The 62,138-nt window shown below is 45.3% G+C and overlaps 1 protein-coding gene across 1 annotated transcript; it reads left to right on the top strand.

The window, feature by feature from the left end:
* Positions 1-15,251: 15,251 nt before the first annotated feature.
* LOC119295490 lies at positions 15,252-28,745 on the top strand. The gene is made up of 9 exons (XM_037573923.1): positions 15,252-16,027; positions 17,848-18,033; positions 18,533-18,625; positions 19,327-19,509; positions 19,615-19,717; positions 19,799-19,984; positions 20,730-21,706; positions 27,027-27,475; positions 28,164-28,745. Exons 1-9 carry the CDS (start codon positions 15,800-15,802, stop codon positions 28,219-28,221), a joined length of 2,463 nt encoding a protein of 820 aa, XP_037429820.1. The 5' UTR covers positions 15,252-15,799; the 3' UTR covers positions 28,222-28,745.
* The last annotated feature ends 33,393 nt before the right edge of the window (positions 28,746-62,138 follow it).

Here is a 62,138-nt window from a genome sequence, read left to right as displayed (position 1 = left end):
GTGAAAGCATAATCATGACAAAGCAAGCAAGAACGTTACATGCATCTTGGCTATATGCATCTGAGCAAGTGATATGATTTAGAAATGCACCTCCTTGTTTGTGAATACCTCTTGCAAACAATATGTACATCAACAAGAGATCATCATGCACATGAGTGTGATGCATATACTTACCTTGTGGTATTGATCTGACTTTGGAAAGATTGGACCCAAGAAAATAGGGTTAGATATCACAAGAACACTCCTAGTAAAGCATGTCAAGGAATCACAAGATTACCAAGACTGGGATGACATGTAATGGGAGTACTGAGTACTTCATTTAGATATAGACATGTCCCCAAAGACTAAAAGATGTGCAATGAATTCCAAAGATTTTTCTCCCCTTAGACATGGACTCTTTCTCCCCCTGAATCTGATATTGGATAATGGGAGAAGGTAGGATGAGAGAAAATCAGAGCAAGATAGGGTAATATCAACCAAAATCAAAGTAACAAGAACGTTAGCAATAGCTAAGATTAAAACATATTGACATTTCTTTCCCCTCTTAAAGACATGTGACTTCTCTCCTCTTTGTTAACAAGCATCTGTAGAAGAGCTTAGATGTGCTCATTTGATAAGCTTTGATGTACTCTCTCTCCCCCTTTGACATCAATTTCCAAGGAGGACACTTCTGGATCATGAGCCAAATAGGTGTGGTCCTTGAGAGACACAACAAAGCAGTATGTATTTTATGATGCTTATAGAGAGAAGAATAATTGAGTGGAGCTGAAGAAAATAGGCAGTAAGAAATGGCAAAACATTTTCTCAGAGTTGAAATCGGTGACGCTGATTCATTTTGTGTCGGTGGCTCCGAAATGACAGAGTCACAGAAAGTGTCGACTGGTGATACCAATTCAGTCCATGTCGGTTGTACCAATGAACTATTCACAATGAGACCTTGTATTTCGGTCAAGCCAATAGGTTTGGATCAGAGGGACCAAGTTTAACACAGGGAAAATATTTTGTCATCGTAGCTCACTTAGCAAATGAAATCTCACAAGGATTTGCAAGGAATTAACAGAAAGATTTGCAATGAATTTTCAATAGTGTCACACATGATAAACAGAAAAGATAAAAGAGATCTAGATGATGTTTTTTAGAAAGAGACAAACTAGCAAACAAAATATGCAAATGGAAAAAGCAACTGAGTAAAAGAACAATAGAGAACTTCATCTAGAAAGGGTCGGTGACAGTGTCACCTATGTAAGAGTATATTGACTGAGGAGTAAAGTGAGAGCACTTGATCGTAGGTCATACTCATCGTTTAAGCTCAAAATGGGGTTATCATTTTTCGTTTAAGCCTTTTGATGTATTCACACCTTGTTGAGTTGCTTTAGCTCATGACTTGGATCAAACCTTCTCTAAGATGAATGACATACCTTGGGTTGTGGCGTTGATCTTGATCATGTAGTCGAACTTGTTTTGGATGCTCAAGGTTGATGTTGTCCATCAAGAGTTTGGAGCACCCTAGTAGTTTGAGTTCATCTTCCTACATGGGTTAGTCTTGCAAGGAAGATCACTTGTGTATCCAAAATACAATCATGAAACTTGATACCAATTGAAATTTGATATATTGAAATAGTCAAAGGATATGTTGAGTGAGTCCATGCTTCCTTGTGTTCAACAACCACGTCATAGGGACTTGGTGATGTACAGATTGCTAAAAATGTGAGTGGCTTGCAATCTCATAGATTTGGGCTCATCCAAGTACCTACAAGGGTTCGATAGCATGCAAGGGTACGAATATAGATCCAAGACATATGATCATCATCATAAGAGAAATATCAAGGATTTGTCATAAAAATGCTCATGCCTTGCATGTATCCAAATGGAGTTTCTACTCCAAGTTTGAGGCATCGATGATATTCAATTCACCTCTCAAATGGCAAAACACTTTCTCATCAAGCGGTTTGGTGAATATATCCACCAATTGCTTATCGGTACGAACATGCTTAAGATCAATGTCTCCTTTAGCAACATGATCTTGAATGAAATGATGATAAACTTCAATATGCTTAGTTCGAGAATGTTGCATGAGATTGTGAGCAATATTAATAGCACTTTCATTGTCACAAAGAAATGGAACATGTTTCACATGTATCCCATAATCCTTAAGAGTTTGGGTCATCCAAAGTAATTGAGCACAACATGATCCAACGACAATGTATTCCACTTCGGCAGTGGATAAGGATACCAAGTTTTGTTTCTTGGAGGACCAAGACACAAGAGATCTATCAAGAAACCGACAATTACCCGAAGTGTACTTTCTATCAACCTTGTCACCGGCATAGTCCGAATCGGAGTAGCCAAGAAGATGAAAAGATGACCTCTTAGGATACCAAATGCCAAAGTTTGGTGTATGAATTAAGTATCTTACTATCCTTTTCACGGCCTTAAGATGACATTCTTTAGGGGCTGCTTGATATCGTGCACACATGCACACACTTAGCATAATATCGGGATGGGAGGCACATAGATGTAACAATGAACTGATCATAGAGCGGTAAACCTTTTGGTCAACCGGTTTGCCATCCTTAGTCAAATCAAGATGTCCACTAGTAGACATTGGTGTTTTCATACCTTTGCTTTCTTGCATGTTGAACTTCTTGAAAAGATCCTTGGTATACTTTGTTTGAGAGACAAAGGTACCTTCCTTAGTTTGCTTGATTGCAAACCAAGGAAAAATTTGAGTTCACTCATCATAGGCATCTCAAACTTCTCCGACATTAGCCTTCCAAACTTTTCACTAAAAAGGGGTTTAGTAGATCGAAATATGATATCATCCACAGAAATTTGGCACACAAATAGTTCACCATTAACCCTTTTAGTAAAAGTGTAGAATCAATCTTCCTAATTTCAAAGCCTTTTTCAATAAGAAACTTGGTCAAGCATTTATACCATGCTCTAGGAGCTTGTTTAAGACCATAAAGAGCTTTGTGAAGTTTGTAGACATGATTAGGTTTCTTAGGATTGACAAAGCCGGGAGGTTGTACATACACCTCCTCCTCCTCAATTTCTCCATTAAGAAAAGCACTTTTAATGTCCATTTGGTATAAAGTAATATCATGGTGATTGGCATAAGCAAGTAAGATGTGTATGGACTCAAGTATAGCAACGGGGGCATACGTCTCACCATAGTCCATACCTTCGACTTGAGTGTAGCTTTGAGCAACGAGACGGGCCTTGTTGCGTACAACTTGTCCATATTCATCTTGCTTATTCTAAAACACCCATTTGGTTCCAATGACATTGTGATTGTCGCCGGGCTTCTCAACCAATGTCCACACTTGATTCCTCTCGAAGTTGTGTAGCTCTTTGTGCATAGCATTCACCCAATCTAGATCCTCAAGAGCATATTCAACCTTCATAGGTTCAACACTAGAAATGAATGAGTAGTGTTCACAAAAGTTAGCCAAATGAGTTTTAGAGCGAGTGATTCTCCCGGTTGGAATGTCATCGAAGATTTGTTCGGCAGGATGGTCTCTTGTGACTCTTGCTCTAACTCGTGAGAGCTTTTGTTTGGGTTTGGGTGGACCATCCTCCTCATTGTCTTCCTCTTCTTCATTGTTGTTGGCGTTGTTGTTCTCTTGTGGAGGTGGACAAGGAGGTCGAGGTGGTTCATCTTGTTGCACTTCTCATTTTCTTTGTCTTAATGTGTTCCACTTGTGGATGCCTCCAAGTCAACTTGTGCTTCACCTTGATGTGAAGTCGAGCTTCCACTTGAATGGACGAAGTACTCTCCTTCACCTCTATAGGGCGAATCTTGCCAATGGACAACTCTTGGATTGCTTCTGAAGGATCTTTATCTCCTACATAAATTGGAAATTTCTCTACTTGTGAGCCGTTAGATTCATCAAACTTCACATCTACCATTTCTTCAACCTTTCGGGTGAAATTGTTGTAGACACGGCAAGTGTGAGAGTTTGAGCCATAACCGAGTAGGAAACCTTCATGAGATTTAGGAGCAAATTTCGAGCGATGATGCTTATCAAGAATGTAACACTTTGAGCCAAATACTCGAAAGTATCCAACTTGGGGTTTGTTACCAGTGAGAAGCTCGTATGTCATCCTGCCGAGAAGCTTGTGAAGATATAGTCGATTCGTAGCATGACAAGTTGTCTCAACCGCTTCCGCCCAAAAGTGTTTACGCATCTTGTATTCATCAAGCATCGTTCTCACCATTATAATGAATGTCCGGTTATTCCTCTCAACAACTCCGTTTTTTAAGGCGTGTACGTAGCCGAGAACTCATGTGAAATCCCTTCTTCGTCAAGAAAGGCATCCACATTGGTGTTCTTGAACTCCGTTCCATTGTCATTTCGAACCTTCTTGATCTTCACTTCAAATTGGTTTTGGGCCTTCCTAGCAAAGTTCTTGAAGATCTTTTGGACCTGTGATTTATCATCAAGAAATAACACCCACGTAAATCTTGAAAAGTGTCAACAATGACTAATCCGAACGAGTTTCCACCGAGACTCTTATAGGCGTTGGGACCGAAAAGATCCATATGAAGTAGCTCAATCGGTCTTCTCGTGGTCATGATGTTCTTCACGAGATGACTTCCGCCAACTTGTTTTCCTGCTTGACAAGCACGACAAAGTCTATCCTTGTCAAATATAACATCTTTAACACCAAGGATATGATCACCTTTAATAAGCTTGTCAAGATTTCGCATGCCCACATGACCTAACCTTCTATGCCATAACCAGCCTTTAAAAGATTTAGCAATCAAGCAAGTACAAGGTTGAGCTTTCTTAGTGAAGTCAACAATGTATAGGTCACCTCTACGAATACCGGTAAAGACCATGTTATGGTGATCTCTACGGAACACTTGGCAATCTACTTCAATAAATAGAACATTGAAACCGAAGTCAGCTAGTCTAGATACAGAAAGTAGATTGTAACCAAGGGATTCAACGAGCATAACATTTTGGATAGATCTATCATTGGAAATGGCCACCTTACTAAGGCCAAGTACCTTACCCTTGGAGTTATCTCCAAACATGACATACTTGCAAGGGTCGTCGTTCTTTTCAAGCTCATGGAACATGTCCTTGTCTCCGGTCTTATGATCAGTACATCCACTATCCAGAACCCACTCTTTTGCTCCATCCATGTAACCACGAAGGTTAGCCATGAGACCAAAGTGTCTCATCGACTCTTCAAGGTCAAAGTCACTATCTTCATCCTCATCATAATATCAATGCTCAACATCATCATGTAAATGATCATACCCCAGAGAGAGTGATTCATTAGATTTATGACCATGACAATGTGCATGTTTATGAATTCTAATAATTTGCAAGATGATGCTACTAATGACTCCAACGTCTCCTTTGGCACGCATAAGGTGACGGAGCTCAACTAGACAATCATCAAATTTAGGATCACTAGGATCCATTTTATGAAAAGCAATGGACTTCTGAAGAATCTCATCTAGATTTTTCAAGGAATAGTTTGGAAAGCGCTCCTCGAGATATTTCCATATAGTATAAGCACATTCAAATGTAGGCAAACATACAAGAAAATTTCTAGACAATCCTCTAATGATAAGACCAATAGTTCTAAGATTGCGGGTCATGTCAAGATACTCATTGGGGGTTGGATGCAAAGGATCAATGGGGGCGCATAAGGGCTAGTATACTTGTTCAAATCATATTCATTGAAAATCTCAAGAATCTCATTCTTCCAAGAATTATAGAACTCTCCGTCAAGCATAGGCACTCTATGTCTAATACTCCCGATCGTAGACTCATCCATCTTCCTCCAATGGTGATTAAACCAAAGCAATGAAGACCAATGCTCTGATACCAATTGAAAGGATCGAGAAGAGGGGTCTAGAGGGGGGGTGATTAGCCCTCGACATGTAAATGTGGCAATTTTTAGGTTGTTCAAGTTGAGGTGGAGTTTTATCATAAGTTTAAGCATTCACAATATATTTCAAGCAAGCATGGCAAGAGTATATGCAGCGGAAAGAGTAAAGCATGATAATTGCAAGAAAGTAAAGGGATGGGATTGGAGTGTGCAAACACAATGAAGACACAGAGATTTTTGGCGTGGTTCCGATAGGTGGTGCTATTGTACGTCCACGTTGATGGAGACTTCAACCCACGAAGGGGTAACAACTACGTGAGTCCACGGAGGGCTCCACCCATGAAGGGTCCATGAAGAAGCAACCTTGTCTATCCCATCACGGCCATCACTCATGAAGGACTTGCCTCACTCGGGTAGATCTTCACGAAGTAGGCGATCTCCTTGCCCTTACAAACTTCTTGCTTCAACTCCACAATCTTGATGGAGGCTCCCAAGTGACACCTAACCAATCTAGGAGACACCACTCTCCAAAAGGTAATAGACGATGTGTTGATGATGAACTCCTTGCTCTTGTGCTTCAAATGATAGTCTCCCCAACACTCAACTCTCTCTCACATATTTGGATATGTTGGAAAGATGATTTGAGTGGAAAGCAACTTGGAGAAGGCTAGCAATTAAGATTCTTGTGGTAGGATTGGTATATCTTGATATCAACACTTGAGTAGGTGGTTCTCTCTCAGAAAATGTATGCTGGAAGTGTAGGCACGTTCTGATGGCTCTCTCACAAATGGAGAAGGAGGTGGAGGGGTATATATAGCATCCACACAAAATCCAACTGTTACACACATTTGACCCAACTCGGTCAGACCGAATAGAAGAACTCGGTGAGACCGATTTAGTTCAAAATGTGAACGTTGGGAATCTCAGTGGGACCGACTAGAACAACTCGGTGTGACCGATGTGCTAGGGCTTAGGGAAAACATCAACTCGATGGCGCTGATTGCAGCAACTCGGCGTGACCGGAGTGAAGCAATGAGGCAATAGAGAAGATGTCAAGCAAACTCGGTGGGACCAGTTGCACATTTTGGTGAGACCGAAATAACTACAACAGGCAACAGAGAGGTTGCAAGGCCATCTCGATGAGACCGAGATCTGTATCGGTGTGACCGAACTGTTAGGGTTTCTGGCAGTGGCTATGTCATATGAACTTGGTGGTGCCGGATAGGATGAATCGATGGGGTCGAGTTTGACTTTGGGTTTTGGACATATTTGGAATGAGAACGTGGTTGAGGGCTTTGTGGCAATATCGCTAAGCACTTTGAGCAAGCAAGCCATGAAGGAGCACCTCATCCCCTTTTAATAGTATTGGCTTTCCTATGGACTCAATGTGATCTTGGATCACTAAAAGTAAAATGAAGAGTCTTGAGCTTTAGCCAATGCATGTCCTTGACACCTTGAAGGGGTTCCACATCCTCTTGTCCTTTCCACGCCATTGTTGAACTTGTCTGAAATACACTAGATAAAAACATTAGTCCAGCAAGAGATATGTTGACATTAATTACCAAAATTACCTAGGGAACACTTGTACTTTCATCATATAACAATCACAACCTAGAGCGATACACAATAGCTCCAATTCATCAATGTAATGCAGGCATGTATTCCATATATAGTCATACGTGCTTATAATAAGAACTTGCATGACATCTTTTTTCCTACCCTCCCATGGCAGCGGGTCCATAAGGAAATCTAAGGGATATTAAGGCCTCCTTTTAATAGAGAATCGGAACAAAGCATTAATACATGGTGAATATATGAACTCCTCAAACTACGGTAATCACCGAAAAGAATCCTAATTATTGTCACCTTGGGGTATGCGGATCATAACACTTAATAGGTGCATGCAACTTGCAAGATAGGATCAAGAACTCAAATATATTCATGAAAACATAAAGGGTTTAGATCTGAAATCATGACACCCGGGCCCTAGTGACAAGCATTCAACATAGCAAAGTCATAGCAACATCAATCTCAAAACATAGTGGATACTAGGGATCAAACCCTAACAAATTGATTCGACTACATGACAAATCTCATCCGACTCCATCCCAATCCAGCAAACCTACAAAGGAATTACTCACTCCCAGCTGTGAGAATCATGAAATTGGTGATGGAGAAGGGGTTGGTGATGATGATGGCGACGAATCCCCCTCTCCGGAGCCCCGAGCGGACTCCAGATCCGCTCTCCCGATGAAGAACAAGATGTGGCGGCGGCTTCTTATCATAAAATGCGATGAAACTTCTTCTCTTATTTTTTCTCGGGAAAAGGAATTTAGGCTTGAGATTAGGGTCAGCGGAGCCATGTGGGCCCCATAAGGTAACATGGCACGCCTAGGGGGTGGTCGCGCCCTGTTGCCTTATGGGCAACTGGTGGGCCCCCTCCGATGGATCTTCGCTCTAGTATTTTTTTATATATTCCATAAAAAATCTCCAAAAAGTTTCATCCAATTATGATAACTTTTATTTCTACACAAAAACAACACCATGGTAGTTCTGCTGAAAACCGTGCCAGTCCGGGTTAGTTTCATTCAAATCATGCAAATTAGAGTCCAAAACAAGAGCAAAAGTGTTTGGAAAAGTATATACGATGGAGATGTATCATTAATACTCCGTGTTATTACAATTGAATACAGACGATATTAATCCATTTCACAACAAACAAGTTTGGGTCAGTTCAAATATGATCGTTCTTCCAACATCATAATCTCAGTATTGTTTTAGGACTATCATTACACTTAACGATATCCTAAGATTCGGAAAACGTGATCCCTAACAACACTTGAGCTAGTCCTAGAGGCAAGACTAGGAACCTTTTATTTAACCGTTTATCATTCTACACGTGCATATGAGTTTTCCACTGAATCACATATTCCAGGATCATAGCAGTTATATCATAGAATATAAACTCCATAATTATAAATATGAAAATATAATAATACAAAATATTATTGCCTCTAGGGCATATTTCCAACTAGTAGTTCCGTAAGGTATGGGTTGAGGCATAGGCCTTGCAACCCTCTATAGTTGTTGTGGGGATCAATGGAAGAGCTTTGAATTAACATCCAATATGTGTGAAATAATTTTGTTCCGTAGATGTCTCTTGTCTTGTCTGCAATCTTCATCCCTGCAGGTACCCCGGATCATGGAGATCAAGCAATGATGAGGCTAAGTGCAAGGAGAACGTGAAGTGTTATTCTGAACACTAGTGACAGAAGGTTTAGTAAGGTAACACTAATCCAATCCTTGGGTATTCATGAGGTGTAGTCATTAAACGCCCAAATCTCTTGTCTGATTTCATAATCTTAATTATCGAGGCAACCCACGCGACAGACAGGGCCTGCGGTAGGACAATTGATTCTTGATGCAGGACTCGTGTCGGTCAAGATGTTATTTGGACACATCCCCCACTTCGGTTTGTAACAAGCACATCTTGATGCGTGACTTCCAGCGCATAAATTAAGATCATGTCTATCCCAACACAAATACATGGTTGTAATTAAGCATTAGGACCTCGTACTTATTTTTATTAGTGTTTGAATCATCGTTTGCTTGATTGATCTGGTCAAAAGCTGGAATTGATCCTTTAACACAAGCTTGCTAGAGACCATTGTCTCAAGGGAATCTTTCTCTCGTGGGTTCGATAATACAGGGTCACCTCCGGGGAAAAAGGTGTGAGATACTTTTCTGTTCCATTACCGAATCACTAAAAGGAGGTATCACCCAACCTGATGGTCTCGCCTGGAGCGAATTTCTTAATCAGGCCGAGGTGGTCAGCCGCATCGGCATAAAGCGCAACACTGTTGAACACAAAGAGCTATCTGGGGAAGAAGGTCTTCCCACGACCAGTGCTGTCGTTGATTAAAAGATGAGCCATCGATTTGTCTTGACCACACAACGAAACCTGCATGGGACACTAATGTCGGAGTTAAGTTTGATAGATCTCGGGTAGGGGGTCCCGAGCTAGTGATCTTAGCTAGATGGTAACATGATGAATAAGGGAGACGATGTTTACCCAAGTTTGGGCCCTCTCGAAGAGGTAAGATCCGACGTGCGGCTTTTGTTGTATTGACTGTGTTGGAATACAAAGTACATGACGATCTACCTCGAGATCGTATGTAAATGTCTAATTCTCTACCTGTGCTCTAAACCCCTTGGCTTATATAGGGGCTGGGGGTATCTAGGGTTACATGTAGGTCGGTTACATCTAAGGATAAACATGCCGAATATTCAAATGTGTCTTGGAGTATGCGCCAAGTCTTCGAAGGACTCTGTCTTTAGCATGCCTCAAGGCATGGCAGTCTTGGCCCATTTGTTGATGATCCAAGGGTCCTCTACCCGACCCACCATAATTGGGCCGACGTGGTTAACACCCCTAGTCTTGGATACCGTCGATCGGCGTTGGAGATGCCTTAACCAACCCAAACACAATAGTTTTTCATAAAAAAGAACATAGAGAAGATCCCCACTAGTTTGCTAGAAGCCTAGAAACCAGTTAGAACTAGAATTTAGCAAGGTATATAATGCCGCATCCCTTGCTGGCAGGAGGTCCAACTAAGTTTTTAGGTGTCATTTTGTGTCCGTTTAGAGTTCGTGTCCTGCTCAGGAAGGCGAGGAGGCGACAACTCCTTGAAGATGGAATAATATCCTCCCCACCCAACCCTCGTCCCGACGGTGCGTCCAGCCTCGTTGGAAGGCACGCGGAGGTGTGTCTCCGACGGATCTCACGAGATTCCGCCGACGTTTGTCTTCGGTGAATCTGCTTGGATCCGGTCTTTGTTCATTCACGTCTATGTGTTGCAGGTTAGATACTTTCAATTTAAGCTTCTCCTAATGGGCGATGGTTGCTGTTGTGGTCAGCTGTTCCTATGGTGTCTTAGCACAATGACATCCCGACTGTGTACTACAGCAAGGTTTGTCCAGCTCCAGTGAGGGAGGGGCGATGACTACAGCGGGCCTTCGGCTTGCTTACTCGTGGTTAGGTTGTCTACGGACGTGGATGTAACATGTACTTCTAGTGTCTCGTGTAGTACCTTGACAATTGATGATTAAATCAGAAGTTTTCTTTAAAGAAATGCCGACCATATTTTTTTTTCAATGAGTGTATTATTAGAAAATGAGTACAAGTCAGCACTAAATCAAAGTAAAACCTGTTTGTGCATCAAAATTCAAAGCATACAGTCATAGACTACTTCACACAATTCAAATGGCTCACAAAACAACAAAAAACTCCAAAACCACCAAAAGGGTGATTATTCTCAACATTTTATCTGAAAGCATCCAGAATAACGACATTATGTAGAAACACTGTATGTAAGACAAAAATAGCATGTGTATTGTTGAAGCGCGAACGAACCGAGTCATCGGTTGCCAGTCATATGTACCATATGTACATATATAAAGAAACCATGAGACTGACAAAAAAGGCTTTATATAGAGCATGTTTTATCTCAAGGGTATGCCGGGACATAGCATGTATATAGAGCATGTCTGCATGACAATATTAATTGTCATGTCGGTTGGCGGCAACTTACCACCCACCATTTTTGATCTGGCTACTCAATGTATCATTTGCCTCGAGAACTAACACCCATGCCGCACTTCATGCGCTCTGCCCACTGCTACATACCTACAAAATGTGCATATGAATCTATAGCCATTGGCCATGAGTCCGCGGGATACTAGAAAACCATAAAACCATAGCTAATCGATGGCTATTACTATAAAAATGAAGTTGTTAGTGCATTCTATTTTGGTACATGGGTTTGAAGCAATGCAACTTCACCAACAGGGGGCTTGAAAGACTTCCTCCGTGGGTCAATCGATGCACATCTCGGTGGAGCAGCGCCACTGCTCGCACGACCACGAATTAATAGTGGGTGGACAACAGGGGTGTGCTGCGCCATATCTTCTTTGTGGCCGCCAAGGAGGAGAGGTAGTAGGTAGCAACCGCGACAGACTCACCAGCCGGACCACCCAACCCGACGCCCATTGCTGCGGCCGCCACCCGCCGCTTGACCACCATTGTGCCGCAAAAGTCGATGCCGTCGGCGATGGAGAGCTACATAGCCAGAGGGCATGTGCGATGACGGGGGTGATGGAGGATCATTAGCAGGGACCGTCGGGACGCCCCCATATGGAGGATGAGGCAGCGGGGGAGACAACCTAGAGCCGTGTAGACGCAGGCTTGGTCCGGCCGCTGTGATCTCCTCCTGTGGTCCGATAGCATCTGTAGTTCGTAGCCGCCCGCATACGGGTTAATTAATGGTGGTGGTGACCAGAGCTCGGCGAAGAAGGTAGTGGCGGCCGAAGCTTGAGCGGAGAGGGGCGACGACTAGGGTGAGAAATGGGAAGGGGAGGAAGACGACGACGTAGTCGCGAAGTGTATGTGTCTTGCCACCCCTCACCTAGTCAATGACGTGTTCATGTGGTTGGGGTTGCGAGAAACATCCACGACAAAACGAATGAGTGAACAGTTCGCTCCAGCTGAGTCATCTAGCCACCGCACAGGGAGATTCATGCGGAACACCCAACAGCTCGCAGAGTGTTTGCTGGGAGTCATCAAACATCTGACGTTAGTCAGTTATCATTTTCGTTGTATAAAGCATGTTTTTTCCTCAAGAGCAAGCACGTATGTAGAGCACGTCTGCATGGCAATATTAATAGCCATGTCGGTGGGCGGCAACTTACCGCCCACCATTTTTACCACATGAACTGGCTACTTGCCTAACGTATCATTTACCTCGAGAACTAATAACACCTAAATGCCGCACCCCGCACGCTCTATCCACCGCTGCTACATAGTAACAAACTGTCCGTAGAAAAATCTAGAGTCGTTGGCCGCGGGTCCGCAGAACACTAGAAAATCATAAAACCATGGCCAATCGGTGGCTATTACTATGATAACTAGGTGATGCCCCACGCGTTGCCGCGGGAGTGTATGCTACAAATAATGCTTCTAAACATTAGTATTAAACTTGGTCGCAAAGGTGTTGTGTAGAGAAGTTTGGCGGAAGTAATGTTATAAGTTGCCGATGTATGTATTTAAACAAAATAATTCTTACCAAGTAAGACAAAATTTGGAGTTTAGTTGTATTGATGTAAAGTGATTAACCATCCAAATACTGTCTAAATCGTTGGCGAAAATGGTATTATAGAACTGTTATGCATTGTTGTATTACTGTTGTCTGTTGGGCACATCTTCAAGCAACAATCTGGAAGCAGGAGACAAAACTCCTAAAGTAGGCTCTCCCTGAGGTTATCTGAATGTTATTCAATGTGGCACACAGGCACATATCTATCTTAAATTATCTGCCTATGACACCTACAGAAGGCATAAACAATGACACTTAATCAGTAGTACTACTGCTGCAGTCTTAAGCTCTCGGCGAATGCATGGTAACATCTATTGCAGTATGAAGTTTTGAATGAAATGCATTTAATATCTGTAAAAAACAGTGGCATTTAATCAATAGTACTCCCTCTGTTCCTAAATGTAAGTCTTTTTAGAGATTCCACTACAAACTACATACAGATGTATATATATATATTTTAGAGTGTAGATTCACTTATTTTGCTCCGTATGTAGTCTATAGTGTGAAATCTATACAAAGACTTATATTTAGGAATGAAGGAAGTACTTCAAAAGAGCTACATGGAAACACCTATTGCAGTCTGATGGTTCTGAACGAAATGCATTTTCCCCTTCTTAATCATCTTACTTCATCCTTGTGTATACAAATTCATGCATGCAGAGATAAACTGAATGTGAGCATACGAATAATGGATGCACCATATGACCCCACACGCCAACCACAAGATACAGTAGCAGAATTTTACTCTGGTCCTGTTTTCCCTATGCAACCATATTAAATGGAAGGCACACATACATGAAGCGTACATCTCTGAATGTTACTCCATCCGTTCCTAAATATAAGTCTTTTTAGAGGTTTCAAATGGACTACAACATACGAACGTGTATATACATATTTTATAGTGTAGATTCACTCATTTTGCTCCGTATGCAGTTTTTTGTTGAAATCTCTAAAAAGACTTATATTTGGAAACAGAAGGAGTATACAGTAAATAAATAACTATATGCGACTTTTTTTGAGACAAAAGTGCAAAACAACTACTCTTTTGGGTTGTTACAATCTTTAGTCAGCAGATCATGTAGTCTCGAAGGGACCGTAGGAATCAGTAGTTGATGGCGCCGCTAGTTCATGAGCAAGTATGTCATGTTTCCTTCTGATAGCACAAATATGGTATGAACTGAACATCATCAGGCTTGTCTTAGTATACAGATAATCGGGTAACAGGGTGACCAAGAAGGAGCTTGCTCAATCAATTATTTCACAACCGTAAAAAAATCCATCTCCGAGAGACCAAGACAATCTGGCCTCCATATGCGCACGCCAGGGAAGACATGCCAATCGAAGCACCCAATAATTCTACTTTTTCCCCATTCCGGCACACACCAACACTCCGGCTGACACCCAAGAAATCGTTCTTTCACCCAAGAACCATCTACAACATTCCATGGAAACACCTGGCAACAAAAAATAGTGTTGAAGATGTTAATAGTAAGTTGACCTGTAGATAAGGATTATCGGGTAAAGGAGAGCAATTTGAGAAGAGTTAGGATACTGCTTGCCTCGGAGTTTAGCAGGTTGTGAAAGAACGAAGCCTCTATCTAATGGTTCTTCAGGCGATCATTGTGGCAATGGTTGACGGCGTCGGCTACAACTGAGGATTAGGCAATTGGCTCGAGCAGGGACTGCAGTCTGCAACCAAAAGATGGTTGAGTACATCGTTGTGAGGAGGTACAGCAGCAAGAATGGAACTTTTATAGGAGGAAGTGGCGGTGCTCCCTTAATTAGAGTTTTGACACACGGGAACAGTGGAAGGCTGACGTGGCAGATGTACTAAGATAATTGGTTGCATGTTGTTGCTGATGTGGGTAGGCTGCATGTCAAGAGAAATTAAATAGTGAGGAGCTTCTATTTGGATATAGTAGATGGAGTTGTGAGTGCATTCTATTTCGGTGCATGGGTTTGAAGCGACGCAGCTTCCACCAACACGGGGGGGCCTGAAAGTCTTCCTCCGTGGGTCGACGGTCGCACATCCCCCAACTGTCTCCGGAGTTTACCGACGACGCAATCCAAAGGCAAAGAAGACCCAACGGCGCGGCCTCCATTAGCATTAGCAGCAAACTGAGCGACGCCGCCGATCAAGAACTGGGAGCAGGACAAGGAAAGGGAGAGATCTTTTCTCCGGCAACCGGAAAAAAGGAGGAAAAGAAAAGAAAAAGAAGGACGAAAAGGAAATCTTGGCTTCAAGTCGCCTCCTCCTCCTCTCTTCTTCGTCTTCCCCTTTCCCCCTCCTCCTTCGGTCCTTCCTCCGCTACTGCTGCGTGCGTGCGTGCGTGCGTGCCGATCGAGCCTCGCACGCGGAGAACACGTCATCGTCGTCATCGCTCGCCTCCCCGTCTCCCCTTCTCTCTCTCTTCACGCGCGGGAGCAGCAGGGAGGAGAGGCGACGAGCCGCGGGCGGGGGCGAGGGAGGGAGAAAAACCTGACCCTTTTTCCTCCCGTCACGTATTAAAAATCCATTTCTTCTCCGTCTTCCCTTTTTCCGCTAATCCCGCTGTCCCTATCCCCTCCCGTCCCCTCGCCGCCGGCCCGGCGCGCCCAGATCGGGACCCCTCCCCTCCGCCCTCGCCGATCGTCCCGCCCCCGCCGCGCGCTCCTCCGGGGGACTCGCCGTTATCCGGCGTCGCCTCTCTCGGCCCGGCTCGCCCCCGTCGGCCGGTTGCTCCGCGCCTCGTCTACGGGCGAGGAGTCGCGGTTGCGGGGGCTTCGGGGGAGCCAGCAAGCGAGCTCCGGCGCCCATGGTCGACATCCACGAGTGCGCCGTGGTGCTCGTGCAGGAGCCCGACCATGCGGCGGCGGCGGCCAACCCGGACCCGTCCTCGATCTCCGCCCACGCCTGGCGGCCCTTCGAGGATGCCGCGGCCGCCGTCGTGGGCCGGATCCAGCCGTCTGTCTCCTCCGAGGACCGCCGCGCCGCCGTCGTGCACTACGTCCAGCGCCTCATCAGGTGCAGCGTCGGCTGCGAGGTAACCAGCTACTCCCTTCTTTTTCCGCATGCTCCGATTCTCTAACCATTATGCTTGCCTTGCTCTATCGTTTGCTTAGAAGCTCCGTCTTCCTTTGCGCATCAAGGGCATGGGCACGGCGCTGTACCCTTGTTAGTTGTCTCTGACGTTCTCCAGATCATGTCTATGTAGCTGTCTTAGGATGGTTTTACGAGGATTCCGCTCAGTTGTTCGGATTCAACCTCTAGGTGATGGAAATATTGTCTGGATAATCTGCTAGGTGCAATTGGGCAGTGCTGCTGCTCATTTCATACTTACTATGCTTCCCGTTCTGTTTGGCTCTACCATAATGCCCTACTTTTTTTTATGCTATATCATGCTATCACTAGTGATGCCGCCAAACTCCCCGACTTTCCTTTCTGCATCAAGGACATGGGTGCCGCCAAACTCCCCGACTTTCCTTTGTGCGTCAAGGACATGTGTGCCATACGCTTGTAGTTATATGTGACGTAGTCTCCGGGTCATGTCTATGTAGATGTCTTGGGATGTTTTAGGAGGATTCCTCACGCTTGTTCTGATTCATCCTTTAGGGCATGGAAATGTTGTCTGGATAACCTGCTAGGTGCAATTGTGAAGTGCTGCTGCCCGTTTCATAGTTACTATGCTTGAGTTTTTGTTTAACTCTACTGTGATGCGCTAATGGCTAAAATATGTTTTTTAACGCCAGCGCTGGTGATGCCACCAAGCTGATGCACAAGTTGGCACTAGCGGAGCTTGAACCTAATACTAGGACGGGCCATCAGTAGTAATTAAAGTCACCTATAAGCTAATAAGCAGCATACAAGGTTATATCCAGTGTAAATTGCAAAAAGTTGGGCGGGCCATGGCCTGGGTTGGCCCCAACATAGCTCCGCCCCTGCAAGTTGGTATATTAGAGATCCTGCTCTTATGGTGCTGGAGAGCTAGATTTATCATGCTTTAGTTGGGCCCAAATGTTTTTATGACATTAGTGGGCATGCATTCTAGTTTCTCACGTTGCATGGTTTAATGGTGATCTATTTATGTGAGTGAATTGATGAATGACGCGTGTCTGGGCACTGCATCGAACAACATCGACTTTGTTGACCTTGGGGTGGCCAGTTGGTTGTATACGTATGTAAATTAGTGACCGTTCTCATGATGTGGCTCTCATGGTCTTTTGGTGCCCTTATTTTATATTTGCACGTGCAAGAAATTTCATGTCCTGACTTCATCGGTATACTTATGGATTTGAGTAACGTGATATTTGCATATATGTTGCCTATTAGGTATATGTCGTTTTTGGATTATTGTTAATGTGAAACACATGAGGTCTGGTGAGTGGTTGCCATAACTTGAGATGAATGGCACGTGTATGCTTATTTTGGTTTTAGTGAGAATCGGTAGATTGGAAGGGTTCCTTATTTGTGTCATGCATGCTCGAGTGCTTTTACTAGATGATATCTCATTCTCACATGACAAACATGCAAGTAATATTGGCACTTCTGGCACGTGTTTGAGTCATCTCTGTGACACCGATGTTTGTGCTGTCTACGCTTCACTATTAGCGTCGATGACGAGGAGGTTGTGCAGTACAACTTCCTCATTCTCACATGTACAACTTCCTCAGTTGTTCTATGAAGAGTTCTTCAAGAGGTTCATAGATAACCTGGAAATCTCAGATTTCGTCATGTACAAAAATGGGAAAATAATTATTGTTTGAGATTTTATTCCCCTGCCGAGACTGGTGCATCTTATTTTTAATAATTGGACAGAATGTGAAGTATACAATTAACCTCTTATTTTCTGTGTGGAAAACATAGGTGTTTCCATTTGGATCTGTTCCACTGAAAACATATCTTCCTGATGGAGATATCGACTTGACTGCATTTGGTTCCACAAGCTCTGATGAAAACCTAGCAAATGAGGTTCGCGCTGTTCTGGAATCAGAAGAACTGAGGAAAGGTGCTGAGTTTGAAGTGAAGGATGTCCAGTATATCCACGCTGAGGTTTGCCGCTTCGACTGTGTTTTTTCAATATTACCGATTAGACCTAATTCATACACTTCTAAGTTGCTGCTATGACTTCCGACATATGCTTATTTTTTATTTACTCTATACAATGTCAGGCAGTGTACATTTATATTTAATTTATCCAGCTACCTTTCAGTGTCATGGAAACATTTCTGTCTTACCATACATGGGACTAGTGACAATAGAATAAATAATCCATCTTTGTGTACGGTATCAATAACACATGTGAATATCCCAATGTTAGTGGCATACTGCCAATGATAAAATAAGTAGTTGACTGCATTCAAGTGTATTGTCCAGTAGTTGACTGCATTTTTTCTTTGTTCTCCCTGTGTACATGGATATCATAGATCATTGTGGAAGGTCACTTTTTGTATTGAACTGCTAGGGATTGTGCAGTGGTGGACATGCTGTCACATAAAAATTCTGTATTTATCGTCCAAATGTTTCAAATGACAAGTCTTCCCGATGGCAGGTGAAGCTGGTCAAATGCCTTGTCCAAAATATTGTTGTAGACATTTCGTTCAATCAGATTGGTGGACTCTGTACGCTTTGTTTTCTTGAGCAGGTAACATCTCAAAAGCTGAAACATGTCGTCGATTGTGTTTTTTTCCTTTGATGCACAGATCTATCTTCTATCTGATATTTGATGCAATAAAAAAAATCTTTCTCTTCCTTTTGTGGCACTCCCTCTGTAAAGAAATATAAGAGCGTTTAGATCACTAAAGAACACTCTTATATTTCTTTACAGAGGGAGTGGGGCTTAGGGTGAAAGGTTTTCCTCTTATTAAAAAATTTCCCTGAAAATTGATTTTTGTTTTTTTCATTCAATGGGGTTAGATGAAGGGGAGCCTTGGCGCAGTGGTAAAGCTGCTGCCTTGTGACCATGAGGTCATGGGTTCAAGTCCTGGAAACAGCCTCTTACAGAAATGTAGGGAAAGGCTGCGTACTATAGACCCAAAGTGGTCGGACCCTTCCCTGGACCCTGCGCAAGCGGGAGCTACATGCACCAGGTTGCCCTTTATTCAATGGGGTTAGATGATCTAGTTCTTAATATTACTATTACTTTACTCAATTGACATACTCCACAACAAATCTCTTGATTCGGAATTAGGGACTCATGTATTATCTGATGAATCCACTTTCTTTTACACTTCTGTATCTTACTCTATCTTGTTTTTTAGTATTATCTAAAATAACTGATGAATTATAAATTTTTAAGTCAGCCTGCTCATTGGCATGCATGTTTATAACCATCATGTTTTACAGGTTGATGAAAGATTTGGAAAAAAATACCTTTTCAAGAAAAGCATAATGCTGATAAAAGCCTGGTGTTATTATGAAAGCCGCATTCTCGGTGCCCACCATGGTTTAATTTCTACCTACGCCTTGGAGATATTGGTGCTATATATTTTCCATCTTTTCCACAAGTCTTTGGATGGTCCATTAGCTGTAAGTTCTGACTTAAATTTGTATTCCACGTTTGTAAAATTGCTGCTGACCTAGGATACACAAATTCCCACCCCATGGGTGACATAACTGTTTCCTCTGCTGCAGGTCCTCTATAGATTTCTGGACTATTATAGCAAATTTGACTGGGACAACAAGGGTATAAGCTTGTATGGTCCTGTACCATTGTCTTCCTTACCTGAGCTAGTTTGTAAGTGAATGCAGTCTGATCTGTTCGTTTGGTTGAAATTTTGTTGTCATCATTGGTCATCACATAGTTTTTCTTGCGCAGCCGAAGCACCAGACACTCATGATGTTGATTTCCTTAAGCGGGAGGAGTTTCTCAAAGAATGTGCACAAAGGTTTACTGTCCCCCCTAGGAACTTTGAGAGAAATACTCGACTGTTCTCAAGAAAATTTCTCAACATAGTGGATCCACTGAAGCAGAACAACAATCTTGGGCGTAGTGTCAGCAAAGGTTTCTTCTCTGCTTCATCATGAAATTTGTTTGTACAGAGGAAAAGTGCGCTTGAAATTGTGCCATGCAACTTTAGTCAACTTAGAATGACTTGATGCTTAAACTTGATAGTTCTCAACTTACATTGTTTATGAATTCATTTTGGTCTCGTGAGTAGCACTGCCTCTCAGGGGAAGAATGTCGGTTGACTTCTTTTTTGTCAAATTTGAATACTTGCATTACATGTAGCTCAGGTCAGCTTTTGGGCATAATCATCTCACCACCAGCTCACATAATGGGTGGTTGCATTTGGCTTCCCACATTTCATAGCTTTACTGTTGATGTTTGCTTGTCTAAATTTGGGTTTTTGTATCTACCTTCTCTAAACTTGATTGTTTTAAATTTTACCACTAACTGCAACTAGTGTTATTTGGTCTGTCTTGCTTTTGCTACATTCTTGCTGCTGCTTGTCCCTGCTTTGTTTCTCATCGGGCCAAGAGATTTATTTCAGTTCAGCACAGAAGCAAACTTTCAGCTACTTAACCAAGCAGTACCACTGTGCTCACTTGCACTGCATAATAAGCTAGAACTTGGATACTGATGGCATTGATTTATATTATGTTGCATGGATAATTGTGGTTTGAATCCAACCCACAAGCATTATGGTATGCTGCACAGTTACTTTTGTGCATTAAGCTGTTTATTGTCCAAGATGCTTATAGCAGATCTTTTTAATTTGCTGGCCTAATATCACTGTGATGCGCAGGTAACTTTTACCGGATACGCAGTGCATTTGATCTTGGTGCCCGGAAGCTTGGGAAGATCCTTCAAGTGCCTATCAATTCTGCTGTGCCTGAAGTGAATCAGTTTTTTAGGAACACATTGAAGCGAAATCACACTATGGTAAGGCCAGATGTGCAGGACATTGCACTGGACTTCAATGTTGAAAGAGACAACAAGGGTTGTTCACCTTTAGACCGTAATTCTTTTGGTGATGTATCTGATCAGTTCAACAGCATCAGTATTTCAGATGTCAATAACCATGGGTCTCTGAAGGAAAAAGAACAAAATCCTATGGCTGAGCATGGGGAAATGAAGTCTGTTTCAAATCCTGTAACAAGTTCTATTAGTACGAGGAATAACAGTGACTTCTGTGAGACTGCACCATCAACTAGTGAAACCTTGTCACCTGGGAAAGCTCTCTATGCACCACATCTCTTGTATGAGCCAGGAAATGGAAAGGTTGGTGTCAATCATGATATAAACTTGGCACACCATGGGATGACATCGAAAGGATACCCAGGAACTAAGTATCGCAATGAGAATTCACATCCAGTGGATAACTGCTTACCACCATCTAAAAACTCAGATAGCAATGGGGCACATGTTAAAGAGGTAGGTGGTGATGGAGGTGCAATCAATGACATTTTATCAGATCTCGCTGGAGATCACGGAACAAATTTGTATAATCTTTCCTATGCACAAGGGTGCCAACAAGATTACCCAGTGAACCATGATTACCCGGTTAATCAAGTTTACTATCAAATGCCTGCTCCACCACCTGCACAATATCAGAACAATCGCTCACCAAATGGCCATAGCAGAAAAAATGGTTATGGGTATGCTGGCACAAGTGGAATATCCCCTGGTTCTTATCCATCTGGCTATTTCGTTGTAAGGCCATTTTATCAACCGGATGATACTATGCGAGCTCGTGGAACAGGCACCTACTTTCCTGACCCAGTATGTTCCCTTTTTGTACATTATTATGCTTATATACAACTTGAAGTCACATTGAAATTCACAACTGTTAGAACAGGGTTGTGCTGTGTGTGTAGTTATCATATTGTATAGGGGCTTCTTTGCTTATTTCCCTTCATGTATATGTGCTGGCCTGTTGGCCCGATGGAATATAGGCTCACTTCATAACATGGTATAAGAGCTAGGGTTAGGTTCCCCAGCCGCCGCCGCCGCCTCTGGTCGCCGCCGCCGCCGCCGCGGCCGCCGCCGGCCGCCGCTCCTCTCTTCATCGAGCCTCTCCCCTCTTCTTCCTGGTAGCTGCTGCCGCCTGCTGGTCCAGGCCGCCGCCGTTCCAGGCCGCTGCTGCCGCCGTCCTTCCCGGCCGGCGCCGCCGCCTCAACGTGCTGCTGCTGCTCTTCAACGAGCTGCTGCTGCTGCTGCTCCTCTTCTCTGCTGCTGCTGCTGCTCTTCTTCAACGAGCTGCTGCTGCTGCTCTTCAAAGTGCGACTGCTGCTGCTCTTCTCCTCCTGGTCTGCTGCTGCCATCAAGCTGTGCCTCCTGCTGCTGCTGGTCTTCAACGAGCTGCTGTTGCTGCTCTGCTGCAATGGCGCCCTCCACCACCACCGGTGCTGTCCCAGTCCCACGATGTCCTGTTATCTTCAACGGACAGAACTACAGGGACTGGGTGCAGCACATGAAGCTGCACATGAGGGGCCAGCTGGTCTGGGAGCACCTCTCTGGTGCACCTCTCTGGTGCTCTGCCTTGTCCCCTGCTGCACACTCCTCCAGCTGAGTTGGCCTTCCCTGTTGATGCCGATGAAACCAAGCAACGTGAGATGCTAGATGCTTTTGAAGAGGCCACTGAAGAGTATCAGAATCAACTCCACTTATACAAGCAATGGACAAATGATGATGCTCGAGCCTCTTCTATCTTGGTGAACAGCATGGATGTTGATCTCACCATGGATGTGGTGGCCCTTACCACTGCATATCAGATGTGGGAGCACCTTCGCCATCGCTATGAGTCTACAGGGGATGCCATGTATCTCTCTGTTGTTCGTCAAGAGCAACAACTACAACAGGGAGATGCTACTGTGGATGATTTCTACAAGGAGATGTCGGCGGTGTGGCGCCAATTGGACTCTCTGGGAGCTGATGTTTGTCGCAGATGTCAGTGTTGTGTGCGGCAACAAGCTAAGCTGGAGGTTCGTCGCCTCTACGACTTCCTCACTCGCCTCCGGTCGGAGTTCGAGCAGAGTCGTGCTCAGCTATTGGCACGCCATCCTCGGCTCTCTACTCTGGAGGCCCTTGCTGAGGTGCGATCTGAGGAGGTGCGCCTACGGAGCACGGGCTTATTGCCATCCTCTTCAGCAGTCCTGGCTGCCCGCGTTCCACCACCGCTGCCTGGTGTGCCCTCTTCTACACAGGTGGCAGCAACCTCCACTAGTGCTTTCTGCAACTACTGCAAGCAGGATGGTCACATGATCATGGAGTGCATCAAGAGGAGGAAACAGGGTCGTCGTGGTGGCCGTCCTCAAAAGGACTCGGGAGGCTCCTCTAATTCTCGTGAGGGCTCCCTTGAGAAGGTTCACCAGGAGATGCTCACCTTGCTGCGCCGCCTTACTGCTTCTGCACCATCCTCAGGTTCTGCTGGTTCTGCTGGTCAAACGTCTGGTCCACCACCGCACTCTTCGTCAGGTACATCTTTGCCCTGGATTCTTGATTCTGGGGCCTCCTTCCACATGACACCACACAGAGATCATCTTTGTGCTGTCAATTCCGTGCCTTCTCCTCTTACAGTTCAGACTGCAGATGGCACTTCTCTTTCTGTTGCCGCAAGAGGGACTCTTTCCACGTCTTCGTCTTCTTTTCATGTCCCTGCCGTTTCTCATGTTCCTAAACTGACTATGCAACTTCTATCTGCTGGTCAACTTACTGACTTGGGTTGTCGTGTTATTCTGGATTCTGACTCTTGTTGTGTTCAGGATCGTCGTACGGGGACTCTGGTTGGGATCGGTCCTCGGCGCCATGACTCTCAGCGCCTTTGGGAGCTCGATTGGCTGCGCCTTCCTTCCGCTGCGTCCTCTAGCCAGTCGGACATCACCACCCCTTTTGCTTCAGCTGCCACCTCCACCACATCCTTCGCTTAGTGGCATCATCGATTGGGCACATTTGTGGCTCCCGCTTGTCTTCTTTGGTTAGGAGTGGTGTTCTAGGGTCTGTATCTGGTGATAGTTCACTAACTTGTATGGGTTGTAAGCTTGGCAAGCAGATACAACTTCCATATCCCTCTAGTAATTCTGTTTCTCAACGACCTTTTGAACTTGTTCACTCTGATGTATGGGGTCCTGCCCCCTTTGTTTCGAAAGGGGGTCACAAATATTATATAATTTTCATTGATGATTTTTCTCGCCACACTTGGATCTACTTTATGTCATCTCGTAGTCAAGTGCTTCAAATTTACAAGTCGTTTGCTACCATGGTTCGCACTCAGTATGATTCCTCTGTTCGAGTTTTTCGTGCTGATTCGGCTGGCGAGTACTTACCTCGTGCGCTTCGTGGTTTCCTTGCTGAACAGGGTACCCTTCCTCAGTATTCCTGTCCTGGTGCACACGCTCAAAATGGGGTGGCTGAACGCAAACATCGTCACGTCCTTGAGACTGCTCGGGCTCTTCTTTTATCTTCTGCTGTTCCCCCGCACTTTTGGGCTGAGGCTGTCTCTACCGCTGTTTATCTCATTAATATTCAGCCTTCTGTTGCTCTTCAGGGAGGGATACCAGTTGATCATCTAGGTGATGGTCCAGCTGATTATAGTGGTCTACGCCTGTTTGGTTGTGCCTGTTTTGTTCTTCTCCACCCTCATGAATGCACCAAATTGACTGCTCAGTCTGTTGAATGTGTTTTCCTTGGCTACAGTTTGGAGCACAAAGGTTACCGTTGCTGGGACCCTATTGCTCGAAGACTGAGAATCTCCAAAGATGTCACTTTTGATGAGTCTCGCTCCTTCTACCCTCGTCATTCTTCTACTGCCACAACGAGTCGTTAGTCGAGCCTCTCTCTTTTTTGACTCTACCTGATTCTTCACCTTTATCGTCACCTGGTAGGTCCACTCCTAGCCTTTCACTTGTGTCTGCTCATGAGCTTCAGCTTACACAGGATGAGGTTTCTATTCCTGACTCTCCTACTCGGGTTGAGCCATCCACTCTCTCTCCTTTTCCTTTTACCTACTCTCGTCGTGCTCAACACCCTTCTCCCTCTGATGCGCCACCTTCCACTTCCCCTCTCTCTCCGCTTCCTTTTGTCTACTCCCGTCGTGCTCGGCACCCTTCTCCCTCGGATGCGCCCACTTCCACTTCCACTCCTTCCCTGTTGGGTCCCATTCCTTCAGAACCACCTACCCCTCCTGCTCCTCGGTATAATCTGCGTGATCGCCACACTCTCCAGCCTCCTGCGTACTATGTTGCTGCTGCTACCACTCTTGTTGAGCCGTCTACGTATCGTGAGGCTGCTGCTCATTCTGAATGGCAGCATGCTATGGCAGAGGAAATTCATGCTCTTGAGCGCACAGGCACTTGGGACCTTGTACCCCTGCCTACAGGCGTTAGACCCATCACTTGCAAATGGGTCTACAAGGTTAAGACACATTCAGATGGTTCTCTCGTGCGCTACAAAGCTCGTCTTGTTGCGCGTGGCTTCCAGCAGGAGTATGGTCGTGACTATGATGAGACTTTTGCTCCTGTTGCTCACATGACCACTGTTCGCACTCTTTTGGCTGTTGCTACTGTTCGGCAGTGGTCCATCTCTCAATTAGATGTCAAGAATGCCTTCTTGAATGGTGAGCTGCGGGAAGTGGTCTATATGCAGCTGCCTCCTGGCTATACTGTCTCTGATGGCACTGTCTGTCGCCTTCGGCGCGCTCTTTACGGGCTGAAACAAGCTCCTCGTACCTGGTTTGAGCGTTTCTCCGCCGTCATCACAAGGATCGGGTTCTCTGCTAGTGTTCATGATCCTGCTCTGTTTATTCACACTTCTCCTCGCGGTCGCACCCTTTTACTACTCTATGTTGATGACATGATTATTACATGGGCTGACCACCAATTCATTGATTTTGTGAAGAAACGTCTACATGAGCAATTCTTGATGACTGATTTGGGTTCTCTTCGCTACTTTCTTGGACTTGAGATCATTTCTTCCCCTGAGGGTATTTATCTCTCTCAAGAGAAGTACATCCAAGATCTTCTCACTCGTGCCTGCCTCACAGATCAGCGCACGGTTGACACTCCTATGGAGTTTGGTCTCCATCTTCGTCCTGGTGAGGGTGAACCCCTTGCAGATCCCACACGCTACCGCCATCTTGTTGGGAGCCTTGTCTATCTAGGCATCACTCGTCCTGACATTTCTTATGCTGTGCACATTCTAAGTCAGTTTGTCTCTGCTCCCACTCAACTTCACTACAGTCACCTTCTTCGTGTTCTTCGTTACCTTCGTGGTACCGTGACTCGTCGCTTATTCTTCCCTCGCTCCAGCTCTCTTCAGCTTCAGGCCTACTGTGATGCTACCTGGGCCAGCGATCCCACTGATCGCCGCTCTCTCTCTGCCTATTGTGTTTTTCTTGGCTCCTCCCTGATTGCCTGGAAGACCAAGAAGCAGAATGCTGTATCTCGCTCCAGTGCTGAGGCTGAGCTGCGAGCTATGGCGTCCGTGACTGCAGAAATTACTTGGCTACGATGGCTTCTTCAGGATTTTGGTGTTTCCACTGCTACACCGACCCCTCTGCTCTCCGACAGCACTGGGGCACTCAGCATTGCCCGTGATCCTGTTAAGCATGAGCTCACCAAGCACATCGGTGTTGATGCCTCCTACACTCGTTCTCAGGTGCAAGACAGAATTGTGGCCCCTCAGTATGTGCCCTCGGAGCTTCAGCTTGCTGATTTTCTGACGAAAGCTCAGACACGGTCCCAACACAGCTTTTTCCTGTCCAAACTCGGTGTCCAAGATCCCCCTTGAGTTTGAGGGGGGGTGTTAGAACAGGGTTGTGCTGTGTGTGTAGTTATCATATTGGCATTTCCCTACATATTCATTTTATTTCACGTTTATCCATATGGAGATGCTGAGATGAACCATTACTACTTTTCCTGTGTACTTGAATAATTTCCTTATTGGAGTCACTGTACCTTCTGTACATGAGGCTGGAAAATAATCCTACTAATATGTTTCTGTTGCAGAATTAGGTTACTTTTGCAAGGTTAATGCGCATTTGTGTTGTTTCGGCTTGTCCGTCTTGTGTTTTCCCTGAGTTTGTCTGTCTTTTTGGATATTGCAGACTTTGTGCAAGGACAGGCCACCCGCTGGACGAGGGGAAAGAGGAAGACATAGTTTTCATCCAAATCACTATCACAGGGCTCACCGCTATCCCAGAATGGATATGCCTGCAGATATGGTGCTGTCGGAGGAATGGAGGCAAGTGCCAGTGCCGCCATTGCAGATTTACATTCCTGGTGCAAGTGATCATGGAATTCCCTCCCCGTTGAATATACCATTATCATCTCCATCCCCCCGGGCTCCAAGGGATGGTATTCATCGCAATGGTTTTATTCACCCACAAGACAATAAACTTGAATTTGGGACTTTGGGGGCATTGCCTTTGGAAGTTAAGGGTACTTCTCAAGACCATCCTAACAAATCTAGTTCTGCCGCCAACAGTCAACCTTCTGCACCTGTAAGCCCTGTGTCTTCAGCATTAAATCCCGGAAAGGGTTCTAATCGGATGAGGTACGTATGATGCATTACTTTAGTCGTCAAAAGTATTAACACCGTCTCTTTCATAGGAGGGCCACCTAGCTGATAGCCTTTATCTTTAGATGTTGCAGCTGGATTATTATCTTTTGATACACACTTTCTTCAACATATTTTTAGTGTTAGGCCAGAGCTTCTGCAAAATATATTAATATGGTCATTATCCAGATCACTATATTATGCTACTTACTATATCTGGTGGTCTGCCCTTGCTCTCCCACATTACTAAAAACCACTGCTCCCTATTTTCCGTACTTCACTAAAAGGACCGTCCACATTAATCTTCATCACTTCTATCTTGTCTGTTATGTCTTTCCTTTGGGATACTCCTAATTAGCATGGCCGAACCCGTCCACACTCTTATGTTACTTTAATCTTCATCGCTTCTGTCTGTTATGTCTTTCCTTTGGGATACTCCTAATTAGCACTAGCAAACCTTGTTGTCTGTCATGTTGATTACTGATTATCCCACTAGTATGGTTAAGACTGGGCAGTTTAACATGTGCCATCCCCTGTAGGCTTCTGATTGGTATATGGCATTCATGCATTTCTCTTCTGTCTTGTCTGTTGCCGCATTCACCTTTAACTTGTATGCTCAGTTCACATGCATGCTTTCAGCATTGAATCATTCACAATCGGTAATTGCGTAGTGTACAATTTGCAGGAATGGTGGGCCATATCATCTTAAGGACAACGGCGATTTCCCGCCACTCTCCAGCTGACGCAAGACATAGTTGACCATTGTGTACCAAAGACATGTCAAGCCAAGAGAAAGATGCCGATACATCGTGCACACCCGGTGCGGCAATAGCAGAGGGTTAATCTACCAAATAATTCACCATCATGTACATCCTGACTTTAACTTGTCGTTCCCAAGTCGTCATCAGAGTTTCACCGTGCCGCCGGAACGCAGCCTGCGCTGCTGTGACTGGAATCTCATGGTGACCCCCCATTTCCCTCAAAAAAAGAAAAGAAGAGGAAAAGAAAGAATAAGCACAGCTTAATCTCTGTCTGTGCCATGTAGATACTTTGTTGGGGGGAAGGAAAAGAGCTAGCCTAGCTTGTGTTGTTTTGTGGTGATAGTGTAATCTGTCTGGTTCTCGGAGAGGCCTGTGTTGGAAGGCCCCTTGCCTGAAGTAACATTAGATGCTTGATGAAATTGGTAGGTACAGAGTTAAAACTGTATGTGATGTTAGATTTATAGTTGGTCGGAAAATTAACCAGAGATAGTCATAGTTGTGCTTCATCACCGTTGCGACAAATGGCTACCCCTGTTTCTTGTGCTTGTATTCCACCACTATATCTTCTTATTGTAGATTTTAGACGAAGCAGGGGAGAAAATCATGATGCAGAAAGTGGAGGCGATGAACGTTGTTGCAATCTGAAATAGGCATGTCAGATTGATTGAAAGCTCTGAAGAAGCTTGAGGTAGGGCTCTCATCGCAGCGTCTTGTTCATGGCTTGGATGGCGTCGGTCCAGTCCATGCTTATCACAGCAGGAGGGTGGAGGCTATGAGCGAGTCCACTACGGCCTCCCCAAGTCAAAGTCCGGTAGTCCACGATGCATGCGTTTGCTACACTAGTGTGCTCTCACCGTCACATAATCTTGTTCAGATGTAAGCTTTGGTAGGCCCCTGGAAAGCCACTCAGATATGATCCGCAAATGTGCTGAGAGTCTCGCGTTTCTCACCGTATACCAGGCGGCCAGCTTGAATAGACCAAGCGCATTGCATTACTGACCAATCAGCCAAACTGGTAGTGGAAAAAGAAGTGCCCGCTGAGCTGAAAGACCAAACCGAAATCATTCGTGGAGTGCGTCAACGCGTCTTGCAAAGAGTCATGAATCCATCAGAAAATAATAGCAGCAGCAGAATAGCATGTAACATCTGATTTAGGCATCTAAACATAAGTTTGCAGAGAAAGTCGGCCCTTTTAGTTGTTTCTGAGAGCTCCTGCGTCCAGCGCTCGGGACGGGCAACAGTTTGCACCCAAGTTTTTTCCTTTTTCGAAACGGAGTTTGCACCGAAGTTGACCCGACAGAGAATGGTAATAGAGCGGAAAGCTCCTTGGTCGCACGGCGTCTACTGGTATGCATATCCACATCCACGCCATTAGCCTGCATCTAGATCACCATTCACAATCAGCATTGAAGTCGCCGTGTAGAGCAAACGCTCACATCACGCAGTATCAACTCACTACCAAATTGATCGGCACACTCTGAATATTCAGGTCTGGGTACAATTGCAGAGAGGGGAATGAGGAAGGAAGAGGATGCCAGATAGTTGGTATACAATGCCAACACAAAGGCTATTTTTTAAAAAAAAAATACATTTTCTTATTAATTTACAGAAATAATGTGCTGATTATTCCTTTAAAAATAATAATACATAGTCGGCTAGGTGGCAGCCGACTGGCTCCTGTAGGCTACAGGGAAGACGATTGGGACTAACTGGTTTCCCCTAAGCCGATTAATACTAATTGATTTCCCTGTAGTCGATAGGTGCATGCGCCCATTTTCTCACCCCCAACGTTTCTCGTGTCTGGGTTTCCGCTTATATCTCGGGTGCACATCTAAAATATTTCACATCAAAACATATTATCAAATACTAGCGGAGCAACTATGACAGAGAAAATGTCTATTGAATTATATTCAATCACTGGCTCCGGCTCCGGTGATTGAAGGTCGCCGTTCGTCGTTGCTTCACACGCTTCAAGGGTATAATTCAACAGACATTTTCTCTGTCGTAGTTGCTCCGGTAGTATTCGGTAATATGTTTCGATGTGAAATATATCAGGTGTGCACCCGAGATATAAGCGGGAACTCTGAAGCGGGAAACGTTAGGGGAAAGGGGGGAGGGGGTGAGAAAATGGGCGCATGCACCTATCGGCTTCCCTGTAGTCGACAGGGGCAGTCGGCTGCAACCTGGCCCACTATGTATTATTTTAAAAAGAAATTAATCAGCGTATTATTTCTGTAAATTAATAAAATAAGTGTATTATTTAAAAAAATAGCAACACAAAGAGCATCTCCAACATCCTTTGTATATTTGCACTCAATTGCTATTTTTGTTTTGAATCGAAAGTGATTGATTGTCTTGATCGATGGTTACAAGAGTATATATATCCCCTGGAGAGATGCGACGATCCCGAAGAGATGCATCGGTTCTAGGAGGACGGGAGAGAGGCGACGGTTGCGACGGATACAGGCGTCCGTGCGAGCGCAATCGCTCGTTCGATGGGCAAGGGAAGATTTCCCTTAATTACAGATTATAGTTTAATCTTAACACCCCCCCTAATCTACGCTTGACCATGTAGAATCATCTTCACGATTATCCGGGAAGCTCTATCATCTCAAAAGATTCTCCTTCAAAAGTTCTTCATAAAATCTTTGATGAGATCCTGAAACACATACTCACAAAGAAAGATAGCATAATATGATGTCATTAAAATAAGGATATCTCAAGAGAGACCCCCCCTGACACCTGCAAGTCCCTAAATCTTTGCATACCAATTCCATGAACACATTTCTGGAACGTAGAATTTGGTAGAGACTTGGTAAATAAATCAGCAAGGTTGTCGCATGATTTGACTTGCAAAATGCTTATTTCCCCGCTTTTATGAAGATTATGGGGGGAGAACCATTTAGGAGAAATATGCTTGGTGATATTACTCTTGATGTACCCTGTTTGCATATGCGCAACACAGGCCGCATTATCTTCATAGGTAATGGTAGGTGAGTCTATTGAACCAATTCCACATGACTGTTGTATGTGGTTTATCATTCTGCGAAGCCATACACACTCACATGTTGCTTCAAATAATGAAACTATTTCAAAATGATTGGTAGATGTTGCCACCAGAGTCTGTTTCGAAGACTTCCATGATATAGCAGTGCCCCCATGTAGGAACACGAAGCCGGTCTGAGATCTGGCATTATGGGGATCAGACAAATAACCGGCATCTGCATATCCAACCATATCAGAGTCCTGATTTTTTTGGAATTGGAAAAATAAACCAAGATCCTTTGTGCCTTGGAGATATCGAAAGACATTCTTCACTCCAGACCAATGACGTTTGGTGGGAGCTGTGCTATGTCTAGCAAGTAGATTTACTACAAATGCAATATCACGTCTTGTGCAATTTGTAAGATACATAAGCGCTCCAACGACACTGAGGTATAGAACTTCAGGTCCCAACACCTCTTCTCCATCATCCCTGGGTCTGAACGGATCTTTCTCCATGTCTAGAGATCGAACCACCATGGGAGTTTTGGATGGATAGGATTTGTCCATATTGAATTTCTCCAATATTCTCTGGATATAGGCAGATTGGTGTACCATGATTCCCGAGGAAAGGTGCTCAAGTTGAATACCTAAGCAAAATTTGGTTTTACCCAAATCCTTCATCTCAAATTCCATCTTTAGGTGATTGCGTGCTTCATCAATGTCTGGTGTGCTGCCGATGATGTTGAGATCATCAACATACACAGAAATGATGCAAAATCCCGTAGAGGACTTCTTGATGAAAACACATGGGCAATCAGCACTATTGGAGTAACCTTTCTGAAGAAGGAACTCGCTGAGTCGGTTGTACCACATCCGTCCCGACTGCCTTAAGCCATATAATGACTTATTCAGCTTTACACAATACATGTTGCGTTTTGCATTTTTATTCGGGACAGAGATTCCATCAGGAACCTTCATATATATGTCTGAATCTACTGACCCGTAAAGATATGTGGTCACGACGTCCATCAACTGCATAGATATACGCTTTTGCACTGCCAGAGATATAAGATATCGGAAAGTGGTTGCACTCATCACTGGAGAATATGTTTTAGTGAAATCAATGTCGGGTTTTTGCGTGAAACCTTGTGCTACGAGCCTTGATTTATATCTCACCACCTCATTGTTCTCATTCCGTTTCCGGAGAAAAACCCATTTGAATCCCACAGGGAAAACACTGGGAGGTGTAGGTATTGCTTCAGTGAATACCTTTCTTTTGTTAAGCGAGGCAATTTCTGCTTGGATTGCATCCTTCCATTTAGGCCAGTCGGAGCGCTTCTGACACTCAACGATAGACCTCAGATCATGATCACTGAGAAGAGTATTTGCAATCTTTTCAACAAAATATATATCAACAGTCGTAGTCTTACGGTTAAATGATTCTCCAGAATCAACATAGTTGATGGAAATTTCTTGCACCCCTAGTGACTCTTCGTGATTTCCCAATACGATCGAGTCTGGGTGTTCCGATGTCCCAGTTAGTTTGTGCACACTGGAACTGGGTTGTGGAGGTTGCCCTTCCACTGGGTGTATACTTCCCATCAGGTGTTTGACAATGTTGAGTTGACCTGCATTTACTGACTCCGACGTTTTTCTCCTCGATTTCCTTTGCTGCTTGCTAGAAGCATGCTCTGGGTTAGAGACCGTACTACTCCCCCTCTTTTTAGGAATAGGGAGTTGAGTGGTTTTTGTTGGTACCTCCACTCTTTCCGGCGCGTTTCCGGCCGGGTTTAAGGATTTTGTAACACCTTTCAAATCAGTAAATGAATCTGGCAGGTTATTTGCAAGATGTTGCAAATTAATGATCTTCCGAACTTGAAGTTCGGTCTCTTGGGTACGTGGATCAGAGGATGAAATGGCATGAGCATTCCAATCAATTTCCGGGCATTCTTTCTGGTACTTGAAATTTCCCCCTAATGCCGGAAAATGTTCCTCATTAAATATGCAATCAATGTGACGGGCTGTGAACAGATCCCCGGTCAGGGGTTCCAGGTACTTGATAATCGACGGTGATTTGTACCCCACATAGATCCCCAACTTCCTGTGCGGGCCCATAGATGTCCGCTGTGGTGGTGAGATCGGGATGTATGCAGCACATCCGAACTTACGCAAATGGGAAATGTTTGGAGGATTTCCACGTACCAATTCCAGAGGGGAAGAACTGTGATATGCAGTTGGCCTCAATTGTATCAAGTCAGCACGTGTAAAAGAATGTGACCCCAACAAGAGGTTGGCAAGTTGCAATTCGTCAACAAAGGTCTTGCAATGAGTTTGGTCCTCTTAATCGATGCTTCAGCCAAACCATTTTGTGTATGAACATATGGAACGGAGTGCTGAATTTCAATCCCCAAAGCCATGCAATAATCATTGAAAGCATGTGAGGAGAATTCTACAACATTGTCCATTTGAATTGACTTAATTCGACTTTCAGGATAATGGGCTTGCAACTTAATGACTTGCCTCATTATCTTGGCAAATGCATGGTTTCGTGTGGATAGAAGACACACATGTGACCATCGTGTAGATGCGTCAATCAGAATCATGAAATACCGGAAAGGTCTAGATAATGGCTGAATGAGACCACAAATGTCTCCTTGAATACGTTCAAGGAACTGAAATGGTTCAGCTTGTATTTTGAGGTGCGAGGGCCTCAAAATTAGCTTTCCCGTGGCACAAGATGTGCACACAAAATCAGAAGGTTGAGGAAATTTTGACTCAAGCAAATTATGACCAATGAAATTTTTAGTAATTTTTCTCATCATTCCTATTCCAAGATGGCCTAGGCAATCATGCCAGGTTTGGAATGCGTTAACATTCTGAAAAATTACTTTGTATGCAACATGTTCCACGGGTTTGATATACATATAGTACAAACCGGACGATAGAGAAGGAATTTTCTCATGTACCTTTTTGCCATATCCGTCATCTTTAGTAAAGAGTAGATACTCCTCTTTGTTGTCTTCATGGGTTTCAATGTGAAAACCATTCTTACGGATATCTCGATAACTGATCAGGGTACGTGATGAGTCGGGATACAATAAAGCATCCTCAATCGTCACTTGTGTACCGCTTAGGAGGGTGAATATGGCACGTCCAGTACCAACAATCACTGTATCGCGTCCAGCGATAGTTAGAATATCTCCATTCATCTTTTTCAGAGTTTGGAAATATTTCATCTCCCTCAGTATGGAGTTTGTGGTACCACTGTCCACAAGGCATAATTCCTTTTCCGTTGGATTGTCCCCGTAGAAAACGGTAGCGAGTGCTCCCTCTCTTCTCCTCTCTTTGTTGCCTTTCGCTCTCGCTGGTTGTCTACGTGCGTGATAACGTGTTTTGAATCGAAAGTGATTGATTGTCTTGATCGATGGTTACAGAGAGTATATATATCCCCTGGAGAGATGCGACGATCCCGAAGAGATGCATCGGTTCCAGGAGGACGGGAGAGAGGCGACGGTTGTGACGGACACAGGCGTCTGTGCGGGCGCAACCGCTCGTTCGATGGGCAAGGGGAGATTTCCCTTAATTGCACATTATAGTTTAATCTTAACAATTTTAGCAATCTCAGAAAAAAAACTTCTCCAACAACCTTTGTATAAGTGGCCCCCCATCATTTTTTTTACAAAGCTTGTTATACTTGCATCCAAACTTTGCATATTTGCAAAGTGGAGAGGCCACTTGCTGTAGTTTTACAAAGCCTCCTAAAATGGTCTCCTTCATATTTTTGTCTCCATGACCGGTGGTCCCTGTATGCCACGTGCATGTGTGTGCTGTGTGTACCTTTTTTTCTCATGGAATTTTTTTTGCATGCCGCATGTGTGCTGTGTATGTTTTTTTTGCATGGATTTTTCATGAAGTGCGTATGTGTACTGTGTTGTGTGTATGCGACGTGTACGGTGGCGAGTTGTGATAGTATATGTATTCATTGTATGTAGTGTGTATAACAAACCGTTCCCACATGTCATTGAGTGTTTCATATAAATATAGCAATCCAATATACAAAGGTTGCCGAAGCACAACTTGGTTTAGATTGCTAAACCTTCTATCTCCTCTTTCTATCACCACTTTTTATCAATATAGTATAATACAAAGACTGTTGGAGATGCTCTAACAGCCATGACTTCTTCTTTTTCAAGACTATGGCCCATATTATTTACTTAAAAAATCAAGAAAAATACGCAGCAGACTCATGATGTTTTTCTAAAAAAAGACCACAACCGTGATATAAATAGATAATCACCATGCCGTCCGACCTAGGCTTGGAGCATCTCTATTCGCCCCCTCCCCCAACAGCCCCCCAAGGCCTTTTTTTATCGCCGGCGTGGAAAAACGACCCAGTCGCTCCCACAGAAGCCCAGTTTTCGCCGTTTAGGGCCAAATTTGACGCCGGCGGACCCAGGCCGAACCCAATGCGCTGGGGGACGCCGGAGGAAACGTTTTTGGCCCGAAATCTTTGTGGACCCGCTGAGTCAGCGACTAGGCGCGCCATCATCGTCCTCAGCTCCTCGTTTTCCCGCGGGGAATCAATGTGAAGGCTGCCGTCGGTCAGCCTTCCATTGATTCCTCACGCGCGGCGCAGTGAAGGCGCACCGACGCGAGTCCCGCCCCCTCCCGTCATGCATACACACGACGGCCGCCCGCTCACCGCCCACCCGCGGCTAGAAAAGTCACCCCTCCCCTTGCCGGTGGCCGCACGCTTCCTTGCCACAGCCTAAAATGGACGCGGGACGACTATGTTCGACAGGAGATGGAGCGCCAGCGCCGCGTGCTCGAGGAGATTGACGCCTGGCGCCGCGGCCGTGAGGAGGGCGCCGTCGTCATCCGCGACGACAGCAACGAGGAGGCGCCCGGGCCGTTCAACCCCGAATGCATCGGCGACGTAGGTCAGGGATGCAACAAGGACGACGGCGGAGGCGGTGATGACTACGGCGGCGACTACACCAACTTCTATAGGCTCCCCGGCATGTAGAAGGTTCAAGGTGGTGCGGCGGGCGGCGGCGGCGTAGTAGTAGTAGTAACTGTTTTAAGTTTGATTTTAAATTATGTTTCCAATTTTTGTACAAATATCAATGAAACGCCTAAATTTTCTCCAAATTTGTGTCGTGTTTGGCCGAATTTTGACCGAGTTTGGTTTTTAGAAAACGGCGTTTGGGGCGACCTTGGGGTGGCGGTTCGGAAACTGATCGCCCCCACGCCGATTTTTTCACCGGCGCGTCCCCAGGTGACGCTATTTCAAGCCCCTCGGGGCTGAACGAGTGGAGATGCTCTCCAAGTCCCTTTTTAACGCCGACATGAAAAAACGCCCCAGTCGCGCCCCCAGATGCCCAGTTTTCGCCGGTTAGGGCCGAAATTGGCGCTGGCGGACCCAGGCCGACCCCGCGCGCTGGGGGGCCCCTGGGGGCGCTGGGGGAAACGTTTTGGCGCGAAACTTTGTGGATCCGCCGAGTCAGCGACTAGGCACGGTCGTCGTCCTCATCACCTAATTTTCCCACGGGGAACCAATGGGAAGGCTACCGCCAGTCAGCCTTCCACTGATTCCTCACGAGCGTCGCAGAGAAGGCGCACCAATGCGCCCCCCCCGCCACGCATACAGACGGCGGCCGCCCACTCACCGCCTACCCGCGTCTATAAAAGCCGCCCCTCCCCTTGCCGGTGGCCATCACTTCCTCGCCACATCCTGAAATGGGCGCGGGACGACTATGTCCGGCGGGAGATGGAGTGCCAGCGTCGCGCGGTCGAGGAGATCGCCGCTGGGCACCGCGACCACGAGGAGGGCGGCGCCGTCATCCTTGACGACAACGATGAGGAGGCGCCTGGGCCATCCAACCCCCACACATCGGCAACGCATGTCAGGGGCGCATCAAGGACGGCAGCGGCGACGACGATGACGATGGCGATTACACCAACTTCTACAGACTCCTCGGCATGTAGAAGGTTTAAGGTGGTGCGGCGGGTGGCAGCGGCGTAGTAGTAGTAGCCATTTTAAGTTTGTTTTTAAATTATGTTTTCAATTTTTCTACAAATATCAATGAAACGCCTAAATTTCCTCCAAAATTTGTGTCGTGTTGGCCAAATTTTGGTCGAGTTTGGTTTTTTAAAAACGGCATCTGGGGCGACCTTGGGGCGGCGGTTGGGAAACCGACCGCCCCACACCGATTTTTTCGCCGGCGCGCCCCCGGGCGGCGCTATTTCAAGCCCCTGAGGGGCCGAACGAGTGAAGATGCTCTTAGCCAGGGAGCCCCTATAGGGCACCTTCAGCGCCGGCATGCAGACTGGTGCCCACACGCCCGCGAACTGGGCTGGCCCAGGTTGCCTCGTACGCCCCCAGTTTGCTCGTCCCGCACGTCGCCTCGTTCGATCGCGGTTCACCAGTCGACAGTTGACCGGTGAACCGTTGACTTTTGAATTTCTTAAAAAAACAGAAATAATCGAAAAAGGGAAAAATCATGAATTAAAAAATGTTGACATGTTTTGAAAGATAGTTCCCAAACTTGAAAATAGTTCACGGATAAAAAAATGTTCATCCATTTTTAAAAAAATCATCGTATTTGCGAAAAAATTCATCGATTTTGGAAAAAGTCCCTCGAATTTGAGAAAAACTTCGTATAATTTAAAAAATTCATTGATTTTCAAAACAAGTTCACGAATTTTCAAAATAATTCATCAAATTTGAAATTTTTTCACTAATTTTCAGAAAAATTCATTGGTTTTGGGACAATGTATCGAATTTGGAAAAAACATCAATTTTGAATTTTTTTTTTGAAAAAAGTACATCGAATTTGAAAAAAGTTCATCAATTTTGGAAAAAGTTTCACCGAATTTAAAAAAACATTCAGAAAATTCCATGAACTTTTTCTGTCAAATTAGAAAAAGAAAAAAGAAAAAGGAAAGAAGAAAAAGAATAAGAATAAGAAAAAGAAAGGAAAACAAAGGAATAAGAAGGATTTAGGTAATCACATCAGTATGATTGGTCTAGGTGGCTATATCGTAGCTAACTTGCAGTTTAAAACAGAAAAATGGAAGTGAGTATTGCCCGGCCCAGCGCGACGCGGGGGTTGTGCGACCGTTTGCGTACTCTGAAGGAATGGGTTCGGAGGGCGCCATTTAGGATTTGCCGCTTAGCCACTCAATTGCTCAGCATTCTTTATTTGGTGCCTTAAGCGCCCCTTCCTACTCCCTTTGTTTAGGTGAATAAGTCACCTTATAAAAATCAGATATTCCCAAAGTATTTAGGCGCTATTCATTAACTTTTCATCTCGATCCAGTCCCAGCCTCGTTGCCAGCAAGCTCCCCGTGGAAATTTCAACAACAACGACCGATGCATGCAACGTTCATTAGGTAAGAATTCAATGCTAGGTTGCTTGCGATGAAGTGTGTGAGTCTGCATGGAGTAGTAAACCGGCATCTCTTAACTGCGATAATTAATTGATGCGTTTAGAAAAGAAAAATGGGGCTATGATTGGAAGGAGGACCTACACAGTTTCTCCTTCTCCTTCAATCTGCTTGCGCCTAGGCCATGAAGCGCCTTCTAACGTGACTTATGCATCTGGACAGAGGGAGTATTATTTTTGTAAGCGGGCACTCACAGCCTGGTCTAGTTTTCTTTTCTGTTGTAATAATGCACTAACCATCCCACCGTCTCGCGTTAACTGCTCACCTATTGCTTCTTCGTCCTTTTCTTCTTCTTACGTCTTTTCATTTTTTCTATTTCTTTTTTCTTTTTTTTCCTTTTTTGTCTTTATTTTTTATTCAGAGCGGTTCTATTCTGTTTTTATTCTTTTCCTTTTCTTTTCTTTTTTTTGTTTTTTCTTTTCTATTTGGAACGGTTTTGTTTGGTTCTTTATTATTTTTTCTTTTGCTTATTTGAATGATCATTTTTTCAAAATCAATGAACTCCTTCTCAAAATTGATGATTTTTTCCAATCGATGAACTCTTTTTCAAAATCAATGTTTTTTTAAGAACTGATGAACTCTTTTCAATATCGATGAACTTATCAATGAACTTTTTTCAAAATAAATAAACTTTTGACAAAATTGATGATGTCTTTCCCAAAATCAATGATTTCTTTAAAAAAGAAGATGAACTTTTAAATTTTATGAACTTTTCTAAAAACCAATGATCTTTTTAATTTACTTTTTTTCTTTTGAGAATAATTTATATTTGTTATAGTTAACATTTTTCTTAAGGAAGCGTTAACTAGGACGGTTTTCTAGCAGTATACATACGTAGTAAGTTGGTGTACTCATTATGGCGTTAAGCCGTGAATGTTCAGGTGCTGGGTTTGAATCCGAGTGATTCCATATTTCTGAATTGAAAGTGTGTTATATCGACTAGAGGGGGGTGGGGTGAATAGGCTATTTTTACAAATTCGTCACTGAGGAATTTCTAAGTGAGGAAAATCCTCAGCAACGACACACTAGCAGCGAAATAAGTACTCATGTATAAACATAACAGAGCAACAACATAGTCATCATGATGAAATGAAAACAAGCACAAAGTACATATAGCGTGAAAACAAGATAAGCATGCCGAAGACTACGTGACTGAAGAATTAGGATTGAGGAAATAGAGAAAGTCTTCAGTCAAAAACTTCAAACAGTAATGATCAGGTTCATCAACACATAAATGAGGAAATAAAAGGGTTGAGGAAATAGAACCAGTTGGCTTGGTGAAGACAATGATTTGGTAGATCAGTTCCAACTACTATGACAGTTGTACGTCTGGTTGGAGCGGCTGAGTATTTAAACTCGAGGACACACAGTCCCAGACACACAGTCCTCACTGTATTCTCCTTGAGCTAAATTCACACAGACCTCGCCCAACACTCGTGGTAAGTCCTCAGGTGACTTCCAAACCTTCACAGACTTGGTCACTCGGCGATCCACAATTCCTCTTGGATGCTCAGACTATGACGCCTAGCCGTCTGGAGGATACACAGTCCTCAAAGGTAACAAGCATCGGTTCCACACAGGAACAATCTCTTCAGTGATGCTCAATCACTTTGGGTTTGTAGGTGTTTGAGTTTGGGTTTTAGGTTTTCCTCACTTGATGATTTTGGCTCAAAGTCCTCGGAGGATGGGATGCTCTCAATGAAAAGTGTCAGTTTCTCTCGGAGTAGCCAACCAACTAGTGGTTGTAGGGGGGGCTATTTATACTCTAGGGAGCAGCCCAACATGATAAAATATAAATGCGCTTCAATGATATGACCGTTAGGTGGGCAGATATTTTGGACAGCTGGCGCATAGCACATCAACGGTCGGAAATATGAGGTTCAAATTCCTCAGGGCTATCATGTTCCTCACTGTGTAGGCAATGCGCACTAGCGAATTCCTAACTCCACAGCCAGAAAAAATTCCTCAGAGAACAGAAGATTTTCGTCTCTGCAACTGAAGAAATTGACTGAACTGATATGACATTTCCAATGGGTTCACTCGAAAGGATTGGGTAGGTGTAGGATTTTGAGATGAGCATCACTTGGAAATCAGTTTCCTTAGTATTACCTCGACCCCCTTTAACAGTACGGTGTTTCCTATGACTCAAGAAAGATAAAATGAAACTACGAAAACAAAAGTCTTCACGCTTCATAATCCTCGCATGAATATCCAAGTCTTCAAGGTCACACCAATTTCTTCACTTTCAAAATCTTCAGTAGAACCAAAGTCTTCAGCTGAAGACATACATTTTTAAGGGTCGACTTTCATCGTAAATATCAAACTCCTCATCGACTTATAGAGCCTGTGTACACTCACAAACATATTAGTCCCTTAACCTATAAGTCTTCAATACACCAAAATCACTAAGGGGCACTAGATGCACTTACAATCTCCCCCTTTTTGGTGATTGGTGACAAATAGGTTAAGTTTTAATGGGTATAAATATATCAATTGAAAGTGCTAAATATCGAGGAATTTGATTGCAAGATATAGAAGAAATCCCCCTGAAGATGTGCATATGTGAGGAATTTGCTTTCAAAAAGCAATCCACATTGAAGAGTAAAATCATGGAGATCTCCCCCTATATCTTGTAATTCATACACACATTTGACATATAATATGAAGAATTTGAAATGCATGATGAAATATGGTGTCTGACAAAATTCAACATGCGTGCATTAAGTACTTGAGGAATTAAGCATACAGAAAGTAGCCAAAGTATCAAACCACCATAGGACTTTAAGTTTACAACTCGGCGAATCAAACACTTCAGAAGAACAAGAGTTGTAACTTAGCAAAAAAAACACCCATATAATAGATCCGCTTGAAGACTAACTCAAATTTCTCCCCCTTTGTCATCAAATGACCAAAATGGACGAAAAGTGAGGACTAACGCCCATCATCATGATGTTGATGGAGGAGCGCTGAGGGAGTACTGGATTAGGGGGTGTCCGGATGGCCGGACTAAGACCTTTGGCCGGACTCTCGGACTATGTAGATACAAGATTGAAGACTCCGTCCCGTGTCCGGATGGGACTTTCCTTGGCGTGGAAGGCAAGCTTGGTGATACGATATGAAGATCTCCTCCCATTGTAACCGACTCTGTGTAACCCTAGCCCTCTCCGGTGTCTATATAAACCAGAGAGTTTTAGTCCGTAGGACGAACAACAATCATACTATAGGCCAGCTTCTAGGGTTTAGCCACTTCGATCTCGTGGTAGATCTACTCTTGTCCTACCCATATCATCAATATTAAGCAAGTAGGAGTAGGGTTTTACCTCCATCGAGAGGGCCCGAACCTGGGTAAAAACATCGTGTCCCTTGTCTCCTGTTACCATCCGCCTAGACACACAGTTCGGGACCCCCTACCCGAGATCCGCCGGTTTTGACACCGACATTGGTGCTTTCATTGAGAGTTCCTCTGTGTCGTCGCCTTTAGGCCCGATGGCTTCTTCGCTCGACAATCGCGATACGGTCCGGGATGAGACTTTTCTCCCCGGACAGATCTTCGTATTCGGCGGCTTCGCACTGCGGGCTGACTCGTTCGGCCATCTGGAGCAGATCGAAAGCTACGCCCCTGGCCACCAGGTCAGATTTCGAAGTTTAAACTACACGGTCGACATCCACGGGGACTTGATCTTCGACAGATTCGAGCCACGACTGGGCGCGCCGCACTGTCACGATGGGCATGATTTAGCTCTATCATCGGACAACACCCAGAGCGTCGCTCAGGTGTCCGCTCCGACCATTAGCTCGGAGCCTGCTGCGCTAGTCGGGGACGGACGGTTGGACGCTGCCCCGGAAGCTGCAACCTCTACGGCGATAGAGCCGGATACCAGCCTAGTCCCTCGCAAGGCCCGTGACTCCAAGGTGCCGGACTCCGATCCGGACTTCGTAAATCCCGCACCTCTTCCGATTAAGCCCGATTGGGCTCCGGTCATGGAGTTCACCGCCGCGGATGTCTTTCAGCACTCGCCTTTCGGCAATATCCTGAATTCGTTAAAGTCTCTCTCTTTGTCAGGAGAGCCCTGGCCGGACTATGGCCAACACGGTTGGGATGCGGACGACGAAGAAATTCGTAGCCCGCCCACCACCCACTTCGTAGCCACTTTCGACGATTTAACCGACATACTCGACTTTGACTCCGAAGACATCGACGGCATGGACGCCGATGAAGGAGACGATCAAGAACCAGCACCTATAGGGAACTGGAAAGCTACCTCGTCATATGACATATACATGGTGGATACCCCTAAAGCGGGGGATGGCGAGGAGAAAACGGAGGATGACCCCTCCAAGAAGCAACCCAAGCGCCGACGTCAGCGGCGCCGCTCTAAGTCCCGCCAAAGCAAAAACGGCGATTCCGGCACCGGAGATAACAATACGCCGGACAGTGCCGAAGACAACCCCCTCCAGCAGGATTCAGTGTAGGAGGACGAAGGAGCCCACCCTCATGAGAGAGCGGCCGACAAAGAGGATGAGGACGACAATTACATGCCTCCATCCGAAGACGAGGCAAGCCTCGACGATGACGAATTCGTCATGCCAGAGGATCCCATCGAACAAGAGAGTTTCAAATGCAGGCTCATAGCCACGACAAGCAGCCTCAAGAAGAAACAGCAGTAGCTTAGAGCTGACCAAGACTCGCTAGCCGACAGATGGACCGAAGTCCTGGCGGCCGAAGAGTATAAACTAGAACGCCCATCCAAGAGCTACCCAAAGTGCAGGCTGCTACCCCAACTTGAGGAGGAAGCAACTAAACCTACATCACCAGCGTACGATGCGCCCGATCAGCCACCCCGTGGCCACGATAGAGAGGCCTTCAGGCCCTCAACCCAAGCCGCACCCCGACACCGCTCAAAACATACCAGAGTATGGGGAGAGGCAACAGACCTGCGAGACATCTTGGAGAATAAGGCAAGGCAAACAAGATCTATCTATAGATCGCATGGGCGCCCCGCTTCACGTGACGCTAGCCGTCACGCCGGACACAATAAGTATGGCCCGACCGAACACAACAGACCAAGCTCATTCGAGTTGCGCCGTGATATAGCCCAGTACAGGGGCGCCGCACACCCACTATGCTTCACAGACGAAGTAATGGATCATCAAATCCCCGAGGGCATCAAACCCGCAAACATTGAATCATACGATGGCACAACAGATCCTGCGGTATGGATCGAGGATTATCTCCTTCATATCCACATGCCCCGTGGTGATGATCTACACGCCATCAAATACCTCCCGCTCAAGCTTAAAGGACCAGCTCGACATTGGCTTAACAGCCTGCCAGCAGAGTCAATTAGTTGTTGGGAGGACCTGGAATCTGCATTCCTTGACAACTTCCAGGGCACGTATGTGCGACCACCAGACGCCGATGACCTAAGCCACATAATCCAGCAGCCAGAGGAATCGGCCAGACAATTCTGGACACGGTTCCTAACCAAGAAAAACCAAATAGTGCATTGTACGGACGCCGAGGCCCTTGCAGCCTTCAGGCACAACATCCGAGACGAATGGCTTGCCCGGCACCTAGGACAGGAAAAGCCGAAGTCTATGGCAGCCCTCACAACACTCATGACCCGCTTCTGCGCGGGAGAAGACAGCTGGCTAGCTCGTAGCAATAACATAACCAAGAGCCCCGGCAATTCGGATACCAAGGATAACAACCGCAGGTCACGTCGCAACAAGCATAAGCGTCGCATTAACGGTGACAATACTGAAGATACGGCAGTCAATGCTGGATTCAGAGGCTCTAAACCGGGTCAGCGGAAGAAGCCATTCAAAAGAAACCCTCAGGGCCCATCCATCTTAGACTGGATACTCGATCGCTCGTGCCAGATACACGACACCCCCGAACAGCCAGCCAATCACACCAACAGGGATTGTTGGGTGTTCAAGCAGGCAGGCAAGTTAAGTGCCGAGACCAGAGACAAGGGGCTACATAGCGATGACGAGGAGGGGCCCCGGCCGCCGAACAAAAAAGGACAGAAGGGATTTCCCCCGCAAGTTTGGACGGTGAATATGATATACGCAACCCACATCCCCAAAAGGGAGCGGAAGTGTGCTCTCAAGGACGTCTATGCGCTGGAGCCAGTCGCCCCAAAGTTCAACCCATGGTCCTCCTGCCCGATCACCTTTGATCGAAGGGACCATCCCACCAGCATCCGTCACGGCGGATTCACCGCACTGGTCCTAGACCCAATTATCGACGGATTTCACCTTACCAGAGTCCTAATGGACGACGGCAGTAGCCTGAACCTGCTTTACCAGGACAACCCATGGTCCTCCTGCCCGATCACCTTCGATCGAAGGGACCATCCCACCAGCATCCGTCACGGCGGATTCGCCGCACTGGTCCTAGACCCAATTATCGACGGATTTCACCTTACCAGAGTCCTAATGGACGGCGGCAGTAGCCTGAACCTGCTTTACCAGGACAAAGTGCGAAAAATGGGCATCGATCCTTCAAGGATTAAACCCACAAAGACAACCTTCAAAGGTGTCATACCAGGGGTAGAAGCCAGCTGTATAGGCTCGGTCACACTCGAGGTGGTCTTCGGATCCCCGGATAACTTCCGGAGTGAGGAGTTAATCTTCGACATAGTCCTATTCCACAGCGGCTATCACACCCTGCTCGGACGAACCGCATTTGCAAAATTCAATGCGGTGCCACACTACGCGTATCTCAAGCTCAAGATACCAGGACCTCGCGGAGTCATCACGGTAAACGGAAACACCGAACGCTCTCTCCGAACGGAGGAGCACACGGCGGCCCTGGCGGCGGAAGTACAGAGTAGCCTCTCAAGGCAGTTCTCCAACCCATGCGCCAAACGTCCGGACAACGTCAAGCGAGCCCAAAGTAACCTACAACAAATCCGGCTGGCACGTTCCGAGCAAGCATAGCAGTGCGGCCCCAACCCCAGCCCCCGCCAAACGGCGATACTGGTACCACGCGTACATAATTACGCCTTAGAGATACCATGGGCATGAGGGGAGGGGCACAACAACGGCACGCCCAGAATGCGGCTCAACCGCACTAAGGGGCTCCCTATTTCGCCGTTTTCCTTTTCACACACTTTCAGGACCCAACTATTAGGAAGGCCTGTCCGGCAATACACTCGCCGAACCCACGATGCAACAGCCAGGGAGGAAACAAGCCACGTCAAAAGTCCAGGTGGTCTCTATAATGAGTTTAATACCTGTTTTACTTACAATCCCGCAGCTTGCCCCTGGAGGGGAATATGTCAAATACTCCCATCTCTTGCTTACCGCACTTCTTGTATCGTTCTGCTTTCGCAGCAGCCCTTTTTTAATAAACAATATATAGCTCTTACCTATTATTGTACTTATCTATTTTTATATACAAATATGTTCAGTCATGACATTCTGCAACCGTACACTTTGGTACGGATAATACACCAGGGGCTTACAACACCCCATAACATGGTGTGAGAAGACCGAACACTCTAATGAGTGCGGCACCCCGAACTTATAGCACTATATGCATCGGCTCCGAATCATGTCTTTGGTCAATAGTTGGGTTTGCCCGGCTCCCATGTTTTGGTACCTTATGTTCCGCATTGTTGGCTAAGGTAGCACTGGGAGAACTACTGCGATTGTGCCCCAGTTGAGCTGGGTTAACACCTCAGTAGAGAAAGCTAAAACTGACTGTCATGATAGTGCGAGAGATCGGTCGCTGTTCGCGAGGTTTCTTCGAGTCCTTAAAGACTTATGCCGCTTCGAGCGAGGAACCGGACTTATCCGGCCTAGGCGTGGATAGCGCCCCGAACTCGGTCTTCCGAATACTAGGGGCTTCGCCGAAATTTAAAATTATAGAATTCTATGGCTAAGTGAGAGTGATAAAGCATTATAAGTCCGACGGCCTGGTTCATTGTGCTGAACGTCTTCCTAGATGGACCCAAGAATGGGAACAAGGGCGCTCAGGTTTATCCCGAACACCCCAGCACTCGTGGCATGGGGGTCGAAGCCGACGACTTGCATCTCTCAGATTTGATAAATGGCCGCACAGAAGGTAATATTTTAAATTAACAATGTTGCTTAACGCATATGAACAAAGCTTCAGCGTACAGGATAACAAATGCGAGTCTACTCAAAAATTACATCTTTGGAGTACTCATCCGCTAGGCGGCGGGCACCCTTCAGAACGCCATTATAATACATCTCGGGCGTACGATACTCCTTGCCCGGCGGTGGCGCGTCCGTCAACAGCTTCTCCGCGTCTAGCTTGCCCCAGTGCACCTTAGCACGGGCAAGGGCCCGACGGGCACCTTCAATACAAACAGAGCGCTTGACGACCTCAATCCACGGACACGCGTCCACCAGCCGTCGCACCAGACCGAAGTAGCTCCCAGGCATGACTTCTCCAGGCCACAGCCGAGCTATGAGGCCCTTCATGGCCTGTTCGGCCACCTTGTGGAGCTCAACCAGCTGCTTCAGCTGGTCGCTCAGGGGCACCGGATGTTCGGCCTCAGCATACTGAGACCAGAACACTTTTTCCGTCGAGCTCCCCTCTTCGGCTCGGTAGTATGCGACAGCATCAGACACACTACGGGGCAGATCGGCGAACGCTCCTGGAGAGCTCCGGATTCGGGTAAGTAGCAGATAATTAACTTCTATATTTTTGCTTTGCATAAAGAATGCCTTACCCGCCGCTATCTTCTTCATTGCCTCGATCTCCTGAAGGGCCTTATGGGCTTCGGCCTTAGCAGTCTTGGCACTCTCAAGAGCCAAGGCAAGCTCGGACTCTCGAGTCTTCGAGTCACGCTCCAAACTCTCGTGTTTTTCCACGAGAGCCTGGAGCTCTTGCCGCACCTCCGCCACCCGCGCCTCCTGCTTCTCTCGCTCGGTGCGCTCCAAGGCCGCACTCTTTTCGGCCTTAGAGACCGCCTCTTTCAGGGTCGCCACCTCGGTCATGGCTCCTGCAACATTAACGTTGGTCCTGTTATTATTTTGCAACCAAGTATTTCTATATACATTTACAGGAGGTACTATGTACCCTCTTTATCCTCGAGCTGCTTCTTGGCACGGCCGAGCTCGCTCTCAGACCGCTCGAGGCTTTCCTTCAAGGCATTGACCTCTGCAGTCAGTGCGGCAGAGGTCAGCAGCGCAGCCTGCATTCCCATATTGACATATTTTTATTAGACTCCTGCGTATATCTTTTTAGATCCTCAGCTCGGCTTTTCTTTCCGAACACCGAACTGAGCATCAGGGGCTACTGTCTATGCGGTAATATTTTTTATATATGTTTTTGAACACATACCTCAAAGCCCATTAACAGGCTTGTGCAGGCTTCCGTTAGCCCGCTCTTGGTGGACTGAACCTTCTGAATCACCACACTCATAATAGTGTGGTGTTCTTCGTCGATGGAGGCGCCGTTAAGCGCCTCCAGCAAATTGTCCGGCGCCTCCGGGTGGACGGAAGTCGCCGACGTCGCAGGCTTGCCCTTCTTATGAAGGCGCCGCCTGTCGGACTCTGGAACCGCTGATGGTTCCGGAGCAGTGTCCGGCCCGGGGCCAGACTTAGATCCCTCCGGGGCTTTACCCCCTTTGGGCTTGGAGTCCGGAAGGTCACCTTGTGGCGCTTCCAGGACCACCTCCTCCTGGTTTTGTCCCCTACGGGATTCCACCTCAGCATCGTCTGTAGGGAGAGGGGAGGAGGCCGTCGGAAGTGAAGCGCTATTCACGTCCGACGAATTCAGAGATCCGCTCGACGAATCGCCAAGCTAAGCTCTGGGCGGACTGCATGATTAGCTTCGGCGTTAAAAGCTATCGAATAATAAAGGAGTGCAATAAGTCATTCGGGTAGCCGGACACTTACGATTTTGCCAGGGGCTTGACCCTGGATGGCCAATCCCCCCCGCCATCTTCGGCGTCGGGGGCGTAGTCCAGCAGAAGGGTCTTCCCCTTCTTGGACCCTCCGGCTTCCCCAGTTGGGGCGGCCTTTCTCTTCTTTCCTCCCCCCGTTGGAGGGGGAGAGGCATCTTCTTCTTCCTCCTCCTCCTCGTCTTCAGAGGCGGAGGGTGCGTTGGGGCCGTCGGGCAAATCCGATGACACCAGGCACCGGGAACTCTTTCGGGTCCCCGTGGCCTTCTCCTTGGCCTTCTTCTCCGGGACCACGTGAGGTGCCGGAACCAGTAGCTTCGCTAAGTGTGCGTCTACTGATCCTTCAGGCAAAGGGGCCGGACAGTCAAACTGTCCGGATGTCCTTTTCCAGTCCTGTCAAAGGAACGGGAGTTTAGATCCCACATAAAGTCACACTATGAAATTCGGGTATCCCGTAAGGGACTAAATGTAAGCTTACTTCGGAGGCTTGACGTTTGGCGCAGAATCCGTGATCCTCGGTGACGGGAGGGGAGACCTCGGAACTCTTGAAAAGCACCTTCCAGGCGTCCTCGTGCTTCGTTTCGAAGAGCCGGGATAGAGTCCCTTCTTGGACCCTCGGTGCCAGGCTGGGTCGAACTCCCACGACAGGCCCGTCTCTTTCCAAGATGTGAGCCGGGTGGGGATGCCGGATCGAAATTCGAGGGCCGCTGCCCATTTAGGGTCACACGGCTCGGTGATATAAAACCACCCCGATTGCCACCCTTTGATGGTTTCCACGAAGGCACCCTCGAGCCAGGTGACGTTGGCTATCTTGCCCACCATGGCGCCTCCGCATTCCGCCTGTCGGCCTTGCACGACCTTCGGCTTGACGCTGAAGATCTTCAGCCATAGGCCAAAGTGGGGCTGGATGCGGAAGAAGGCCTCGCACACGACGATAAATGCCGAGATATTGAGGATGAAGTTCGGGGCCAGATCGTGGAAGTCCAGGCCGTAGTAGAACACGAGCCCCCGTACGAACGGGTGAAGAGGAAAACCCAGTCCGCGGAGGAAATGGGGAAGAAAAACAACCCTCTCATGGGGCCTGGGGGTGGGGATGAGTTGCCCCACATCTGGAAGCCGGTGCGCGATGTCGTTAGAAAAGTATCCGGCCTTCCTTAGGTTTTTGATTTGCCCCTCCGTGACGGAGAAGGCCATCCATCTACCTCCCGCTCCGGACATGGTTGGAGAAGGTTGAGGTGGGAAGTGCGGGCTTGGGCGCTGGAGCTCGAGCGCGCAGGGACGTATAAGCAGAGGAGGAAGAGGGCGTGAATGGAAAGGGCGGATTCTTATCCCCTTATATGGGCGGCCAAAACTACGAGCCCCCCACCGGCCTAATAAAACTTGCTTATCTCCCAAGCGCCGCGGTTAATGGCGCGGTTGGGTTACCCACACCCGTATTGATGAGAATCCCGGAATAAGGGGACACGATCTCTGCTTCGACAAGACATGCCAAGGAAACCGCCTCGCTAAACACGCTGAGGTGGAATAGTAAAGTGAATAAAAGCCTGGCCGTGGCATGATGTCACGCCGCGGAATACGTCAGCAGATCTGACTGATACAAACATTATTCTCTCTACGATGGAATGTGGAACTTATTTTGCAGAGCCGTACACTACCCTGGTGTTCAACATCTTCTATGGAATATTCGGAGGAGGAACCCGCCTTGCAATGCCGAAGACAACTTGCGCCGGACTCGTCGTCATTGAAGCCTGGTTCAGGGGCTACTGAGGGAGTCCTGGATTAGGGGGTGTCCGGATGGCCGGACTAAGACCTTTGGCCGGACTCCCGGACTATGAAGATACAAGATTGAAGACTCCGTCCCGTGTCTGGATGAGACTTTCCTTGGCGTGGAAGGCAAGCTTGGCGATACGATATGAAGATCTCCTCCCATTGTAACCGACTCTGTGTAACCCTAGCCCTCTCCGGTGTCTATATAAACCGGAGAGTTTTAGTCCGTAGGACGAACAACAATCATACCATAGGCTAGCTTCTAGGGTTTAGCCACTCCGATCTCGTGGTAGATCTACTCTTGTACTACCCATATCATCAATATTAATTAAGCAGGAGTAGGGTTTTACCTCCATCGAGAGGACCCGAACTTGGGTAAAAACATCCTGTCCCTTGTCTCCTGTTACCATCCGCCTAGACGCACAGTTTGGGACCCCCTACCCGAGATCCGCCGGTTTTGACACCGACAAGCGCCATCGTTGTTGGGGTCGTCCGTTGTTGTAGGGCCTGCTGAAGTGTCGTCCAAATCTTCAGCTTCGTCTGTCTCGCGCGATGAAGAATATGAGCTGACGACCAGCCGAGGAACTTTGACTTTCTTGAATTTCTTTGATGGAGGCTAAGACCAGTCAAAGTGCTACTTCTGCTTGAGTTCATCATCAGTGTAGATATGTGAGAGAATAGCCTAGGTGCGGTCGAAGATTTGATGCAGATAATATTGATTCTTCTTCACAGAGTTTTGAGTGACAGTCATGTTCTAAAGAATTGCACCAAACTAACGCTTGACCCACTTGTGATTTCTATCCAGCTTCTGATGAAGACTTAGGAGCAACCCACGATCTATTATCACACGCGGAGCAGTGGCCTAAGGATTTTTCTTTGAAGCATTTGCAGCAGTACCATGAGTGGCAGAGTCATCATTTGTAGAGTAGGATGCTGCCTTTCGAAATTGTCCATCTGAAGGACGAGTGCCTTCATCAATAGTTACAGCCTTGCCCTTCTCATCAGATGAGGAAATAGTCCATTTGAGGACTTCAATCGATGGCATATAGCTGAGATGATTCTAAAAATCAGCCTTGTAATGAATTGAAGTCCTTGATATGATGAATTTCATGATCCAGGGAGCGTAAGGCTTCAACTCAAAGGGTGACAAAGCAGCATTGGCCAAAGTCCTCATGAAGAAATCATGATAGTTGATTGGGATACCATGCATGATGTTGAAAAGTAAGTCCTTCATGATGCCAACAACTCCTTCTTCTTCAGAGTTGTGGCCCTTAATAGGACTGAGGGTTTTGGCCAGAAGCGATAGACAATCCTTGGCACATATAACAGATCCTTGACGAGGAAATTTGTCCTTGGAGCTTGGCCAACCTTCAAAGGCTTCATCAACACTTGCATCAGATGGCTTTGCAATTCAGGTTCTTCATATTCATATAGTTTCAGAGCTCCTTCAGTGGGTGGACTGACTGGGACGACATGAAGCAATTCAGAGGATGGAGCTTTGTGATGAGTGTTTTATGTCATCCAGTCCAGAACCCATGAATTCACATCGTCAACATTGCCTGTCAGATGCAAAGTGGCATAGAACTGAAGAATTAGCTCTTCATTCCAGTCGCAGATGTCTGTGCAGAAGTTGAGCAGCCCTGCATCGTGAAGAACACTGAGGACTAGAGTGAAACATGGAAAAGACTCCATATCCACATGAGGAATTTGCATGTGGTCGAACATTTTATCCTTGTCAAACATCAGTGTTGAATAGAAGTTCATCTGAGAAGCAGTCCAGAAGCGCTTGCGGCGAAGGTGAGCCTGTAATGAATGGCGTTCAACAAAGAGGTCAGAGAAGAAATGGCGTTCAACAAAGAGGTCATCAGCCTTGAACTTCTGCTTCTTGGAGTGAGGATTCTGTGGCTTGGGCTGAAGATTTAGAGTGGAAGTCTTCACAACCGCTTGAAGCACAACCTCTGGAGCCTTAGGCCAAGGAATCTTAGGAGCAATTTCTTCTGCTGTCTTATTTTCCATTCCATCAGCACTAGTGGCTGAAACTTCTTCAGGGATGGCGTGAAGTGAAGCTTGACCTTGATCAGAACCCATGTGAATTTCTTCAGTTTGCACAGGGGACTGAGGAATTTGTTGTAGAGGAGTGGTCAGAGAAGAATTGGGATGATGACTTTCCCAATAATCATCATTCATCACTGGAGTCATAGACCTGATGTCCACATCCTCTTCTTCAGCTCCAACTTCTTTAACACCGCCCCCTTCAGCAGTGAACCGAGTCAGCGGTGATGATACCTGTAGAGGTGAAGGGATAGAATCCACTTTAATTTCATCATCCAACTGCTCTGACGTAGCAACAGATCGATTTTCTTCATCAATGTCATTAGCAATGAGATATTCTTCACCAAAAGGAACAATTTCCTTTGATGGCATGATAGTCAGCGGAACAACATCAATTGGATTCTCGAAAAAGCTCGTCAAAGTCTACACTTTCTTCGGAGCTGAAGACTAAAAGCACAAGTGCTCCCAAGGTGGTTTTGGTAATTAATGTCAACATATCTCTTGTTGGACTAACACTTTTATCTAGTGCATTTCAGACAAGTTCAACAATGGCATGGCATGGATGATGAAAGTGGATCCCTCAAAATATCAAGGACAAAGGATTGTCTCAAGCTCAAAACCTCAAGACTCTTCATTTTACATTTTAGTGATCCAAGATCACATTGAGTCTATAGGAAAATCCAATACTATCAAGGAGGGATGAGGTGTTGCTTAATGAGCCTCTTGCTTCAAGTGCTTAGTGATATGCTCCAAATACCCTCAACTACTTTCTCACATCCACATATGACCTAAACCTAAAGTCAAACTCGGCCACACCGATTCTTTCTATCCGGCGCCACCGAGTTCAGATGTCATAGCCACTGCCACAAACCCTAGGAAAATCGGTCTCACCGATAGGGATCTCGGTCTCACCGAGATGGGATTGTAATCTCTCTGTGTATGCCCATTACCAAAATCAGTCTTACCAAGTTTGAGCAATCGATACTATCGAGATTACAATGCAAACTCTCTAGTTAACTTATTACCAAAATCGGTCCCACCGAGTTTGAGTAATCGGTCCCACTGAGTTTGCCTGACCAACTCTCTGGTTAGCTAATTACCAAAATCGGTCTCACCGAGTTTGTGTAATCGGTCTCACCGAGATTACGTTATGCCCTAACCCTAACCATATCGGTCCTACCGAGTTGCATGTCGGTCCCACCAAATATCCTAACGTTCACTAGGTTTGCTAAATCGGTCCGACCGAGTTTGTTGATTCGGTCCCACCGAGATTGGTAAATTGTGTGTAACGGTTAGATTTTGTGTGGAGGCTATATATACCCCTCCAACTCCTCTTCATTCGTGGAGAGAGCCATCAGAACATACCTACACTTCCAGCATCCTATTTCTGAGAGAGAACTACCTACTCATGTGTTGAGGCCAAGATATTCCATTCCTACCATATGAATCTTGATCTCTAGCCTTCCCCAAGTTGCTTTCCACTCAAATCTTCTTTCCACTAGATCCAAATCCTATGAGAGAGAGTTGAGCGTTGGGGAGACTATCATTTGCAGCACAAGAGCAAGGAGTTCATCATCAACACACCATTTGTTACTTCTTGGAGAGTGGTGTCTCCTAGATTGGCTAGGTGTCACTTGGGAGCCTCCGACAACATTGTGGAGTTGAACCAAGGAGTTTGTAAGGGCAAGGAGATCGCCTACTTCGTGAAGATCTACCGCTAGTGAGGCAAGTCCTTCGTGGGCGACGACCATGGTGGAATAGACAAGGTTGCTTCTTCGTGGACCCTTCTTGGGTGGATCCCTCCGTGGACTCGCGTAGCCGTTACCCTTCGTGGGTTGAAGTCTCCATCAATGTGGATGTACGATAGCACCACCTATCGGAACCACGCCAAAAACATCCGTGTCTCCAATTGCATTTGAATCCTCCAAAACCCTTCCCTTTACATTCTTGCAAGTTGCATGCTTTACTTTCCGCTGCTCATATACTCTTTGCATGCTTGCTTGCTATATGTTGTGAATGCTATACTTGTGCCTAAACTCCACTTAATCTTAAAGAAGTTTAAAACTGCAACTTTGGTACTTAAGGTCTAATCACCCCCCTCTAGACACCTCTTCTCAAGGTCCTACAAGTGGTATCAGAGCATTGATCTCCATTGCTTTGGTTTAATCACCATTGGAGGAAGATGGATGAGTCTACTTTGGGGAGTCTTAGACATAGAGTGCCTATTCTTGATGGAGAGTATTTTCATGAGTGGAAAAATGAGATGCTTGTAATTTTCAATCAATATCATTTGAACAAGCACATTGCTAGCCCTTGTGCACCACTTGTTGATCCTATGCATCCTACTCTTGATGAGTCAATTGACATGATTAGGAATGTTAGAACTGGTAATCTTATCACTAGAGGCTTGCCTAGAAACTTGATTATGAACTTGCCCACTCTTGAGTGTGCCTACTCTATATGGAAATTTCTTGAGGAACGCTTTCCAAATTATTCCTTAAAAAATCTAGATGAAATTCTCCATAAGTCTATTGCTTTGAGTAAGATGAATACTAGTGATCCTATGTTTGGTGATCGTCTATTTGAACTTACAAATCTTATGCGTGCCAAAGGAAATGTTGGAATTATTAGCGATATCATTTCCGAAGCTACTAGAATTCATAGAGGAGATTATTGTCAAACTCATACTAATGAATCACTCTCTCTAGGATTTGATCCACCACTTAACGATGTTGAACATGGATACTATGATGAGGATGATGATAGTGACTTTGATCTTGATGATGCAATGAGACATTTTGGTCTTATGGCAAATCTTCGAGGATATATGTCAGGAGGAAAGGAATGGGTTCTTGACAGTGGATGTACCGATCACATGACTGGAGATAAAGACATGTTTCGTGAGCTTGCTGAATGATAGTCCTCGAAAGTATGTCACTTTCGGTGACAACTCAAAGGGTAAGGTGGTTGGCCTCAGTAAGGTGGCCATCTCACATGATATCTCCATACAAAATGTTATGCTCGATGAATCTCTTGGTTACAACTTACTTTCAGTATCTAGACTTGCTGATTTCGGTTTCAATGTCCTATTTACTGAAGTAGATTGCCAAGTGTTTCATCGAGACAATCATAAAATGGTCTTTACCGGTATACGTAGAGGTGATCTATACATTATTGATTTCACTAAAAAGGCTCAACCTAAAACTTGCTTCATTGCTAAATCCTCAAAAGGTTGGTTATGGCATAGATGACTAGGTCACGTTGGCATGAGAAACCTTGACAAGCTTATTAAAGGGAATCATATCCTTGGTGTTAACGATGTCATATTTGATAAGGATAGACTTTGCAGTGCTTGTCAAGCAGGTAAACAGGTTGGAGGAAGGCATCCCGTGAAGAACATCATGACCACAAGGAGGCCACTCGAGCTACTTCACATGGATCTCTTTGGTCCCAATGCTTACACGAGTCTCGGTGGAAATTCTTTTGGTCTAGTTATAGTTGATGATTTTTCGAGATTTACGTGGGTGTTCTTTCTCGATGATAAATCGCAGGTCCAAAAGATCTTCAAAAACTTCGCTAGGAAGGCCCAAAATCAGTTTGAAGTGGAGATCAAGAAGGTTCGCAGCGACAACGGAACGGAGTTCAAGAACGCAAATCTGGACACCTTTCTTGACGAAGAAGGGATTTCACACGAGTTCTCGGCTACGTACACACCTCAACAAAATGGAGTTGTTGAGAGGAAGAACCGGACGCTCATCGAAATGGCGAGAATGATGCTTGATGAGTACAAGACGCCGAAGCAGTTTTGGGCAGAAGCGGTTGAGACAGCTTGTCATGCAACAAATCTCTTGTATCTTCACAAGCTACTCGACAAGACGGCATACAAGCTCCTCACCGGTAACAAACCCCAAGTTGGATACTTTCGAGTATTCGGCTCAAAGTGCTACATTCTTGATAAGCATCGTCGTTCTAAATTTGCTCCTAAGTCTCATGAAGGTTTCCTACTAGGTTATGGCTCAAACTCTCACACTTACCGTGTCTATAACAATTTCACCCGAAAGGTTGAAGAGACGGTAGATGTGAAGTTTGATGAATCTAACAGCTCGCAAGTAGAGCAATTGCCAATTGATGTAGGAGACAAAGATCCTTCGGAAGCAATCCAAGACTTGTCTATTGGCAAGGTCCGTCCAACGGAGGTGAAGGAGAGTACCTCATCCGTCCAAGTGGAAGCTTCTACTTCACAACAAGGTGAACCAAGAGTTGATACGGAAGCATCCACAAGTGGGACACACCAAGATGAAGAAAACAAGGAAGTGCATCAAGATGAACGTCATCAACCTCCTTCTCCACCACGACAAGAGAACGACAACGCCAACAATGAAGAAGGCCAAGAAGAAGAACACGATGAAGAAGAAGTTCAACCAAGAACCAAGCAAAAGCTTTCACGAGTTCGAGCAAGAATTGCTATAGACCATCCCGTCGAGCAAATCTACAATGATATTCAAACCGGGAGAATCACTCGCTATAAAACTCGTTTAGCTAACTTTTGTGAAAACTATTCTTTCATCTCTAGCATTGAACCTATGAAGGTCGAAGAAGCATTGGAAGATCCGGATTGGATAAATGCTATGCATGAAGAGCTACACAACTTTGAGAGGAACCAAGTTTGGACATTGGTTGAGAAGCCCGACAACAACCACAACATCATCGGTACCAAATGGGTGTTTCGCAACAAGCAAGATGAAGATGGACAAGTAGTTCGCAACAAAGCATGTCTTGTCGCCCAAGGCTACACACAAGTCGAAGGTATGGACTATGGTGAGACTTATGCTCCCGTTGCTAGACCTGAGTCCATTCGCATCTTACTTGCCTATGCTAATCACCATGATATCACCTTGTACCAAATGGACATTAAAAGTGCTTTTCTAAATGGTGAAATAAAGGAGGAAGTTTATGTTAAACAACCTCCCGGCTTTATCAATCCTAAGAAACCAAATCATGTTTACAAACTTCACAAAGCCCTTTATGGTCTTAAACAAGCTCCTAGAGCGTGGTATAAATGCTTGACCAAGTTCCTCATTGAAAAAGGCTTTGAAATTGGGAAAATTGATTCCACACTTTTTACTAAAAGGGTTAATGGAGAATTATCTGTATGCCAAATTTATGTTGATGATATTATATTTGGTTCAACTAACCCTCATTTTAGTGAGAAGTTTGGAAAGCTAATGTCGGAGAAGTTTGAGATGTCAATGATGAGTGAACTCAAATTCTTTCTTGGTTTGCAAATCAAGCAAACTAAGGAAGGTACTTTTGTCTCTCAAACGAAGTACACTAAGGACTTATTCAAGAAGTTCAATATGCAAGAATGCAAAGGTATGTCTACACCCATGCCTACTAGTGGACGTCTTGACTTGACCAAAGATGGTGAACCGGTTGATCAAAAGGTTTATCGCTCTATGATTGGTTCATTGTTATATCTATGTGCTTCACGTCCTGATATTATGCTAAGTGTGTGCATGTGTGCAAGATATCAAGCTGCTCCTAAAGAATGTCATCTTAAGGCCGTGAAAAGGATAGTGAGATACTTAATTCATACACCAAATTTTGGCATTTGGTATCCTAAGAGTGCCTCTTTCGATCTTGTTGGCTACTCCGACTCGGACTATGCCGGAGACAAGGTTGATAGAAAGTCCACTTCGGGTACTTGTCAATTTCTTGGTAGATCTCTTGTGTCTTGGTCCTCCAAGAAACAAAACTCAGTATCCTTATCCACCACCGAAGCAGAATACATTGCCGCTGGTTCATGTTGTGCTCAATTACTTTGGATGACCCAAACTCTTAAAGATTATGGGATATATGTGAAACATGTTCCATTGCTTTGTGACAATGAAAGTGCTATCAAAATTGGTCATAATCCCGTACAACATTCTCGAACTAAGCATATTGAAGTTCGTCATCATTTCCTTCGAGATCATGTTGCTAAGGGTGACATTGATCTTAAGCATGTTCACACTGAAAAGCAATTAGCGGATATATTCACTAAATCTCTTGATGAGAAAGTGTTTTGCAGGTTGAGAGGAGAATTGAACATCATTGATGCTTCAAACTTGGAGTAGAAACTCCATTGGATACATGCAAGACATGAGCTTATGACTAATCCTTGATTTTTTCTCTTATGATGAAAATCTTATGTCTTGGATATATTTGTATCTTGCATGTTATCTAACCCATGTAGGTACTTGGTTGAATCAAATTCCATGAGATTGTAACCTACTCATATCTTGAGCAATCTCTACATCACCAAGTCTCTACACAATGGTGGTTGAAGACAAGGAAGCACGAAACCATTCAAACATATCCTTTGACAAATTCTATGTTGAGATTCATGATTGTCATTTTTGGATACACAAGTGCTCTTCCTTGCAAGAACTAACCCATGTAGGTAGATGGACTCAAATTCCAAGTGGTGCTCCCAACTCTTGATGAGCTACATCAACCTTGAGCAACCCACATAAGTTCAACTACATGTTCAACACCACCAACCAAGGTATGTTATTCCATCTTAGAGAAGCTTTACTCCAAGTCATGATCTAAAGTAACTCGACAAGATGTGAATACATCAAGATGCTTAAACGAAAAATGGCAACCCCATTTTGAGCTTAAACGATGAGTATGACCTATGATCAAGTGATCTCACTTGACTCCTAAGTCAATATACTCTAACATAGGTGACTTTGTCGCCGACCATCTCTAGATGAAGTTCTCTTGTGTTCTTTTCTGTACTTTTGCATTTGTCTCATTCATATTTTTTCCCTCTTCAAAAAAAAACTTCATCTAGATTTCTTTGTTTTCTGTTTGTTCGGCATTCTTCTGCATCCAATTCATTGCACATCATGTAGTAAATTCCTTGCAAATATTTATGAGATCCGTCTAGTCTAGTGAGGTGAGGTGACAAGTGTTTTCTCTACGATGAACTTGGTTTCACCGACTTGTTGTTTTTGGTCCAACCGAATCTTTTCGGTACAACTGAAGCATACTACTCGGTGCCAGCGATTTCACAACAGGAAAAACAGTTTGCCACTTATTTTGTGTTTCTTCTGATCCAGCTCCACTCAATGAATCTTGTCCTCTACAAGCATCACAATTTTATCCAGTGCTTTGTGTTGTGACTCAAGGAACAAACCCATTCTTGGAAATTGATGTCAAAGGGGGAGAGAGATCACATCAAAGCTTATCACTTAGAGAGATCACATCAGAGAGGGATAGTATCACCTCCTCAGGGGGAGAAAGAGATCTCCAGGGAGAGAGAATACTCAAGTAGAAAGTATTTCTCAAGGATCCCAGATGCTTGGTGTTCAAGAGGAGAGATGCCACATGTCTTATTGAAGGGAAAAGACATGTTCATATGTGCCTATTTGCATTAGTTTGCATTAGCTCTATTCATTTTTATCTTTTAGCTCTGATTTTCTGTTCCCTATCTTCTCCCAGTATCCCATGCTAGATTCAGGGGGAGAAAGACATCTAAGGGAAAGAAATCATTTAAATTCATTGCATATCTTTACTCTTGGGGACATGTCTAATCCGATGTGGTACTTAGTACTCACTCTCTACATGTCATCCCAGTCTTGGTATTCTTGTGGTTTCTTCTGTTTGCTCTGGCTAGTAGATGTACCTATGTTATCTAACCTTGTTTACACAGGTTCATTCCATCCTAAGCCAACTCAAGACTACAAGGTAAGTATATGCATCACACTCATGTGTATGAGGAATTCTTGCTGATGTACATACTGTTTGCAAGAAGGACTCATGGGCATGAAGGTATTTTCTTTAATATTCTTTGCTCTGATGCATATGGCCAAGATACATGTAACACATTGCCTACTCTTTCATGGTTATGCTCTCAAATGCTTCTACATTCCATATTCACATGATTGCATACATGTAGGGGGAGCCTATGTTTGTTACATGTCTTTCCAAAGCTTTACTTGTTATCTCTATATCTTTATCTAAAAGCTTTGATGTATGTTGTCATCAATTAGATAAAAGGGGGAGATTGAAAGCACAAGTGCTCCCTAGGTGGTTTTGGTAATTAATGTCAACATATCTCTTGTTGGACTAACACTTTTATCTAGTACATTTCAGACAAGTTCAACAATGGCATGGCATGGATGATGAAAGTGGATCCCTCAAAATATCAAGGACAAAGGATTGGCTCAAGCTCAAAATCTCAAGACTCTTCATTTTACATTTTAGTGATCCAAGATCAGATCGAGTCTATAGGAAAAGCCAATACTATCAAGGAGGGATGAGGTGTTGCTTAATGAGCCTCTTGCTTCAAGTGCTTAGTGATATGCTCCAAATACCCTCAACTACTTTCTCACATCCACATATGACCTAAACCTAAAGTCAAACTCGGCCACACCGATTCTTTCTATCCGGCGCCACCGAGTTCAGATGTCATAGCCACTGCCACAAACCCTAGGCAAATCGGTCTCACCGATAGGGATCTCGGTCTCACCGAGATGGGATTGTAATCTCTCTGTTTATGTCCATTACCAAAATCGGTCTTACCGAATTTGAGCAATTGGTACTACCGAGATTACAATGCAAACTCTCTAGTTAACTTATTACCAAAATCGGTCCCACCGAGTTTGAGTAATCGGTCCCACCGAGTTTGCCTGACCAACTCTCTGGTTAGCTAATTACCAAAATCGGTCTCACCGAGTTTGTGTAATCGGTCTCACCGAGATTACGTTATGCCCTAACCCTAACCATATCGGTCCTACCGAGTTGCATGTCGGTCCCACCGAAAATCCTAACGGTCACTAGGTTTACTAAATTGGTCCGACCGAGTTTGTTGATTCGGTCCCACCAAGATTGGTAAATTGTGTGTGACGGTTAGATTTTGTGTGGAGGCTATATATACCCCTCCACCTCCTCTTCATTCGTGGAGAGAGCCATCAGAACATACCTACACTTCCAGCATCCTATTTCTAAGAGAGAACTACCTACTCATGTGTTGAGGCCAAGATATTCCATTCCTACCATATGAATCTTGATCTCTAGCCTTCCCCAAGTTGCTTTCCACTCAAATCTTCTTTCCACCAGATCCAAATCCTATGAGAGAGAGTTGAGTGTTGGGGAGACTATCATTTGAAGCATAAGAGCAAGGAGTTCATCATCAACGCACCATTTGTTACTTCTTGGAGAGTGGTGTCCCCTAGATTGGCTAGGTGTCACTTGGGAGCCTCCGACAACATTGTGGAGTTGAACCAAGGAGTTTGTAAGGGCAAGGAGATCGCCTACTTCGTGAAGATCTACCGCTAGTGAGGCAAGTCCTTCGTGGGCGACGGACATGGTGGAATAGACAAGGTTGCTTCTTCGTGGACCCTTCTTGGGTGGAGCCCTCCGTGGACTCGCGCAGCCGTTACCCTTCGTGGGTTGAAGTCTCCATCAACGTGGATGTATGATAGCACCACCTATCGGAACCACGCCAAAAACATCCGTGTCTCCAATTGCGTTTGAATCCTCCAAAACCCTTCCCTTTACATTCTTGCAAGTTGCATGCTTTACTTTCCGCTGCTCATATACTCTTTGCATGCTTGCTTGCTATATGTTGTGAATGCTAAACTTGTGCCTAAACTCCACTTAAACTTAAAGAAGTTAAAAACTGCAACTTTGGTACTTAGTGTGTAATCACCCCCCCTCTAGACACCTCTTCTCAAGGTCCTACAAAGAATCTGAAGCGTCTCATGCTTT

This window comes from Triticum dicoccoides, chromosome 4B (genome assembly GCF_002162155.2).
Source record: "Triticum dicoccoides isolate Atlit2015 ecotype Zavitan chromosome 4B, WEW_v2.0, whole genome shotgun sequence".
Lineage (NCBI taxonomy): Eukaryota > Viridiplantae > Streptophyta > Magnoliopsida > Poales > Poaceae > Triticum > Triticum dicoccoides.
This window is presented reverse-complemented; position numbering and strand designations above follow the sequence as displayed.

Excerpts from the sequence above, each read along its gene's own strand:
- LOC119295490 (XM_037573923.1), top strand. The coding sequence starts at position 15,800 with ATGGTCGACATCCACGAGTGCGCCGTGGTGCTCGTGCAGGAGCCCGAC. Across the intron at positions 19,510-19,614 it reads CTTTGGATGGTCCATTAGCT|GTCCTCTATAGATTTCTGGA; the intron begins GTAAGTTCTGAC and ends CCTCTGCTGCAG. Across the intron at positions 19,985-20,729 it reads TGGGCGTAGTGTCAGCAAAG|GTAACTTTTACCGGATACGC; the intron begins GTTTCTTCTCTG and ends TGTGATGCGCAG.